A 72089-nucleotide genomic window follows, 5' to 3' on the forward strand; every position below is an offset into this window, starting at 1 on the left:
ATCTTACAGTGAGGGACATCGTTCTTCATTTTAAAATTTCAGTGAAGTTTCTGGGTCTCACTTTCGTTGAGCGCCTGAAGGCTATTGAGGCCCAAGGTTTAAAGGCACCGAATATTTTAAAATGCCTCAGCCACAGGTCAAGCGGAGCAGACCAAACATGTCTGCTTACAAGACGTTTGTGCTATCCCGCCTTGACTACAGTTGCCCAGTTTATGGGTCAGCACGACCATGGCACCTTTAGGTAACAGATGCTGTTCATGGTGAGGGGATTCTGGTGGAGAAGGGAGTCCTATTCCTAGCCTCTGTGTTGAGGCTGGCAACCACCACTTGTTATCCGGCAGTGGGTCCTCATGATGGATCATGAGTGCAACCTATTCTCCATGCGCCCGCATCTCGTGGTCGTGCGGTAGGGTTCTCGCTTCCCACGCCCGGGTTCCCGGGTTCGATTCCCGGCGGGGTCAGGGATTTTCTCTGCCTCGTGATGGCTGGGTGTTGTGTGCTGTCCTTAGGTTAGTTAGATTTAAGTAGTTCTAAGTTCTAGGGGACTGATGACCATAGATGTTAAGTCCCATAGTGCTCAGAGCCATTTGAACCATTTTTATTCTCCATGCCACAGTCTCCGTCATTCCATTCTGTTACTCGCCTCCACTGGAGCTACTATTTAGAAATAGGCCACGAACAGCGAAGCTATCGGGGATTCGCGACCGGCGGTGCATACTGAATCTTGGTTCAGCCGATCTTTCTGTGCTTTATCGCGGCTGGAGTAGTTCGCCTCTCTGATTAATACGGATACCCAATATTGTTTTAGATTAATTAGGGTGGAAGAGGCTTTTTACTCCGGCCTCTGTTTTTAAATTGATGTTATACAGAATTTTAGCGAGTACTGTGACCCTGTGGTCGTCCTCATTGATGGGTCTAAACGTGATAATTCCATCGGCTTTGATGTGTTACTTCCAGACTGTGTCATCAAGATTCGCCTACGAGGTACATTTACAGTGTAGACGCTTAATTATATATGATATTGAAAGCACTGGAAATGATGCATTGTCTTCTTGATACCAAACTACTGATCTACACCGACACCCTAATATGGCTTTCAGGCTATCGATCACATGAATCCAGGTGAAAAGTATCTTCAGATGATTCATTACATTCTTTTCCACTTACAGAGGCAGGGAAGGGATGTATAATTCTGTTGGCTACCAGGGCATGTGGGCATTCAGGGTAATGAAGCAGCTTATGGAACATATAGTGATATGTATTTGGAAGTTACAATTTTTGAATGTGCTGCCACTGTCCATGCAGTTACCTCGCTATTGAGACACATCATCTTGCGTCTGTGGCTGAAGGAGTGGTTATGGTTGGAGAAGAACAAGCTGAGGCCCGTGAAACCAACGACACGATCGTGGCGTTCTTCCGTCTGAACACTGCGGCGGGAGCAATACTTTTAACGTGCCTCCAGACAGGACACTGTCCTCTGACGCATGGATTCATTCTTCTGGAGGAAGACCCACCGGTAAGCAGTGGTTGTGGTGTACTGGTTTTTGTTCGCCACATTTTAATACGTTTTATGAGGGTTGCAGCCCACTTATCAGTTGACCGACCCTCTATTTTAGGAGAAGATGAAATCTGATCTGGTTCATGTCTGAAGATTCTGTGTGATGTCTGGTCTTTTCCACAGTATCCTTGGTCGAGGGTTTTAATGTGTTTCTGTGGCGGTTGCTTTACTTTTTATTTTCCAATTGGTCGTGTAGGCCCATTTCCTTGCTCCACTATTTTAGATGTTGTGTGGTTACAGTTTATGTATTTTACTTGAGATATACGTCTGTTACTGTTTTGTGTGTCAATGTGAGTGAGAGAGTCCCAGAATGGCTGCGGATTACATTTCGTAATTTACATTTTGTTGGATGCTTTTATCAACTCGTAACCACGCTTGTATTATCTTATTTGAGTACAGGCGCTGATGACGTCACTGCAGAGCTCCCTATACATACCACCACCACCACCACCACCACCATCACCATCACAACCACCACCACCACTGCTGCACGGAGCGCAGTCAGCTCCCTGGTATGACTTCTAAGAAATCATCAATTCGACGCGGCATAAGTTTTGCCCATGCAGTCTCCGCCAAGACCGACAAGAACCAGTACTGCTCGTGTGTTTGAGCGCACCAGATAGCATCAAACGAAGACATTAAAGCAATTCAGAGGTGGGCTGCTAGATTTGTTACCAGTAGGTTCGAACAGCAGGTAAGTGTTATAGAGGTCCTTCGTCATCCCAGCAGCCAGGAAACGTGTCCAGGCGCTAACGTACGGGACGTCCACAGCGTACAGAACCACAAGAACACCGATATCTCACCATCAGTGCCCACTGATGGCCACGGAATACTGCAGGTAGCCTTGCTCTGGACCTTACCGCAGCGACTGGAACGGTTGCCTCCAGACAAACACTCTGCAGACGACTGAACAGACATAGTTTATTCGCCCGGAGACCTGAAAGGTGAATTCCACTGGCCTCTGGTCACAGGAGAGCCCGTAAATCCTGGTATCAAGAAAACAGTATATGGTCATCGAAACTGTGGTCCCAGGTTTTGTTCACGGACGAGTCCAGGTATAGTCTGAACAGTGATTCTCGCCGGGTTTTCATCTGGCGTGAACCAGGAAGCAGATGCCAACCGCTTAATGTCCTTGAAAGGGACCTGCATGGAGGTCGTGGTTTGATGGTGTGGGGTGGGATTATGATTAGTGCACGTACGCCCGTGCATGTCTTTAAAAGAGTAACTGTAACAGGTGAGGTGTATCGGGACGTAATTTTGCAACAGTACGTCCGCCTTTTCAGGGGTGCAGTGGGTCCCACCTTCCTCCTGATGGATGATAACGCACGGCCCCACCGAGCTGCCACCGTGGAGGAGTACCATGAAACAGAAGTTATTAGGCGAATGGAGTGGCCTGCCTGTTCTCCAGACCTAAACCTCATCGAGCACGTCTGGGATGCTCTCGGTCGACGTATCGCTGCACGTCTTTAAACTCCTAGGACACTACAGGAGCTCCGACGGGCACTGGTGCAAGAATGGGAGGCTATACGCTAGCAGCTGCTTGACCACTTGATCAAGAGTATGCCAACCTGTTGTGCGACCTGTGTACGTCTGCATGTTGATCATATCCCATACTGATGTCGGGGTACATGCGCAGGAAGTAGTGGCGTTTTGTAGCACATCTGTTTCGTGACAGTTTTCTCAACTTATCACCAATTCCGTGGACTTAAAGATCTGTATAGTGTGTGTTCCCTACGTGCCTATGCTATTAACGCCAGTTTTGAGTAGTTCCACTTTGTATGACATCACATTCTGCAATTATCCTTCATTTATGAGCAAGAGTGTAGTATACTAAAATTCTCATCATTCGTTGTACATGTCTGCACGCTACGAATGTTGAAGCAGAAATGAGCGGCCTAAAGTTAAGACAAAGGAACAGACAAATGTGTTGACAATCTGACACAGCGTAGCACGAGAACTCTGCTTGTCGGCGTTTGCATCGCTAATGCCAATTCCGCCTAGCGTGCTCTCAAATTCTAGGATATTTCTCGCATTTTTACGACAGTTTCAACTCCTACATTAACAGACGCTGTATCACTTTAATTGTCTTCTCAAGAGCATTTATAAAGAGTATACGGTTGCATTTAAGGAAACGTACTTCCTCCAGTGTCTTTGTAAATGCAGCCCTAAAAACATTTACGAGACAAAAAATACTTGCCCCTCAACGCTCTAACATTTTAATTTCAAATTGCACTACAAATAAGGAAATCGCACTCGTATTTTTTTAATCATTAATAATTTCTTTATTAATAATTTCTATGTTAATAATTTCTATCTTAGAAGAAAGATTAATGAAAGGCAAACCTACGTTTCTAGCATTTGTAGACTTAGAGAAAGCTTTTGACAATGTTGACTGGAATTCTCTCTTTCAAATTCTTAAGAGGGCAAGGGTAAAATACAGGGATTGAAAGGCTATTTACAATTTGTACAGGAACTAGATGGCAGTTATAAGAGTCGAGGGGCATGAAAGGGAAGCAATGGTTGGGAAGGGAGTCAGACAGGGTTGTAGCCTCTCCCCGATGTTATTAAATCTGTGTATTGAGTAAGCAGTAAAGGAAACAAAAGAAAAATTCGGAGTAGGTATTAAAATTCATGGAGAAGAAATAAAAACTTTGAGGTTCGCCGATGATATTGTAATTCTGTCAGAGACAGCAAAGGACTTGGAGGAGCAGTTGAATGGAATGGACAGTGTCTTGAAACGAGGATATAAGATGAACATCAACAAAAGCAAAACGAGGATAATGGAATGTAGTCGAATTAAATCGGGTGATGCTGCGGGAATAGTATTAGGAAATGAGATGCTTAAAGTAGTAAATGAGTCCAGCTATTTGGGGAGCAAAATAACTGATGATGGTCTAAGTAGAGAGGATATAAAATGTAGACTAGCAAAGGAAGGCGTTTCTGAAGCAGAGAAATTTGTTAACATCGAGTATAGATTTAAATGTCAGGAAGTCGTTTCTGAAAGTATTTGCATGGAGTGTAGCCATGTATGGAATAGAAACGTGGACGATAAATAGTCTGGGCAAGAAGAGAATATGAGCTTTCGAAATGTGGTGCTACAGAAGAGTGCTGAAGACTAGACGGGTAAATCACATGACTAATGAGGAGGTATTGAATAGGATTGGGGAGAAGGGGAGTTTGTGGCACAACTTGACAAGAAGAAGGGACCGGTTGATAGGACATGTTCTGAGGCATCAAGGGATCACAAATTTAGCATTGTAGGGCAGCGTGGAGGGTAAAAATCGTAGAGGGAGACCACGAGATGAATACACTAAGCAGATTCAGAAGGATGTAGGTTGCAGTAGGTACTGAGAGGTGAAGAAGCTTGCACAGGATAGAGTAGCATGGAGAGCTGCATCAAACCATTCTCGGGACTGAAGACCACAAAACAACAACAATAATTTCCACATGTATCAATTACACTGAGAGAAAACAACTTTCACAAATTTATCACTTACATTTATACGTGTTTTTCGAGTTAAATTCGGTAGAGTTTGCGTATTTGTAGAACGAGCCAATTTGTTAGCCGTGAAGCCCAAGAACCTTATATTGCATTTTAGTGAACTACGATTCATTTTGAAGGTGACTGTCTGTTGTTGATGGACGTATATAACATTAACACAACTATAATTGAAGTGCTATTAAAAATCTTTATTTCATGTACTACACATAAACAGAATTTTCATAAAGATTGAACGCACATAGGCTTCAGCTTTCTTTTATTGGGCATTAATTTCATTTTCGTTTTATCGAGCCCTTTTTTCTGAAACATGGAAAAAATAATTAAATAATTAATAGTTAGCTCCCGCAATACTTAAGTTTTGATGGGCTGCCGTGTGCCTCGCAATATGAGGTCTCGCATTGTAATACGGAACAGCGCAGACAGTTGGTTTTGCCGCAATTCCTGTGTACTTTTTATTTTTTCTACAGCTCTCTATTGAAGATACCATAAAATGTTCACTACTACTTTTTAAAATAAAATGCTGTGCAATATGGGTTAGTTCTTATTCCTTTTAAAATTGTTTATCGGAAAAGAAGTTAAACATGAAGAAAACTACGTTAAAGTTAAGTTCTAAAAATACCACATAAACGCTACCACAAACTGTGGAATTTCACCTTTAGTTTGAATTTTATTTCAGAATTCTGAATAATTCCTGAGGTACGAGTTCAGTATCGCTTGATTTTATTAAATAAATGTGACTTTCTTTAGAAACCCGGAAGCACTCGTCCATCGCGCTACGCTTTTTGAAAAGACATTATATTAACGTTTACTTTAGATGACATCAAACCGAACGTCAAGAAAAAATGCGAGGCTTCCTGCGACCCAAAATGAAATGGAACAGCCCTAATACGACCAGTCTCGTTCTTTGTTTCGTTGCCATACGAATTCCACGTTCTTCTCATTGTTATCATCCCGAGTTGCCTGTTGCACTTCGTCTACAGCGGTGTAGGTTCTCCACTTAGCTAAGGCGGACGATTTACAGCAGAAATCGTCATGGTTGTTTACTAGTACGTTACTCGGGTTCGACTGCTACAAATTTATTGACCTTTCCTTCCTCGTGAACGACAGACGTTATACTGACTCGTGTGCGTATTGAGTACCTTTCTACCACTGTACGTTAGCCCTTGATGAACAGTTATGAAAGCCAAATGCGAACTACGGTCTGTGTAGCGTCCGACTTTGCTTCTAGTTCTCGGCAAACAACGGACCACTGGTTGTTGACATTCCCAGCTCGTAGCCGCTACCCTTGCGTTGCTGTACTGTGCTAACAGTAACTGTTAACTGAACTACACAAATGGCAGTTTCATTTACGAGTCCGTCGTATTGTTCCTCTCATACTAACTGAAATACCGCTGAATCGTACATGGATACTGATCGTAATTACTGTTGTAAAACATTACAGACTTTGACACCAAGTGCCTCTTCTCTGAAAATGATTTTCCAACTTTCTGATGTCTAACTAGCCACTAGTGCCTTCACCACATACCCACGTCTACTGAAAGGAAAGAAGCCGTAGTATAGTTTTGCGTACGTAAATAATAGACGCACGATATAACTGTAACGCTGAACGAATAATAGAAACACAAATTAAAAAAAGAAAGCCGGAATCAATAGGGGTACCTCCCATGGTCATCACATACCGCTCGAAATTCACATTCATTCAGTTTTTGCACTGCAGTTGTGTTAATTCTTCATGACTCAATTTCGTAAAACTACCTTTCTTTACTTTCAACTGCTGATACCCCGTGAAACTCAGGTACACTCCCACGTACAAAATTGCTACTACATCTTACTGTTAAGAAAATCATCGAAAATGGTTGCGTTTCTTCAAGATGGATTATGGTGTAACTAACAACAAATGATCTGAAGATAGGCGACAGTGCCTGAACCCAGTATTCAGGTGTAACGAAACATTGACAGGCAAACGGAAAGCAAGCGTATTTTCTAGACACCTGAGTTTTCTGGGACATCTGAAATACTTACAATAGGTTATTTGTGACATTGCCACAGAGATGCATCCCAGAATAACATCCTCCGAAAACAACGTTGTATTTATTACAACAATGATTATCAAACAGTCATTGGACACATTAAGCAACAATGGACTGAACAGACATGGGAGCAGCATAGCATCCTGTTAAATAGAATGGTAGATATATTCAATCACTAAGGTACTAGAAATACTAATACGAGTTCACAACAAAGAGAAGTGTAAAAGGAAGATACAGGAAAATTACAGACCAGTATACATAACATCGGTTTTTCAGAATTCCTGAGCATATCCGAAGTTCGAGCACAACAATTTTCCTTGAGACAGAGAAGCATCTGTCAAAAAAGCAGTACTAATTTAGAAAGCACTGCTCGTGCCAAACTCAGCTGGCCCTTATCTCGGGTGATATCCTGTGAACCATGGATCAAGGTAACTGGCAGATTCCATATTCCTAGGTTTCTGGAAAGTATTTGACACAGTGCCTCAGTTCAGACTGTTAAGTAAGGTCCTAGTATATGGAATAGATTCTCAGATATGTTAGATTTCGTACGCTGTCCTCGAAGGACATCGTTGGAAAGTCACAGGGATGTGTGACAGGATCGCTCCACTTCTCAGCATGTAGGGTGGCGCGCAGTCAACTGACACAGTTCCACTTTGGGCATTGCGCATGTACAGTAGTTTGTAGTGGATGTGAGAGTGGCGAATGGGAAAGGAGAGAATGCCCCGTCATATGTCAGTAGCAATGGAGCGTTGGAAAGTACAATGTAGGGTTACCTCAGTTCGTTGTTCTTAAGAAGCTATACTGATATTACAAAAGTCATGAGTTACCTCCTAATATCGTGGCGGATCTCGTTTTTCCCGGCGTAGTGCAACATGAAGTACATGAATGGCTACAGATAGTGTCCAGGTAGCCCAACATAACCATTTCCAGTCAATGAGCGGTTAACGTGGATAGAGGACCCAATCCATTCCGTGTATACACAGTCCACACCATTAGGGAACCTCCACCAGCATGGAGAGCGCTTTGGTGACAACTTGCGTCCAAGGCATCGTGGAGCCTGCTTCACACTCGAAACCAACAATCATCTCTTACCAAATGAAAGCGGGACCCATATCACCGGGCCATTGTTTTCCAGTCGTCTATGGTTCAACCGATTTGGTCACGATTCCAGAAGAGGTGCTTCAGGAGGTATCATGCTGTTAACAAAGTAAATTGCGTCGGTCGTCTCCTGCCATAGCCCATTAACGCCAAATTTCGCTCGCTGTCCTAACGAATACGTTCCCCGAACGTCCAACATTGACTTCAGCGCTTGTGTCGCGCAATGTTGATTGTCTGTTAGCACTGACAACTCTATGCAGACGCTGCTGCTCTCGGTCGTTAAGTGACGGCCGTCGGCCACTGTATTGTCCGTGCCAGAAATTTGGTATTCTCGGCATACTCTTGACTGTGGATCTCAGATTATAGAACTCCCTGGCGATTTCCGAAATGGAATGTTCCATCCGTTCAGATCTAACTACCATTCCGCTTAGAAAGTCCGTTAATTCCCATCCTGCGGCTATAATCACAATGGAAACCTTTTCACATGAATCACCCGACTACAAGCGACGGCTCCGTCAACGCACCGACTTTTTTTACCTTGTGCAAGTGATCCTATCGCCATCTCAATACGTGAATGTCAATATCCCATGGCTTTCGTCATCTAAATGTATGTCTCAGACTGAAATGCACCTTTTTTCCGACAGTTTAATGTTGGGCGTCATAGCCAGGTACAGTCTCGATATAGTGCACCGACGAGAAGAAGTTTCGAGGCAGTAGCAGTGTGTTCGCTGTAAAGTATGGAATTCCGAGAGCAGTGCGCGCAGACCCGAAAACTTGAAGAAAGTGGGGGGAGCTTTTGAACGGATTCCTCGACACTCGGCGAGCCAGCAGTCTCGCAGTTTAGGGGTGAGTAGCAGAAGTTTATGTCGAATGCTTGAGGAGATTAAATTTCACTCTTACAAACTTCAAATTGCTCAGAAAATGAATCCTAGATACAAGGAAGTGTGAGTTACTTTCTGCTGTGCTGTGATCAATTTACAAAGCGAAAACCCTGATTTGTCGAATAATTAGTCCATGTCTGTCGAAGCCGATATCCATGTTTAGGGCTTCGTCAACAAACACAACACGTGGTACTAATCCACAGTGAACCCTAAAGAGCTGCATGGAAAGACGTTACACTATCCCGAAGCGACAGTTCGTTGTGATTCTGCGTTTTTGGAATTGCAGACCAACATTTTTTTGAGAATGGAGATGGTGAAACAGTGATTGTTAATTGAAAACGTTATGCTATTGCGTTGGATAACTTTCTTCACTCTTGCTTTTGACGTATTGGCAATGATTACATGGTATTACACAGAGGAATTGTACAACAGCCGACAGCACTCGAAACACTATGACGGTTGTTCGTTGCATGTTGGGAAGTGTTATCTCTCGTTTTAGAGACATCGCTTGCCTCCTCCGTCACCAGACCTTACTGTCCAAAATTTTTGGTATGGGTATTCATGAAAGAACGTGTGTTCCAATGATCTGTAACGAACGTAAAGGAATTCAAACAAGACATTACTGATGAAGTCGTGATTATTGACGGAGACCTACGGAGTAAGTTGTACAGCAACTTCGGGAAGCGCTCAAACAAATGTACTGATTTACGAGTTAATAGAGACCATCTTTCTGACACAGTTTTGAAGAAATAATCTCGTAAATTTTTGGTAATAAATTGCATATTTCAGGGTGACGAATTCTTCTCGGGTTATCAGCCGAATGGTGGCGTCGTCTTGTCGCAACGTTTCAATGAGTTTCGTACCCATCATCTTCTGGTGAAGTCTTTTTACCTTGTGCACGTGACCCTATCGCCATCTGTATACGTGAATGTCACTATCTCACGGCTTTCGTTATCTTAATGTACGTCTCTGACGGAAATGCAACATTTTTTTGCTGACGGTTTAATGTTGGGTGACATAGCTAGGTAGTCTTCGCCAGAAGGTGGTGGGTACTAAACTCATTGAAACGTTACAAGACGACGCCACCACTCGGCCGATAATCCGAGAAGAATTCATCAGTGGAATACGCCGAGAAAGACTGAAATCGCATATATTTCAGGGTATTTATTGACTATTTTTCATTATCTCTCCTGCTACCATTTCATAATCTATGAGCATATGAAATGTGTCAGGTGACATAAACGATCCCACGCATAGGGTGAGAACAGTCTGAAGCTGTTTACTGATGATGTTGTTGTGTGCAGGAAAATGTCATCTTTGAGTGACTGTAGGAGGGTACAAGATGACAGATAAAATTTCTATCTGGTATGATTAGTGGCAGTTAGCTGCAAATGGAGACAACTGTAAGTTAATACAGACGATTAGGAAAAAGAACCTCGTAATGTTCGAATACAATACTGGTTGTGTGCTCACTGACTGAGTCACGTCGAATAAATACATAGGCGTACCGCTGCAAAGCAATAAGAAATGGGACGAGCACGTAAGGTGGCAGAGTGATATGAAATGGAACGAACGCGTAACGCCGATAGTAGGGAAGAGGAAAAGTGAATGGTAGACCTCGGTTTATTGGGAGAATAGTAGGAAAGTGTAGCTCATCTACAAAGCAAAGGGCGCACAGAGACCATTTCCTGAATATTGCTCGAGTGTTTCGGATACCAGTTCAGGTTAAAGGAAGACATGGAAGCAGTTCAGAGGAGTGCTGATAGATTTGTTACAGGTAGGTTCGATCTACTCGCGACTGTTACGGAAACTTACCGTAAACTCAGATGGGAATTCCTGGAAGTGAGTCGCCCTTTTGATGAATGCTATTGAGAAAGATTCGATAACCGGCATTTGAAGCTGAGTGCAGACCTATTCTTCTGCCGTCAAAGTAAGTTTCTTGTGAGGACCATGAAGAAAAGATAAGAGAAATTAGAGCTTGTACGAAGAAGTATAGATAAGTTGTTTTTCGCTTCAGATACCATATCCATATAAGTATACAGTTCTGGCGAAACGGACCATGACCTTCTTCTTCTGTGCGGATGCACACATATTCCCTGAACTCTTACGGGACTTGGTAAGAATGCCATCCACGGGTAATGAGTGTGTTGGGGTGGGACACTACGAATTTAGTGTGTGGTGAGAATGTGGGTCTCGCGGGAGGCGTTCTCGAGATAGCCCCTATAGCCGCACTGTCCTCGGTGGCTCAAATGGATAGCCGGCACGGTAGCTCAGCGTGTTCGGTCAGAGGGTTATGTACCCTCTGTAATAAAAAAACTGAGTTACTCGATCATCAACGAACTAAATCGGATTACGACGTCCGCCACGAGCAGATACAACGAACAAAAGCGAACAAAATTATTAAGAAAAAAAAAAGAAAAATGGATAGAGCGTCTGCCATGTAAGCAGGAGATCCCGGGTTCAAGTCCCAGTCGGGGCACAGATTTTCACCTGTCTTCGTTGATATATGTCAACGCCCGTCAGCAGCTGAAGGTATTAATATAATTCTATTTTCGTTCCAGATTAACTGTCCAAGGCTCATTTCCTGTCTGTCGAAACCGCCTGTGCCTGTGGGGACCATAGTACAAATTGTAATTCTGCAAGCTTCTGTTTTATAAACTGGCTCATCAATAGGCACTATTTACCCGAATACTCTATATTCGTTTCGTTGCTTCGTTAATTATTATGATTTTCGTGCTTAAAGGACTTGTGATAACTTGCCACTTCAACATGTAATAGCTGCATTACGTCATATATGCAACAGATTTTATTCAATTAATTAATCACAATTCACATTTAGACAAACTCCCGTCCTCAGTGACAGGCCGCCCATGTCCTCGACACATGTTGGGTACCAGCGAGCCTCCCCTTGCTGTTGTAATGTTATGGATAACAAAGCTAGTGTCGGCCTCAAACTTTCGGTTACCCAGCACATCTTGTTCCTCTGTGAAAGTCTCCTAATGAGTTCTCCCCCTCGACAGAATGAAATCTCCAACGCCCTGATTGAATATTATATTACTATGGTATTTCGTGATACACAGATTCGGTTAAGACGTGGACAGTGAAGTAAATTGGCCGACCCCTTTTCAAACGTACCAGCCCGCCATTCGGCTTAAGAGATTTATATAAATCGCAGAAAATCTAGAAGTAGATGCTAGGACCGGAATTTGAAAAGCCATCCTTCTGAATTCAAGTCCATCGTTTTACCATAACGACATCGTGCCCTGTCCCATGCCAGGAGGAGTTGTCACCTCTGTCAGGACAATTTAGGCTACCACACGCTAAGAGTTAGGCATCTGTAATACGGTCGCTCACGACAGTGCACCGTCGGAACAGATTAGTGGTCGAAATTGAAATCTCGATATAAAATCGCTGTTCCAGGCACAATCGGTTTTATAGCTTACATAGCCTCCTGTATCTTTCAAAACACTCTTTTCAAAGAGATGGGGGACTGATGAGCTGAGATGTTAAGTCCCATAGTGCTCAGAGCCATTCAAAGAGATGAAATAGTTGAGACCGATGTCTACACATGTTTTCATACAGTCCCATAGAAGAGGAACAACCTCACCATGGTCATTGTGGAACATGATGAGAACTGGTATGTGGCGGTACGGTGGCACTCCACCACCGGTGTTAAGTCATGGCAGTGATTGTGTGTGTGTCAGTGTGTGTGTGCCACTTCATTGTTTGGAATGACAGTAATAAGGAGAGTCGACAGGGAGACGTGATAGAGCGCCAGAAATGAGCTGTGTCTCCTCGACGTCCCCTTAACCACCCCGTGAGTAAAGTTACTCGATTTATCGGTGTTCATCAACGCAGGCTGTCCAACGTGTTTACGAGGTACAGCGTACCATTCGTAGCCATGCAACGCAAGGTAAGAACAGCGGTCGTAAAAAGATCCTAGCATTGAAGAACCGGAGGCGAGAAAGTTAATTTCATACCCGATAGGAATTGCTGCTAGCTGTGCAATCGGGCCCATTTCAATCAGTTTCCGAGCGAACTTCACGCAGTGGCGATGCGACACAATAACGATATCTCAGGTATTAGCAAAAGTAATTTTACAATTTTCTTAGCACTTTATAGCTGGAAGTTTCTACGAGAAAACGGAACACATATTCATCAACAACGACAGTTTTCATCACACAGACGAAAAAAATTCACACCTCTTACAGTATTTTATTTTTTCGTCTGAGATTACTTTTATGTTTTCACGATAAAGTATGCACCCCGTCCATCTATAAACTTTGAGATTGTCAATAGTTTTTTTCGATACTGCTTCTGTATTTTTACAAAGATCGAAGTAAAAAAAATCCTAAAAAATTTCTTGTAACGTTAGCTCTTATCGTATTCCGTAACGACTGGCGAGAATTTTCTTTCAGAAACTGTTGTCTCATATCTTGTACTAAAAATAGAGATGTTTAACATTTTTTCGGAATTTTTACTATCGTTTGAAGTTATCGCTAACTGTTAATGCTGCAAGAAGATACGACTCTGACCTGCCTAGTTTCGTGACGATGACTATACGGGTTGTAAATGATAACTGTTTACAACGTACCACAGCGGTGTAGGGGAAGTCGAGACGAACAAATTGACACAGGACAATTGCGTTCTATCAAGTTAGGTCTTAGCACTTTCAATACGACAAACTGGCGTTAGAGTACAATTTACCTGAAAATATTATGAATTTTAGCAGCACAAAATTAAAAATAATGTCGTTGTGCTGGTCTGGCCTCCTTAATACGAAACGACTGAACTCGTAAGAATTAAGTTAGTTAGAAAGTTAGTTAGTTAAATTTTCCTTAGGTCATGTGAATGAGCGTTTTTACTGAAACGATGTGGAACGAATAAGTGTGTAGGATATGTGCACATTATTAGCGTTACCATTCGTCAACACATTATTATTTTTATTCCTACTCATGCAAGCGCCCTGAACTTTTTTATGACTGGGTACCAGTTTTAAAATAGAATTTCGTCAATGGAATAGAAGGAGTTGTCCAGCAGTAGTGACTTTAAATTAGGTTTAAACATTGATTCCCTATGAGTTAGACATTTTATGTTACTGAGAAAATGATCAGAACTTTTTATTACTGCTTATTGCACTTCTTTCTGAGTCACTGACAGCTTCAATAATGGGTAGTAAAGATAATATTTCCCTCTAGTGTTATAGGTACGGACACCGCTGTTCTTCTAAAACTATGATGGATTACTTATGGCCAATTTCATTAGCGAATACATATATAATGACGGCGCAGTTAAAAGGCCTAGCTCCTAGAAGGTATACTTACATGACAATCATGGGTAAATATCAGATATTATTGTTACTGTCCGCTTTTGTGCAATCAGTACTTTCTTTCTATGTCTTGCGTTACCACCAGAAAATTATTCCGTCAGGAATTACTGAGTGGAAATGCGTAAAACATATCAGGAGGTTGATTAGAAATTGTACGAAGAAAGAAGTAAGTACATTTAATTGTTTCAGAACTCAGTAATATTCTTCTTCACGGTCCCATGAAAATGCAACCCAAAAAATTTGGAGCATCGTACCTTACTTACTGACTCCCGGTCACGTGTTACAACAACTGTTGTTATGACTCTATTTGTTGTACATAATTGACCGTAGTGCATTCTTTTCAAAATTTAGGCAGAGTCCATTTTCAGAGAATCACTTAATAATTATTTGGAAAATATCGTTCACCAGCTCTTCTGTTACTTTCTCTCTATTGACGTTTGTTATAATCCTCGCATCGTCTTCAAAACGTATCATTCTTGCTTGCTGAGCAAGATGTATGAGACAGGCGAAATTCCTTCAGACTTCAAGAAGAATGTAATAATTCCAGTCCCAAAGAAAGCAGGTGTTGACAGATGTGAAAAATACCGAACTATCAGTTTAATTAATAAGTCACAGCTGCTAAATACTAACGCGAATTCTTTACAGATGAATGGAAAAACTGGTAGAAGGCGACCTCGGCGAAGATCAGTTTGGATTCCGTAGAAATGTTGGAACACGTGAGGCAATACTGACCCTACGACTTATCTTAGAAAATAGATTAAGGAAAGGCAAACCTACATTTCTAGCATTTGTGGACTTGGAGAAAGCTTTTGACAATGTGGACTGGAATACTCTCTTTCAAATTCTAAAGGTGGCAGGGGTAAAATACAGGGAGCGAAAGGCTATTTACAATTTTTACAGAAACCAGATGGCAGTTATAAGAGTCGAGGGGCATGAAAGGGAAGCAGTGGTTGGGAAGGGAGTGAGACAGGGTTGTTGCCTGTCCCCGATGTTATTCAATCTGTGTATTGAGCAAGCAGTAAAGGAAACAAAAGAAAAATTCGGAGTAGGTATTAAAGCCCATGGAGAAGAAATAAAAACGTTGAGGTTTGCCGATGACATTGTAATTCTGTCAGAGGCAGCAAAGGACTTGGAAGAGCAGTTGGACGGAATGGACAGTGTCTTGCAAGGAGGGTATAAGATGAATATCAACAAAAGCAAAACGAGGATAATGGAATGTAGTCGAATTAAGTCGAGTAATGCTGAGAGAATTAGATTAGGAAATGAGACACTTAAAGTAGTAAAGGAGTTTTGCTATCTGGGAAGCAAAATAACTGATGATGGTCGAAGTAGGGAGGGTATAAAATGTAGACTGGCAATGGCAAGGAAAGCGTTTCTGAAGAAGAGAAATTTGTTAACATTGAGTATTGATTTAAGTGTCAGGAAGTCGTTTCTGAAAGAATGTGTATGGAGTGTAGCCATGTATGGAAATGAAACATGGACGATAAATAGTTTAGACAGTAAGAGAATAGAAGCTTTCGAAATGTGGTGCTACAGAAGAATGCTGAAGATTAGATGGGTAGATCACATAACTAATGAGGAGGTATTGAATAGAATTGGGGAGAAGAGGAGTTTGTGGCACAACTTGACTAGAAGAAGGGATCGGTTGGTAGGACATGATCTGAGGCATCAAGGGATCACCAATGTAGTACTGGAGGGCAGCGTGGAGGGTAAAAATCGTAGAGGGAGACCAAGAGATGAATACACTAAGCAGATTCAGAAGGATGCAGGCTGCAGTAGGTACTGGGAGATGAAGAAGCTTGCACAGGATAGAGTAGCATGGAGAGCTGCAACAAACCAGCCTCAGGACTGAAGACCACAACAATAACGATGTTATTTGAGGAAGAAGAGTCGACCCAAACTTGAACCCTGTGGGGCTCCCTGTGTGACTTTTTTTTTCAGTCAAAAAATTTCTACGGTTCCAACATCGTCTGAATTATTCAGCACAGCCTTTTGCATTCTGTTTGTTAAGTACGATTCAAACCATCTATAAGCAAAGCAATCTCTCCCATTAAACTTTTTTTCTAAGAGAGTATTTGATCTATTGTATCAAACGCCTTGAGATGATCGCAAAAGCACCAACTGGCGATGTATTATTATTTAAGCCTTGTACTACTTGATGAATAGCATTCTGAGGCGAGCAACCTTTCTGGAATACAAACTGTGATATGATAAGTAAATTGTTTCCAATTAAGTGTGTGACTACTCTTGAGTATATTAATTTTTCGAGTATTTTGAAAAAAAAAGAAGAATGTAACTAGGGAAATTTGACGATGATTGCTTAAGTCTGTTCTTTTAACTTTCTCCTTAAGTGGGTTAACAGTTACATATTATATGCTGCCTGGAAAAATTCCATGCAGCCGTGATGCGTCATATATCACTAAGGGCATTACTTACCGTATTTTACAGACTTTTGTCTTCGAAAAATCGTCTTCAAAATTCAAGTGTGTCGTATACTCGAAATTAATGTAAAAATGGCCAGTGTTTGATAAAATTCCCGCCAGCCCTAAAAGTGGACATACCGGTGTATTCGATGCTGCTGGAAATCTGTCTCCATCTAGCAACATTGGATTTAACTCGTAGTAGCAGTGCACCAATGAGACGAACAAGAATTGCTAGGATTCACAAGCTTGCTGACACAGTTTTCCTCCCATCCCGCCATCACAATTCTTGAACACTATTTATGGTGGCACTGAACTTTAATTGAAAGTGATTTCTGTTATCGGTAGCAGTATAATATTTTGTTAGCAGCTAGTTTCGTAATGGAAAACAATAAACGGTGTTTGTATGATGCGGGATGTAAATTGAAAGTAAAGGCATATGCAGAAGGAAAAGGAAACATAGCAGGTGAACGACATTTCGTTCCTCCACGAACCAAGAAAAACCATTCGCAATTGGCGGGCTAGTGTGGAAGAACCGAAAAAATGGGGAAGACTAAATGTGAAAGTAGAGGACTGACTGCATAATGGCCGAAAATAGAAGATGACATATTGAAATTGATTCAAGGACATCGTCAAAATGGCATTAGAATTACTACGCGAGTGATTCAAATACACGCTCGTAAGCTAGTGCTACAGTGGAACTAAAAAAAAATTAGGGGTGGAGTTTGTTGGTGTAACATGTTCACCACGCGTCATGGACTTAAAATGCGAACCAAAAACCATATATCTCAGAAAATGCCACATGATTATGAAGAGAAAATATTATCTTTTCATCGCTTTATTATTCAATATCAAAAGAAAACCAGTGTGGAACTATGCCAAATAACGAATATGGACGAAACTCCTCTGACATTTGATGTGTCGTGTAACGGAACTGTTGCCTTGAAAGTTGCTAAAACTCTCAAAACAAGTGGATATGAAAAATGCACTACAATGTTGTCCCTTCATGTTGTGTTGACGGTACAAAACTTTATCCAGTGATCAGTTTCAAGCACAAAACAATGTCAAAACCTTCTGAAGTAATGGCAGGTGTCGTTGTTCACGTGCATGACAAGGGCTGGATGGAAGAGGCTTGTATTAAATTATAGAATAAAAGAGTTTGGAGGAGAAGGAAAGGTGCTTTACTGAAGAAGAGTTCTCTTCTTGTGCCAGATCACTTTAGGAGGCATTTCAAAAATTCCATGAAAGAGAAATGGAGACAGGGAAATAGAGAGATCGCAGCTAATCCGGGAGGACTTACATCGTAAGCGCAACCTCCTGTTGTCTCGATAAATAAACCATTCAGTGTCTATGAGAGAGGAGCGGAACAAATGGATGATGGATGAAACCAAACATGAATTCGCGCCGAATAGAGAGCTTCAAAACGACCTGCAATTAAACAAGTGTGTTAGTGGGTAAAACAGTCATGACCTAGAGTGAGAGAAGACACTATTGTTAAATTTTTCAAGCAGTGCGGCATAAATAGCGCTCTCCATGGCAGTGAAGACCATCTTATATATGAAGAAAACGAAAACAACGACGACGACTAAGAGGAAGAAGAAGAAGAAGAAGAAGAAGAAGAAGCAGAAGAAAAAGAAAGTTCAGACGACGATATTCAGGCATTTTAAAGGTGTATTCTGTTATATGAACTAAGAATTCTTTTTAGTTTGGCTTTACAATCTAATAATAAGAGTGATAAAAAGTTAAAAAAAATGGTTAAAAATTAGGGTCCATCTTACAATCCGTTGCGTCTTATACTCCGTAAAATATGATATTAAGTTGCAGCAATTTTTCAGAGTCCTGTTTGGAATTTCATCAACCCCACAAGAGATATGCATCAGAATGTATAAAACTATATTAATTTCAGTGAATGACGCTGGTGCTACCTCTTGCTACTTAAAGTTCTGCGGAATGACATTTTTAATATATTCTCTTGCTTCAAGTAAACCATTTACCTCTATATTTGATGATACTATTAGAAAGTGATTGTTAAAAGTACTTGCGACTTGTGAATTTTCAGTTGCAAATTTGTCATTTAGTTTAATAACATTTACTGAATATTCCGTCGGTGTTTGTCAGCACACAATAATAATATTAAAGAGGAAAACACTTCCTAATGTTCTGCTTGTATTTATTTCTCACGAACCGGCTTTCGGCTTCTCAAACCATCTTCAGGTGACAACTGAATGTCGCAAACACAGATAAACATGATGGGCGACTTACGCAGATGTTATTTGTTCATAAAATACAAAGCTGACAAACTGTTTACGTGAGATCCAAAAGAAAAATATTACAATAATTACATTAACTGAAACAGAGAGGGTAAACAATGAAAGTTTTTATGTGGAGATGCATATAACAAACAATGAGAAATAAAAGGAATTTTCAGTTTGAATCTAGTATTTGGAGCGAAAACTTAATATAACAAGGGAGAAAATGGATAATGAGTCTTTTTGTTTAGTACTTGGCTGGTATTCTGTGTCATATGTTTGTTGATTTCCATTATTTTCAATAGGGTCATCTGTCTACTTTTTTTTGACAGAATGTAAAAGTTCACGTTCTACATCATATGGATGGTTCTCTGTTAAAAGATGGTCGGCAAAGGTTGAATCTTCCTTCTTCAATCGCCATCTTCTCTCGTCTTCTAGTTGCCTAATTTTCACAGTTCTGCCCGACTGACCAATATACACCTCTTTAAAATGCTTGCAAGTGATTTTCATATACATAGCTCTGTGACAAAGGTTGCATTTTGCCTTTACTATTGAATAAAAATTTTGATATGTTATTGGTGTTATAAAATTTAGGTCTATAGTTGTCAGACTTTAACTTTTTTGTAAGAATGTCAGAAATGTTGCCAAGATATGTAATTTTGCAGCAGGTTTTGAAACTAACGAGTGATTGTTAATGGCCAGCGTATATAAGCGGTAGTAATTTCATTCATTTCCTTTTTTCGTACAATCACAAGTGTACTACGTCAGTTGCTATGAAAGCTGTAAAGATCGGAGGGAAAACGTAGATAAGAGAAGAAATGCGAAACTGTGCGCGATTCTTGATAACATAAGTCAACATTTAAAAGTCTGTCACATGCTTATTACGATCGTCACACATTCGTGTGGTACGAAAGTTTTGTTCGCGAAGTCGGTGAAGACGTAAATGCAATCGTTCACGAAATGTACTTACGCGAAAAAGAAAATCTCGGACAACACCCGTTCACAAGAAACATCTTCCTGATCGAATAATAAATTTATCAGATGTAACAGTTACTGTGGATGAGCTCAAAGTGTTAAATAAAAATACTGAATATGCACAATTTCTCGAAAACAGCTATATATGCTAAAAGTAGATCTAGACCTCACGTTAGGTGATGAAGTTTCTACGAAACATTTGGTAGCTCACAATCTGAAAACTACTGTTGCTATTGGAGACGAACCCTTACGCAACGAAATCAGTACGTTAAGCAAGTTTAAGAAGAGAATAATCTTCAACAGTGTCGTCGCCACCAAAACTGATAAATCAAAGGGTTTAGTTTTTTTGAACAAAACTGATTACTTTACAATAGTGAACCAGTTCCTTCATAGTTCCGACTTGCAACATTTACAAAAGGATCCAACTCCAGCCCTAAATGAACAAATGAAAGCCACCGTCAAATTATGTAAAAGTATTACATATGAAACCAACAGCCATATGCTAATTCATATGAATCCCATGGCTCCTAGATTATATAGCATAGGCAAATTACATAAAGATAGTGTTCCGATACGCCCAGTAGCGTCATCCATTTCCACTCCATGTTACCTACTAAGGAAAGAGCTTAATTATATCATATAATAAAACCCGAAATCAGGTTATTGAACTAGAGGAACCGACTTGGAGTACTGTGCTAGGGAGGAGATGGTACAGGAGAAACCAGAGTAATAATAAAACCATAATGGGTACAAAAAGAGACGAAGAAATGCAAACAGCAGAAACAACAGCGTGGCTATACATCGGTAACTTAAAGAGAATCATCACAACTGCTACAGTAGTGAAATACTTTAACAAGAATGGAATATTGGGACAACTAGAATGTGAAGAACTGCGCACACTGGGCGACAAAAAAGCTTTCAAAGTAGGCATTCCGTTTGAAAAGCTACAAATCACACAAGAACCAGAATTCTGACCAGAAAACATCAAAGTACGTCGATTTCGTTTCCCAACACGATCAATGGAAGAGGGAGCAGAGCTCAACTAAACTAAGAAGAAAACCATTAGAGCAAGAAATAAAAGCAGTCTTGTGGAATACAGAGGGAGTAAAAAGTGCTATTAACCTAACACCAACAGACATTCTGCAAAACTCGGATCTTGAAATTCTAACAGAAACCTTCCTGATAGACAACTGGTAACATAAAGATTTATATAATTATCACCTAACGGCAAAGAAGGGAGAAAAAATGGTTCAAATGGTCTGAGCACTATGGGACTCAACTGCTGTGGTCATTAGTCCCCTAGAACTTAGAACTACTTAAACCTAACTAAACTAAGGACATCACACACATCCATGCCCGAGGCAGGATTCGAACCTGCGACCGTAGCAGTCGCACGGTTCCTGACTGCGCGCCTAGAACCGCGAGACCACCGCGGCCGGCGAAGGGAGAAAGAGGACGACCCATGGGAGGAATATCTATCCTATTGAAACCCTGGATGACGCCCACCAAAAAAATCATAAAACAAGAAAATAGTATGCTAGTAGAAGCAGCAAACATAAATATAATTGCAGCCTATTTTAAACCGCACACAAATGCTGTAGAGATAATTGACGAAATAGTCACACACATCAAACAATGCGACACCAAACCCACCATTATTGCAGGCGATCTCAACTGCTGAATATACACAGAAAACTATAAAACAAAACTAGTCGTTGAAACCCTAGAAGAAGATGGTTTCACCCTACTTAACGATAGACAGATACCTACATTCATATGCCACGATGGGAAAAGCACCATTGATATCGCATTAATAAGAGGAGAAATAGAAGGAAGTATTCAACCAATATGGCATGACTCCATTACTCCTATACGAAAGCACATTCCAATGAAGATAAAAATGAATATCGTCACATCACCGCCAGGAAGAAAGACCCACCAAATCACACAAAGAAAAATTGATATAGAAAACTTAACAAACCAGCAAGAACAATTAACACAAATAGAAACTTTCATAGAGGAAGGAGACCTTGAAAAAGCAACAGACCAAATAGAAGACCTCCTAAAAAATTCAGTGATACAAACAATCCCCAAAACAAGGACGGCAAAAAGATGGTTCGATGCTGAATGATACATTAAAAGGAACACTGTTCTAAGAACGCTCCACAGACTAAGAAACCATCATGATGCGGAAACATACAAACTGTATGCAGAAGAGAGGAGAATCAACAAAAAACTAATATAAGAGAAGAAAAAGGAATACATAGAAAGAGAGGCAAAAAGAGAAGCGGATGAAGCTGAGAAAGATCCATACATAGCAGTAAGACCAAGAAAAATGGCTCATACACCAAACATAGACCTGAAGGAATGGGAAGACCACTTCAGTAAGATACTGAATAAACGAGGAATCAAAACACCCCCAAAGAAAGAGAAACAACATCAAACTATGGAAAAAGACAATATATGGGAACATCTAAATGAAGAAGACGTGAAAGAAGTAATAAAAGCACTGAAGAACAAGAAAGCAGCAGGACCCGATAATATATATAATGAACATATAAAATACGAAAAAGAGGCCCTCCAATACATATGGACCAAACTATTTAACAAATGCCTGGAACTTGGAAGAATTCCGACACAATGGAGACACTCGACAATAAAAGTTCTCTGCAAAGGTAGAGGAGACCGAATGGACCCAAACAAGTACAGAGGCATAGCCCTGGAAAATACTCAATTCAAGATGTTTTCAAAGATAATAACACAAAAAATCCAAGCCTCTGTGGACAGTCATCTCCCAGAACGACAAATGGGTTTCAGATCTGGAAGATCTACACTTACGGCAGTCAGACTTCTTCTAAAGATCATCGACGAAGCGCTACAAAAGAAACAAATGTTCTACACAGTGTTCATAGACTTTACCAAAGCCTTTGACCTATTGGAAAGAGATCTCATGGTCCGAAAACTGGAAAACACAATGGGAGAAGATAGCGTATGGGCAAGAATAATCAAGTCAATCCTCGAATACAATTTAATCACGATATCAGACAACCTCTCTTTCTCGAACCCCTTTCTGCAATCGAACGGAGTCTTTAAAGGGTGACCCAATGAGCCCTTTGCTGTACGTTCTTGCCATGAAGAAGTACTCCGAATTGGAGAAAATGAAGATGATATGTATGTATATGCATACGCTGAAGACATAGCCGTAGGTTCAACAGACATACAGAAGCTGCAGAGAATCATTGAGAAAATAGACAGATGGTGCAGTGAACACGAAGTACACATAAACATAACAAAGACAGAAATGGCAATTTTCAGAAAAGGAGGCAAAACACCCAAGAAATCGGAAATCAGCATCAGAGGACAAAAAATAAAAATCTCATCAGACTTTAAATACCTAGGAGTGACATTGCAACCAACAGCCAAATGCTTCACAAAACATACAACAGAACGTGCAGCCCAAGCAATAATAGCAATACAGGACATCAAAAACATCCCCCTACTCAGTCTAGAAACAGCGATGAAATTATTCAACACAAAAATCTTGCCAATCCTGGCGTATGGGTTGGAGGTTATATGGGACCACCTGACAGAAAAAAATCTAGAAACACTAGAAAAGGTAAAATCGACCTATCTAAAAAGAGCACCAGATCTCTCAAAGACAATAAGATCTAGACTAGTGTACCTGCTAGCGAGAGAGACATTCCTAATTGAAGACATCAGACTTCGATATATGATGCCACACACCAGGGTTTCCACAAAGCAACTGAAGATCATGGAGGACAAACGAGAAAAAATATGGTCCGAGTTCTATGGCACCGAAGCAGTGACGAACCGCTCATCGACAGCACCAAACTTCTAACAGCGACATGTCGTAACTAGACTTTCTATTCACGGCTTTCATCATCTAATCTGCAAAAACAAAACTTATCACGACCCAACCACAACATGTGTATGTGAACTGTGTAGCGAAGCCTGTGAACGATATCACATAGAACTGTGCAGTAAAAGAGTGAAATCGATAAATGAATATGCAAAAATATAAAATGTAAATGTAAAATGTTAAGCAAAGTAATGGCTTTTTTGCCGGTAATTTTATTAAATAAAAAAAGAAAACCAGTTTTAAACCTAAGTTTGGTACCGAAAATTCGATTGCTCCTATTGACAAAATTAAAGACATGCAAATCCCATACAGTTCTAAATTAGTATCTTTTGATATCGCGAGCTTATTTACATATGTTCCTGCTGAAGAATCGATTAAGATATCAAAAGATCTTTTGCATAGATCCAAAGTAAATCCTGTTGAATTACATGACGTAATTGATGCCACTCAGATGTGTGCAAAACAGAATTACATCCAGTTTCAAAACAACTTTGGCAGTCAGTCTGATGGCCTAGCTATGGGTTCACCTCTCAGTACTATACTATTCGAAATTTTCATCGACAATTTCGAACAAAACCACTGAACTGCAAAAGTAAATACTGGTTCAAATATAACCGGTACTACTAGACAGTGAGAAACATTACTACAGCATTTAAACTCACAACATAAGAAAGTTCAGTTTACAATGGAGCTAGAAGGCTCTTTTATAAATTTCTTGGACCTTAATATCGATATTAGCACAAGAAAAGACGTATTTAGGATTTACAGGAAAAACGTAGCTACTGATACAGTAATCTGTGCAAACTCCCAGCTTCCACATAGCCACAAACAAGCATCTTTCCATTCAGTTCTACATAGCCTCATATCTGTTTCATTATCCAAATAAGCCTTTCAAACAGAACAACAAATTATCAAACAAACCGTTTCCAGCAATGGCTATAGCTCTGCCCCGATTGATACTATTCTACAAAAAAAGGAAATGAATAAAATTACACCACTCCCGTGCGCTGGTCAACTACAGTCCCTCGTTTACTTCAAAGTTTGTTGCACAATTCCATATATTGGCAACATTCCAGACAATCTTGCAAAACATTTAAAGTCTGCAACTAAAGACCTGCATTTTATTACAGCAATAACATATCAAAAGTTTTATTCAGTAGTAAAGACAAAATTCAACCCCTGCCACGGAGTGGTGTATATTAAAATCACTTTCAAACATTGTAAAAAACTGTATTGGTAAGTCAGGCAGAGATGTAGAAATTAGGCTATCTGTATACGACAGAAGCTGTCAATTAAAGAAGATAGATTCGATTTAGCTGATCATCTTTTAGCAAGAAACCATCCATCCGATATAGAATATGAACTTGTACATTTCGTAAAAAAAAGCAGAAAGATGACCCTACTGGAAATAATGGAAATCAGCAAAAACATGACACAGAATACAAACCAAGTACTAAACGATCAGAATCAGTTTCTATTATCTCCTTTGTTATATTACGTTTACCTTTCAAATAATAGACTCAAACTGTAAATTCGTTCTATTTCTCATTACTTGTTATATGTATCACCCCATAAAAACTTTCTTTGATTAGCCTCCTTTATAGTTAATGTAATTATTTAATATTTTCTTATGTATTCGATGTAGACATTCTGTCACTTTTGTATTTTCTGTACAAATAATATCTGCGTAAGTCGCTCATCATGTGTGCGACATTCATTTATCACATGAAGAAGGCCTGAGGAGCCGAAAGCCGGTTCGTGAGAAATTAAATACAACTTTGCAGAACATTAGAAACATCTTTAATGTTTAGTTTAATTGTTATGGAATCCTGTATAGTGATTGGCCGTCCTGTCCCTCGTTCGACTATGTCCCATACAGTTTTAATCTTATTATCTGTATTGTCTATTTTTGTTAGGACATGCACACTTCTGGACATTTTAATGACTTTCCTTAAAATATTACAGTATTTACTTTTTGGTATTCAGTTACACAAATTGCCCTCTTCCTTCTACAGGAGATTTTAATTTCCTTTGTTATTCACGACTTTCATTAATTTTTTTATATCTTCTGGATATTTTTTAGATGTAACTTCAAATTATTATCACGTATTTACTATGGAATGAACTGAATTTGACATGAAAATTTCTTTCTACGTGTGCCTCATACCATATCACCTCATTTAGCTTACTGTTAAAACATTGTGTATTGCTCTCATTATTAAGCCTCACTGCTTTGTATGAAACTGACTCGGTGTTGTAAGGTACTACGCTCTTTATCTCCATTAATTGTGTATCATGATCAGCTACTCCATTTGCAGTTATGTACACATTAATTGTTTCAGCCTCAGCGCTGTCTATAAAATATTATCAATCAGTGTTCTACTATCCTGCTGCATACGAGTTAGAAAACTCACTACTGAAATTAGATTGAAACAACCAAATAAGAATTTTAGTTTATTTTCCCTGTCCTTAACTTTTATGAAGCCTACGTTGAAATCTCCATAAACTATCAACTGTTTCTTCTTGTGTGACGGGTAGCTCAATAACGCATCTATATCCCTGATAAATACCTGAAAGTTTCCTAGAGGGGATCTTCATATCGTTACAGTTATCAGAGAAGTATTTTGCAGTAACAACTCACGTGAACGTGCTTTTAGGCTCAGATCCATATAAAAACAATTTATTTCTCTATTTTTGACTGGGTCCAATTTTTACATATGTTGCAACTCCTCCTTCTCTCATGTTAATTATACACGAAAATGAGAAAAGTTTACAGTCCTTGTGGTTACAAGTTGTTGACAGAGGCACATAACATCTTCAGAATTTTCCACATCTGCTAAGAATACGATAAACTTATCTATCTTGTTTTTCAACCATCTAATGTTGTGATAAAACAAATTAATTTTATTGTTCTGAAAAGTGTTACACGTGTCATAGTCTTGTACTGCTCTAATTTGTTTCAGTACTCTCTGTCTGTAACTTTAACCTAAAAAATGTACTCTTTTATTTCTGGCAATCACAGAGATATTGTGTCGTGTGGTTGTGGTTCCCATTATACTTTCTGCAAGGTGCTCAGCTAATCTTTCCTTCTCCTACTATTCAGGTGTAGGCCATGATTAACATGTCCCCATCTACCAATCGCAACAGGTACGACACAGAAATGAGACGTCGTTTCAGTCAAAAGCAATTCGCTGGTCATGTCGCTGCAAAACCTCGACAAATCGCATATAAGTGTGTGCTGTTGCTGCCCCTATTTCCTACGGGTCATCTGTAATACTATATTCTAAGTTGCTAACCAGGCTGTTTCCTGCTCCTCTTACTAAAACTACCTTATGCTTTCATCAGAATTTCTGTACAAGTTCTGTATTTTCTCTGTCACCTGGCTAAGCTTGGCACTAGGTCTCACGACGCTTGTGACACGAAAATCTATGCCTAGCTTTTCCTGTAGCAATTTGTCTACACCTTCCCTGTGACTGCTAACGACCGAGCCTGAAAGTTGTTTCTGCGATTCTTCTGCACCCTTCTAAGCTCAAAAACTGGTTGAGGCACTAGCCCTACTCCACGTAACAAGTCAAATTGATTCTTAACCGGAATCTGAAGTGTGATTTATGAGGTTTTCTCCTTTTTCCTTCTGCTTTTCTCCTCCTCCCAGCTCTCAATGTCTGTTTCCCCCTTCAACCAGTATAATTCAGAATACGTCACTTCTAACTCTGCCTGGAGGACGCAAATCTTCTCTGTTGAACGGCATTTATGTCTCAACTACACAACTGACAATTCGTTTGAAGAGCCTCGCCTGACATGTTTTTTACTCACCAATGCACAGTTCTGACACGTTTCTCTCATACCAATAAAACTACGCCAACATCCACATTTGTCACACACGACGCTACCATTATCGTAAATTAAAAATCACTACAACACACTTAAGCTGTAATAAAATAATAATCATTAAAAATGTTTCTTTCGAAGAGCTAACGTCCAGGCGCCAGGCAGATTACAATAATCCTATCCAAGTTCATTGAACGTAGGTAGTATAACACACGAAGTGAATGAAAACTGTAGGAGAATGGTATTTTCTAACAACGCTCTTAAACCGGCGCTGTCAGGAAATTATGTAAAGCTTTTTAATGGATCCAAAACGACGCTTAACGATGAAACGGAAAACAGAAGTTAACACTAGCTTGTAAACGCAAATGGATTGATTGATTGAATTTTAAGCTTAATTAGTTTTTGTATTACCTTTACGAAAGGCTTTTTATTCCATTACTCTCTCGAGAAAGTTTTAATTAACGACGTTAATGAAATAGCTGACTATGTTGGTGGTGTATGAGAGCGCAAGTATATTGAAGCGCTGTGGGGCGAGCATGCGCTGTAAGTTAGTTGGCTTTTGTAGACCCATTTGATGTTTCCCGGCTTGATGGATCTCAAGTGTCCCGCATAAGCTTTTAAGTCTCGGCGTCCCTTACACCACCGTGGGCCGCTGTAAACAGTTATGGTTCACACCCTGTGTACGGTATATTAAGGGGAGGTTTACTATCTTTGGCCCGAAAAGAGCATGTCTTTTGAGAATTTTTTTTCGGGATGTGTTATAGATATTAATGTCAAATTTGGTCATAATGTTTATTGGTTTTTCCTCTACAAACTGGATTTTTTTTGACCGGAAATGTCGAAGAGCCAAGACGGAAGTGCCGTTGGAACCAAACAAAATTTCGATGTAGACCTACACGCGCGGTATGTCACAGGTCATCCGGCTCTTCTGAAACCAAAATTGAGTTGATGTTAGCGAAGTATATAAAATTTTTTAGGAGTTGGACCTCACTAAAATTATTTGGATCATAGAAAACAAAATGGCGGCCATTTGAAAAAATTGGATTTTTGTCATCGATTTTTCGACTTCGTCGGTCAAGTAAAAATATTTATAGTTGATGGATCGGAATAAAGGTGGTACAGCTCCTAGACAATTTAGTTAGCTTCGTCGGAAACAAAGAACTATGCCAATCGGTTCAACAGATTTGAAGTTAGCACACCGCGCGGTAAAAAAAGATCATTTCGAGAAAGCGCGTTTGACGTTTTAACAACACATAAATGCAATATTATGCAACTTACGTTCAATCTGATATTCCGGGTCCATAAACTAGTCCTTCCTTTTCCTCATAGAGGGCGTTCTGCTCGATGTGGGCCATCCTGAGCTTCACCAGAGCCGCTCGTACGGCCGGTGACAAGCGGTTTTCGGCCGCTTGAATCAGCTGGTCGTCCGAATGCTTGGCGAACTGCGTCGAATAGTGTCCCAGGGTGACGTCCATCGTCATGTTCTTCAGAATTGCTGAATACCCTTCCTTGAAGCTGCTCACTGCCAGGAAAGTCGCACTCTCCACAGTCTTCGCACCAAAATGCAAATGCTTGGGGGCTAACTTCTAAACACACGCGTTCAACCTTTCATTTGAATTTTGTGTGTCTCCTCCTAAGCACCGGTACAATAACTCATTCTAAGAAAGGGTCTCGTAGATCGGGTAAATCACTTTTTGAACTTCTTTGGAGAGCGGCTGGTCGTGTTGATATTCGTCCAGATGTCCGGCAGCCGCTGGTCATCCGTCGGACACTTGTGGAAATACGTTGCCCAAATTGCCTTCTTCATCTGTTCCAACGAATTGGAATGCCGTGTGATTGCCGAGCCGTAGTACGTCGTAAGCTCCTTGATCACTTTATCAGTTTTAGTCATGGGCAAGCACATAGAATAATTTTTCGAGGCTACAAAGTCGAAATTCCCGAAAAAATCTGGTGCGTGAAAAAGGCCGATTACAGGCAGGTGCATTTTTTTGTTCAACCACGAATAACAAACATTTCCCTTCCGTATTCGGAAAAACCGTTTCAGGAGTGGATTCCAAACACTTTTATGGATTCAAAAATGCAATTTAAAAAAAATCGACTTTTCGAAGCAAAAGAGAGTAAACCTTCCCTTAGTGATAAACAGTGTGTGGTGGACAGAAACAACAGTGCTACTGATTTGACAACGTGAAGGGTGGTAAGCAGTGACGCACACGACTGACAGAAGCAGCTCACAGCCTCAGGATCTGAAGCAAAGTTCGCACCTGACTCCGTGTGAAGTGCGTAGTGGTGATTCGCTGGACAAGCTACAGTGGGCCGAAGTCGAAACTCTGCGATTTTCGTATAGAAGGACGTATAAGGTTCCATGTAACACGAATCTCTTCAGATCTTTGCATCGGGATGGGTGGCTTCTAGTGTGACAGGATTCTAAGGCATTGCATGCGGTCAGCACACCGCTCTCCCGACCTTATGTCAGTTTACGAGACCGGAGCCGCTACTTCTCAATCAAGTAGCTCCTCAGTTTGCATCACAAGGGCTGAGAGCACCCTGCTTGCCAACAGCGCTCGGCAGACCAGATGGTCACCCATCCAAGTGCTAGCCCAGCCCGACAGCGTTTAACTTCGGTGATCTCACGGGAACCGGTGTTACCACTTCGGCAAGGCCTTTGGCACAACAGATTGGATGCTACGGCAGAAACCTAGAAAGATACCGGTTTGCCTCTGAGTGTTGAATTTAATTTATCTTGAACTCTAGGGCTTAGTGAAACGTGCAGTTTGCTTATTCTAATTTAACTGATCATTATTTCTGATCTTTGTAACATATCCTTGACTATTCGGGGACACATTCACTATCTTTGACAATAAATAAAGTTTTGTCAATTCTGAAGTTCAATTAACGAAACGGAAATACAACATTTTCTGCTTAAGTTTTGGTCAAGTATTTCATACATTAATGGCGTCTGAATGGATCGGGATGAGTCGTAGCTTGTAAAGTAGAAGACGTATGTTTTTTTTTAAGCCTTGGCGAATCAAATTTATTTTCAGTGCCAACAGAAACGAAAGTTACAATTATTTACTCCAATATATCTCAAAAATAAGCTGGGATCATTGTGTCGTCACGTAAGAACAGGGAAGGAAATACGTGGAATCATAAGAGAAACAATTAAAGAGGAACTCAAACACTCCATCACTCTTTCAAAAATAGATTCAGCAAGAGAGAAGATACCACGCCGTCTTGAAATGAAATGGCTCTAAGCACTATGGGACTTAACTTCCGAGCTCATCAATCCCCTAGAACTTAGAACTACTTACACCTAACTAACCTAAGGACATCACACACATCCATGCCCGAGGCAGGATTCGAACCTGCGACCGTAGCGGTCGCACGGTTCCAGACTGTATTGCCTAGAACCACTCGGCCACTCCGACCGGCCACGTCGTCTTACCTACTGAAACTAATCGAGACTGGGCAAAGAAACAAGTCATCACAACGAGCAGGTACTAAAACCACGAAAAATTGTAAACTGATAAAAATAAAAATTAGTAAAATCCCACTACACGTATAGACACTCGTTCTTCATGCCAGTAAGAGGTCAATCGATTACAGAAAGTTATTGCATTACCACCATAGCCTGATGAGCTCGTGGGTGGACGGATACAACGACATAAGAAACTCACGGAAAGACATTAAATCTGAAATCAGAAAAAACGGACAACATTTAACTACACAAATATTTTTTCATTTTATGAAGAAAACTTAGTACAGTTGAATAGTGAATACGAATAGATACCTCAACATTATCTAATGAGCACTTTGTAGAACACTGATGAACACGCTAGGTACGAAAACCTACTACTTAGCCACAAAAACCATATCTCAATAAACGATCACCCACATTTTAAGCAAGCACTAACAGTATGAACGCTTATCAATGATTAAAAACGCAAAAAACATCGATCCCGTCATAGTATCACATGAAAAAATGTCTGAAATAAAGTCCGTTAAAAATCGGCAAATTTGGAATTGCAAACCACGTGAGGTGTAAGCAGACGTCTTCAATTTATCCGAAGCATCGAGGATGAAATATCTTAATAAAGTACCTAGATGAACGTGGTCCGTTTGTCTTACCAACCCATATGGTAACACAACGATCTATGCACAAAGTACTTCTCAGGCAAACGTCTGAATCATTGGCCGCATGACAAATTATAACTATAACGAATAATGTAAATCTTCTCCTCCTAGCACTGTAAGCCTGAAACCTCACTACAAAACAAAATTATAGTGTACGAATACCATTCCAACAACGATATCCACATCTCAGAGAGTCTACGCGAGACACAACCTCACTTCCCATGAGCTCAAACAAGAGTGTTCGCCGATTCGCTTGACCAGCACTCGGGGGCTTCTGAAGCCAGAGGAGAGTGCCAAGCCTAAGACCACCGGCACTCCATACCAATTCTTGCGTAAACTCTTACACAAAACGGGCACCTGTCTCTATCTGTTGGTAATCAACTCTCTTCCTTCGCCTAATTATCCTATGATGGGAAGAGTACCGCATCACCCTTCAAGTCTCACTTCAGCCACGAGAAAACACAGTCGCCTCAGACATTAAAACCAGACGTACAGAATCAAAACACAGATTTAGGACATGGAAAAGGCATTAAGGTAACAAAAAGAGCTAAGGTGGTTGAAAGAGAAAAAAATCACCGTTCTTTTTCTTCATTCGGGTTTGCTTCCGTCACATACTGGAAGTTAGAGGCATCGACAACCCTGAAGCAACACAACTACCTGACACAAACACACGATTCGGATCTGACGGATCCCTTTCAATCTCTTTTCAATTGTAATCTGTCTTCTAAGTGTTCTGCGTAGTCATATAGAAAAACAAAACGTAATGGGCTGCGACTACTCTTGCGGAGATCTTATGCCGAAAGCAAGGAAAGCAAAAAAATGGCTCTGAGCACTATGGGACTCAACATCTTAGGTCATAAGTCCCCTAGAACTTAGAACTACTTAAACCTAACTAACCTAAGGACATCACACACACCCATGCCCGAGGCAGGATTCGAACCTGCGACCGTAGCAGTCCCGCGGTTCCGGACTGCAGCGCCACAACCACTAGACCACCGCGGCCGGCTAGCAACGAAAGCCACGTAGTATTGGACGCACAAGCTTTCTCGAAATTGTAATTTTTTCTCTAGGCTGTACCGGAAGATTCATAACACAACACAACACTACGATGCGTTACTTAATAGAATTACAAAATCTTTTTGGTTTTTGGAGATTCTTTTGGACGTGAAATTATGAAGCAAGAAAGTCATTTTTGTTACAACAACGTTTCAACTGGACCTTCATTAGTTATAATCATTAAACCAAACTTAAATACAACTTATACGTCTTAGTACTTCCTTTCTACTTCAGGAGAAAATTTACTTCTATCAGTAAAAATTTCATCATAAAGTTATTAAGTTAAAATTTTGAACAGAATACGCCTAAATGAAAATATTAGTTCAACCTTTAGTGAAACATTTATCACAAGCATCGTAATGAGTGTTCAGCTCTATATGGGCACAGTTCCCATGGGCCCAACCCTCAAAACCGTGATACTGAAACCATTCCTCTGAGAAGATTTCATTGGCCGTACAATATTCGCTGTTCTTCACTGCGTATTATCGGAAGCTTTAAATCTGTAAAATGGAAGCTTTCACCACCGGAAATGTCACACTTATTAAAATATGCGGTGCTATTATGCCGTGGTCGTATGAATTTATCATTACCAGACGGGGTGGCCGAGCGGTTCTAGGCGCTTCAGTCTGGAACCGCGCTGCTGCTACGGTCGCATACCTCGGGCATGGATGTGTGTGATGTCCTTAGGTTAGTTAGGTTTATGTAGTTCTAAGTTCTAGGGGACTGATGACCTCAGATGATAAGTCCCATAGTGCTCAGAGCCATTTGAACCATTTGAATTTATTATCCAAATTCAACCTTTAGTCCGTCCCCTTCTTCGGAGGACATCTTCAAGGGGGTTGTAGGTGTTTCGGAGATCCGACGCACAGCGTATCATCTACCAAGGGCTAGATGCTAACTGAAGCGATATTCCGTTTCCGCGTGATAGCGCGCAGTGGCATGACAAAAAATGGCTCTGAGCACTATGGGACTTAACATCTGTGGTCATCAGTCCCCTAGAACTTAGAACTACTTAAACCTAACTAACCTAAGGACATCACACACATCCAGGCCCGAGGCAGGATTCGAAACTGTGACCGTAGTGGTCGCGCGGTTCCAGACTGAAGCGCCTAGAACTGCTCGGCCACAACGGCCGTCTGCTTTTGTTCTCTGTTGCTGTCGCCCCGTGGTGGATGACTGTTACACATCTTCATCAACAGAACTCAGGTATAATTCAGTTTTACACCCTCTTCCTTCCGATAAAGATTATTAGGGTTCGCATCGTTCGCCAACTGTTAAGTGTTCTTGTATTTTCCGGTCGGATTTGTACATTACGGTGATACCCCATTTTCTTAGGATCTTTCCTATGCAGTCAGTAGAGTCACTAATGAAGTGCAGCTAAATTTTCAATTTCGCAGGCGCCTGTACATCGCTATGGTCTTCCCGAGGTTTTCTTGACGTTCTTTTTTTCTCAGCAGACTAATATCCATTCTTGAGCAATGCATTCGTTCAAAATGTTCAAATATGTGTGAATTCCTAAGGGACCAAACTGCTGAGGTCATCGGTCGCTAGACTTACAAACTACTTTAACTTGCGCTAAGAACAACACACACACACACACCCACGCCCGACGGAGGACTCGAACTTCCGGTGGAAGGGGCAGCGCAATCCGTGATATGACGCATCAAACCACGCGGCCATTCATCGCGGTGTCCATTTGTAAAAATATCATGCTCTAGCCGCTAATATCTCTTCACCGCCTTGCTTTTGTCGTGGGTGCGGATTTCAGTCCTGGTGTAGATAAGAGTACGTAATAGTCCGTACGTGGTTTTTCAGTATACCTTGTGGTCCAGGCTATAATGTTATTTCTTAAAGACTAGCACATCAAGGAAATGTAATACGTCTGCCTCTCATTTCATCGTTAATATTATCTTCGGATTTATGTCATTGATATGTTCATGGTGACTATCTAATTCCCCTCTGCAGTGTCTCCACGAATGAAACGTGTCGTCCTCGTAACGGACCCGTATGTCCCATTTATTGCTGGCAGTTCCTAAAGCCTGTTCTTCCAATTTTTCCATAAGGACAATTGCTGTTGACGAGCTTACACGCCTTCCCCCATAGCCACGTCATTCGTCAGTTCCTGAAATGCAGCGTTAGATTTGAAGCGCGTGGTCGTGAGACAATAATTCAACAGTATCGGCAGGAAATACCAGATTCAGTTGTTCCAACACCTCACTGTGTGGAAACGCGATGGACAGAGGTACCACATTAAAACTGAGTAATATTTCCTCCAGCTGGACCACTGTAACATTTAATTTACTGATAAAATCTACGAAATTCTTGCTGTAAGGATCGGATTGGCCGACATTCGAACGTAATAATGTTGTCAAGAACTAGACAACAGAATAGGTGGGTGAGCCAATGGTACTTCCTATAGAATTCACCAATTAAAGACATAAACCCTGTTAATGAGTCCATGATCATGTTATGGCACTTACTTTATTTTTAAACGTCCGTCTTGATCACATGAATTCTGCAGTTCACAATTACCGGTTTTTGCCATTACCATCTTCAGATGCTTTACAAATAGTAACACAGTATTGTAAGCAACTAATTTCAATTAGCTAATACAGAATCTACAACAGGCCGAGTTAAATATAAGAAAAGCAAAAAATTATATGATTAACAACCAAGCATACCAGCCATACATATCACAAATATCTCAGTGGCGCTGCCTCACGGCTTTTATGTAAAAAGTTTTCGTTTTGCTTTGGCATAGCCTGCGGAAGAAGGCCCAGCGTCCTCGCCGCTGGTGGTCGGCGTACACGACCACACGCCAGGGTCGAGAGCCGCAGCAGCCTGGCGTGCGGTCGTGTGCGCCGACCACCAGCGGCGAGGACGCTGGGCCTTCTTCCGCAGGCTATGCCAAAGCAAAACGAAAACTTTTTACATAAAAGCCGTGAGGCAGCGCCACTGAGATTCCACGGGGAATTTGTGCCTTCGACTGTCGAGATTTTAATTTTTAATATTTTATTCATTATCTGACACTTACGGTTACGTTTAATTGTTGTGTCATGCTGAAAGGTGCCGATTTACAGATGCGGTGTTACCTTTAAACTTTTCAAACTGAATTTTATACATTACGTGTTATTTCTTCTGCCAAGCTAGTAGCTTCTATTATTTCTCTTTTCATTTTTTATGCTGATTTTAAATATGGATTTTACTTTCACATATTGTACACTCTTGCTCATAAATTAAGGATAATTGCAGAATGTGGTGCCACACAACGTGACACTACACAAAACTGGAGCTAATAGTATAGGCACATACGGAACACACACGACACAGATCTGTAAGTCCACGGTATTGGTGATAAGTTGAGAAAACCGTTCCGAAACAGCTGTGCTACAAAACGCCACTGTTTCCTGCGCATGTACCCCGATATCAATATGTGATATCATTACCATGCACACGTACACAGGCCACACAACGGGTTGGCATACTTTGGATCAGGTGGTCGAGCAGCTGCTCGGGTATAGCCTTCCATTCTTGCACCAGTACCTGTCGGAGCTCTTGAAGTGTCGTTGGGGTTTGAAGACGTGCAGCGGTACGTCGACCGAGAACATCCCAGACGTGCTCGATGGGGTTTAGGTCTGGAGGACAGGCAGGCCACTCCATTCGCCTGATATTTTCTGTTTCAAGGTACCCCTTCACGATGTCAGCTCCGTGGGGCCGTGCGTTATCGTCCATCAGGAGGAAGGAGGGACCCACTGAATCCCTGAAAAGGCGGACATACTGGTGCAAAATGACATCCCGATACACCTGAGCTGTTACAGTTCCCCTGTCAAAGACAGGCAGGGGTGTACGTGCACCAATTATATAATCCCACCCCACACCATCAAACCACGACCTCCATACAGGTTCCTTTAAAGGACATTAAGGAGTTGGTATCTCGTTCCTGGTTCGTGCCAGATGAAAACACGGCGAAAATCGCTGTTCATACTATACCTGGACTCGTCCGTGAGCATAACCTAGGACCACTGTTCCAAAGACCATGTAATGTGTTCTTGACACCAGGCTTTATGGGCTCTCCTGTGACCAGGGGTCAGTGGAATGTATCTTGCAGGTCTCCGGCCGAATAAACCGTGTCTGTTCAGTCGTCTGTAGACTGTGTGTCTGGAGACAACTGTTCCAGTAGCTGCGGTAAGGTCCCGAGCAAGGCTACCTGCAGTACTCCGTGACCGTCTACGGGCACTGATGGTGAGATATCGGTCTTCTTGTGATGTTGTACACTGTGGACGTCCCGTACTGTAGCTCCAGCACACGTTTCCTGCCTGCTGGAATCGTTGCCATAATCTTGAGATCGCACTTTGTGGCACACGGAGAGCCCGTGCTACGACCTGCTTTGTTTGACAGGCCCCTGTCGCCCTAGTAATCTACCCCTCATAACGTCATCAATATGTGTTCTTTGAACCATTTTCAACACACAGTCGCCATTAGCACGTCTGGAAATGTATGCACACTTACTCGCTGCACCGTGCTCTGGCATGCACCAACACACCTCTGCATATGTGGACTACTGCCAGCGTCACTGCGCGACGACCGCAGGTCAAATGCACCGCATGGTCATACCGCGAGGCGATTTAAACCCGAAAACCGCTCACCAGAGCGTTACTTCACCATGTATCAGCATAATGCTTAATTTATGAGCATGAGTGTAATTTATGACGCTCCTTCACAAATTAACTTACTATAGGTCTCATCGAAACGTACACTTTGAGGAAGTTTCGGCACCCATGAACTCTTGGTGGTAGAGCAGCAGAACGGAACAGATATTTGAGATCGCTCTGTTCGACAGATGACTTTTTTATTAACTGTGTAACAATTCTAAGAACTTTCTTAGCAGGGTCTCTATTTACCTTCCTACGTGCCTGCGGAAGTAGTCAGTCCGTAAACTTCCCGTGATACTGTGCCACTTTCATAAGTGGTGTTGCATCGCCCTCATCAGCGGGAAGAATGATAATATTGTCGACCTCATTCAGCACTTCTCGCGCGAGCTAATACTCTGATTGCTTCTGTACGGATTTATTCAGCTGTTATTGTGTCCACGCTAAGAATGCTTACTTCGATAGTTGTAATTTTCTGCCTGTGCACAAATCGCAAACTAACGGCAAAATTACCATCCTTGGCATTTTCAGATCTTTCAACGTCACATAATGAACTTTCTGATTACTTGACAACAGAGCGGGAAGCGTCTAAATAAGAGATCGTCTGGTTAGTTTGCTAACATCAAATTTCTTCTTCTGTCCACTAGACGGTGTCAACAAACGCTTCCGCACAGTATCAAGCAATACTGTTAATTTTACTCCAATTACTACATACAATTTATGGCTGATATGATATGGGGAGGTGTTTACCACTTATGCATGTCAGTTACTGGCGGATCGGTTGAATGCGCCTTGACCACGACATAACAGCCCATAACATTTTGATAAGTTTAAGCTTTATGTGCACCGGTCAATGTACTTACTGGAACCGAAGAATATTTCTCACTCCTTTTCCTGTCATTTTAAGAATTCTTACTTTCTCTATGGCATCCCTGAAATTACTTTTATCCGATTTACATCGTGACTTCTTCACTATCGCCTGTTAAAAAACAAAATAGTGAAAAATTAAGTTTTTATGGCATCTATTTTGTCCTGTACAACCCGAAATTGCTTTGCCCAATAACATCCGAACGTACCCTTCTGATAGTTTAAAATTTCCGGTGTTATTACTTGGGGTCGACATTGTCATACCCAATAATATAGAGGATGACATCAGCCGTATGTAAAAATACAATATTACCTACTTGCAGAAAAAACCAGCACTCCAAAGTTATGTTCATGCATTTAAAATCTCAGTGGAGACAGGTTTTCCCGAAACGCACTGCTCTCTTGATTCAAAATCGCATGAATTGTCGTGTTTCTCCATAGTTCGCACTGCAGTGGCCCGAAAGGCGCTGCCACTAGCACTAGAGTTTAGTTGTAATGCTCTCGAGCGAGCAGGCTGCTGTCCTATAGTATGCAGTCATCCCCTAGATAAAGTAATGGATATGCAGTTAGTCAGTCTGACACGCGGTGGGATTCTCACGGAGTACTTGGGGCTATTTTTACGGTTGCCGCCTAGCGCGGGTGGTTTACAAGCCGCAGCGCAGGAGCACATCAAACGCTCCGCGCGCCTTTGTGGCAGACCCGCCCGCCGACGGGGCACGCCAGGAGGGATGCCTACAATGTAGGCGCCAGCGCCCTCGCTGTCACACGCAGCTAATTATCACATCGCTCACACTCGTTGACGCCCACACTGGCGGATGGCGTTTCCTCCCCGTTCTGTATCGCCCTCTTCCTCCTTCGCTCTTCTCTACCTCGCGCCCCCTGTGTTCCTCTTCCGGTTTGATATCAATTTGTTTTTTCACCGGCAATTGTTTTCAGAGCGCGCTAGGGAGCTGCGTTGTATGGTTCGACGTTTCAAAAAAGGGACTCGTTCAGGCGATACACGCGTCGCTGCACGGCAGTGCCCAAGTGTGCTCTCAAAATTCCTGTACAGCTCAAACAAAATGTTGGAAATCGCAACAGTCGTCTGAAGGTGCCGGTTTTCCACGGACTACATGTTAGTGTTACAATAGCATAAGCTACACAACAGTCTATATATGTTCCAGTACCTCTACTGCACTGAGGCGGTTTATCCATACTGTACATGCAGCACACCCTACGGGCACCGCGCTGTTAGGGGGTCCTGGAGTCCAACTGTCTAATTTCAAAAATGGTTCAAATGGCTCTGAGCACTCTGGGACTTAACATCAGAGGTAATCAGTGTCCTAGAACATAGAACTACTTAAACCTAACTAACCTAAGGACATCACATACATCCATGCCCGAGGCAGGATTCGAACCTGCGACCGTGGCGGTCGCGCGGTTCCAGACTGAAGCGCCTAGAACCGCTCGGCGACACCGGGTGGCTGTCAAATTTTTTAAGAGAAAATTACCGTTAGCATTTCTGATTTCAAAATAATACTGTTCAGGAATATGTGGGAGTGACAGGCAGCATTTTTAAAGCAATAGAAATGATGGATTTTTGGCATCAAATTGTGTTTATTATGGAACGTTTCAAGAATACAATCGTCTTAATTCTACTTCATTAAGCCACATCCTGTGAATTACAAAAGGGATCAATGGTTTCCATATGCGCATCTGCTGGCTGCGCAAAATAAAATTATCCCGCAAAATATTTCATGAACATTATGACAGGCGCCCTAAGACCTGGCCCAATGATGTAAGCTGGGCTGCCTATCATAAAGAGCATGAAATATTGTACTGGGTAATTTTATATTGCCCACCTTGTAGACGACTACTCCGCAATTCTCACTTAAGTGCCAGGGAAAGAGATCATAGAACCACTTTCAAATTATTTCTCGACCATTCCACCCCTGAATAGTTATATGGAGGAAATGAACACCCCAAATCTTTCTGTGCAAGTTACGCATTCCCTTATTTTCTCACGATGGTCGTTTATGTCTATCAAGACAGCAGCCATTAACATATTTTCGCATTTGGAGGAGAAAGTTGATCATAGAAATTTCGCGAAAAGAGCTCGCCACATCATAAACGCCTTTGTATTAATGACTTCCGCCCCGTTCTTTACCTCTTCCGATATCCTCCGTAAATCTTATCTGTCAAGGACCCCGTATCGCACAGCAGTACTCTAGAAGAGGACGGACAAGCTTCGTTAGGCAGCGTGTTTATCAGATTTGTTGCAACTTATAAGTCTTCTGTCAATAAAACGCAATGTTTCGTTCACCCTCATGACAGTAGTTGCTATGTGATGGTACCAATTTAATTCTTTCGCACTTTGTAATCGCTTGACAAATTTAGTTGAATTGACAACTTTTAAATTTGTCTGATTTACTGTATACCAGAAATTTAACGAATAGTTTTAACTATCCATGTGGAGGACCGCACACCTGCCACCCTGCCACTTTTCGCACTATACAGATATTTCGTTTAAATCATTTGCAATGCGTTCTGATCTTCTAATGACTTTAGTAGACGGTAAATGACATCTTCATCTGCAGACAGTCTAAGAGGGCTGCTGAGATTGTCTACTAAATTGTCTGTCTAGATCAGGAACAGCAGAGGATAACACTTCCTTCCAGAGTCCCGGATGTCACTATTGTTTCTATCGATGACTTTCCGTCAGTTACTTCGAACTGTGACGTTTCTCATAGCTAATTCTGAATTCATTCTCACAATTCTGACGATAATTCATTGACACGTAATGTGGTCAGAAGCAGCTTGTGAGCAAAGGTGTCAAAAGCTTTGCGGAAATCTGCAAGCACAGAATCAACTTCAGATCCCATGTCGATAGCACTGACTCCTTCGTGGGAATGAAAAAAATAATTGTGTTTCCAAGAACGATATTTTCTGAATCCGTGCTGATTATGTGCAAATAGATCGTTCTTCTCAACTTGTTTCGTAGCGTTATTAACATGGTGTATTTTCCGCTCATCTACTGTGCGTTGATGCGGACTTGGGATAGAATAACACCGACAAAGATAATTTACACAGCATTGTTAACACCTAAAAATCGTTTGTATATATACTCTCGCACCGAGGAACGTAGAAGTGTAACAGCTGGACAATAAGAATGTGCAGAAATTCTGGCAGCTGCTGCCCTAGCCACACGGCATTTCCATTTCCACCATCTCACTGTTAGGCTAAGGTCAGATGTAACTCGCGTTGATGCACGATAATGCATGATCGAATGTCAAAGAATTTCATATGACGAGCGGTGTAGCACGTTAGACGCTGCAGCTATCGTTCCCGCAGTTTGTTCCGGGTTCAGATATCTAGCAATCGTTTGTGTAACACCCCAAGAAACCCGAAAACCGAAATAAGGATGTCATGATAATTTAAAGTAGGGAGCAGGTACGACAAGTTTGACAATAATATAACACCTTAAAGTTTTGATGAGCACCAATTTCAATAATTACTGAGTATATCATGACATAAAGGTAGAAAGAAAGAAAGGTTATTTATAATTAGTTATCAAACATCTCAGTAATAACTGCAAATCAGTACGACGAAAGTTAAGTCCAAAGTAATATGTCGGTCAGAGATAACATTTATTGTGAAAGAGTTGTAAACGCGGCGAAAAGGAAATTCAATGCGTCTACAGTGCTCGATCATGGAAATGTTAGTCGCTTGGTAGCTTGCTTGCTATCGACAAGTCGAGAGAGAGCACCGTTCGTTATAGTACCACAAACGGAACGCTACGAGATTGTTTCGTTAAAAATAAAAAGGAATATTGTGTGATAGAGATGCACGGCCTTAGTTCTCAGTTATTTTGACTTGAGAACTTGAACTGAAGTGATATTCTGATAGTGTAGGACGCGTTAATGAACTTTAATGATTGGAGATATAGTTGTTGGACTCAACCCTCATCAAAGTGAACAGCTACAATGAAGAATGGACATAGTATCGAAGACTGCAATACCTGATTAGCCTGGAGTAGGAAACATTAATACGAACACACGAAGATAATAGAAATACGCCGACTGTAAAAGTTGTCATAATTGTCACGATCACCGAATTGAAAAGAATCGTAATTGATCTGATCCATAGGTGTGTGTGTGGTGTGATTATTATAAACTAATTGCTAAGAAGGAACAATAAAATTGTTCGTCAGTAATAGAAATTTCACGTGTTGGCTCCACCACTAATTGAACTGTATGATAGTTGATAACCAAAGTTAATTAACTGTGAACATATTAATTGAAAGAGTGATTTGATGAACATTGAGCATTGAAAGGGGTGTTTTGCCGAAATAATATCACGACGCACGAAAGCAAGATAGCATTACAGATTATCTCTGGATTTGCGTCGTATCGTGGTGAACAATTCTGCCTAGCAACGTAACAACTACTGATACTGAATCGCAAATGAATTTTTCCTCGCTTCAGTGGTGTGAATCGACGCCGGTGATGAATGATTCACTCAGTACTGCAATAAATAACTAACCGGGCGTAACAAATCATCATAAAACCATAACAGACAATTAAAATCAGCAGTTCGCATCGCTGAGAAGACTGGACTTTCACACATTAGGCGAGGAACAATTTTCTTTCGAGATTTTCAGGTGCTGTTCCACGTTATCCGACGGGGACAATCATCACTGCGCGTCGCGTCTCCATTCCACCGACCAAGCTGTAGCAGTAGCGGCTCAACAGCGACAGCAAAAAGGGGAGAGGGGACGTCATAGTTGTTAATGACGGAGCTATACTATTCGTACGAGGTTGGAAAAGCGACTGTTTGGGATAATTCGTCAAGTGGATGAAATTAAAAGTTATTATGATATTAACATTACATGAAGAAGAATAGATCAAATACCTTGAAGGTTTGAACAGTGCGCAATGTTTTCTCACCGCATCGGAGCCTTCGGTGGTAAACATAAGAGAATACAAAAACCAGAAAATTCAAGTCCTTATATACTGCTTCACTACTGCGAAGGGATAGAGACATTGTTCGACAGGAATAATCACCGGCAATGGTGGACGACATGAAACACAGTACATACGTAATGGAGTGGAGTGATATATTTATAACAAAAATGCTACTTACAGGGTGTTTCAAAAATGACCGGTATATTTGAAACGGCAATAAAAACTAAACGAGCAGCGATAGAAATACACCGTTTGTTGCAATATGCTTGGGACAACAGTACATTTTCAGGCAGACAAACTTTCGAAATTACAGTAGTTACAATTTTCAACAACAGATGGCGCTGCGGTCTGGGAAACTCTATAGTACGATATTTTCCACATATCCACCATGCGTAGCAATAATATGGCGTAGTCTCTGAATGAAATTACCCGAAACCTTTGACAACGTGTCTGGCGGAATGGCTTCACATGCAGATGAGATGTACTGCTTCAGCTGTTCAATTGTTTCTGGATTCTGGCGGTACACCTGGCCTTTCAAGTGTCCCCACAGAAAGACGTCACAGGGGTTCATGTCTGGCGAATAGGGAGGCCAATCCACGCCGCCTCCTGTATGTTTCGGATAGCCCAAAGCAATCACACGATCATCGAAATATTCATTCAGGAAATTAAAGACGTCGGCCGTGCGATGTGGCCGGGCACCATCTTGCATAAACCACGAGGTGTTCGCGGTGTCGTCTAAGGCAGTTTGTACCACCACAAATTCACGAAGAATGTCCAGATAGCGTGATGCAGTAATCGTTTCGGATCTGAAAAATGGGCCAATGATTCCTTTTGAAGAAATGGCGGCCCAGACCAGTACTTTTTGAGGATGCAGGGACGATGGGACTGCAACATGGGGCTTTTCGGTTCCCCATATGCGCCAGTTCTGTTTATTGACGAAGCCGTCCAGGTAAAAATAAGCTTCGTCAGTAAACCAAATGCTGCCCACATGCATATCGCCGTCATCAATCATGTGCACTATATCGTTAGCGAATGTCTCGCGTGCAGCAATGGTAGCGGCGCTGAGGGGTTGCCGCGTTTGAATTTTGTATGGATAGAGGTGTAAACTCTGGCGCATGAGACGATACGTGGACGTTGGCGTCATTTGGACCGCAGCTGCAACACGGCGAACGGAAACCGGAGACCGCTGTTGGATCACATGCTGCACTAGCTGCGTGTTGCCCTCTGTGGTTGCCTTACGCGGTCGCCCTACCTTTCCAGCACGTTCATCCGTCACGTTCCCAGTCCGTTGAAATTTTTCAAACAGATCCTTTATTGTATCGCTTTTCGGTCCTTTGGTTACATTAAACCTCCGCTGAAAACTTCGTCTTGTTGCAACAACGCTGTGTTCTAGGCGGTGGAATTCCAACACCAGAAAAATCCTCTGTTCTAAGGAATAAACCATGTTGTCTACAGCACACTTGCACGTTGTGAACAGCACACGCTTACAGCAGAAAGACGACGTACAGAATGGCGCACCCACAGACTGCGTTGTCTTCTATATCTTTCACATCACTTGCAGCGCCATCTGTTGTTGAAAATTGTAACTACTGTAATTTCGAAAGTTCGACCGCCTGAAAATGTACTGTTGTCCCAAGCATATTGCAACAAACGGTGTATTTCTACCGCTGCTCGTTCAGTTTTTATTGCCGTTTCAAATATACCGGTCATTTTTGAAACACCCTGTATTTCACTATGAAGAGAAGCAGATAAAAGACATAAATAACGTTAATGTTCGACACAGGTCAGACATGGAACATGAAGGCCGATATCGGACTCTCAGTAAGGAACGCGCCATCCTCGGGCACTAAAGCACATTTTACAACTGTTATTCATGCTGACTGCCAAGCTGTGGAGGAGACCTTGGGGTACCTTTCCCACTCCACTCTCAAAGCGGTTTTCTGTTCTTGCATTGTTGAGGGAGAGGATGTTCGCTGAGAAACACGTCTGCCAAGAGCATCCCAGGCATGTGCTATAACGTTTAAGTCAGGAGAGTGCGCACGTTTAAATTAAGAGAGTACGTTGGCCATTCCATATACTAAGTTTCTTCACATTCCAGTGTGTCCGAAACCTCAGCGGTCCTGTATGGGCGGGCATTGTCATCCATAAACATCAAGTCAGGACCTACCACATCTCTAAACTGAAGAACATGATCTAGAATAACTCCTCTACAGTACCGCCGTGCTATAACGGCACGTCGCGCAAAGTTATGCAGCTGTGTTCGGCCACTGTGCATAATGCCTGCCCACATCAAATATCTAGGCCATACCAGTGATGTTCGTGAACATTTCTGCAGTGTAACTTGTTTCTATCTCTCTCCACACTAACTAGTGGCCAGAATCACTTGCCACTGTGAAGCAGCATTCGTCGGAGAACATCACTCTTTACCGTTCTTTGTGACCTCAATCGACATGCTCCCTACACCAACGAACTCTTTATCAACGATGCTGTTGTTGAAGTGGGACGCATTTAATAGCAGAGAATACAAACCAGCCTGATTTAATCGCCGCGGAAAGATCCTTGCAGAGACACGTGTACCGGTAGAGGTTGCAATGTCTGCAGTGATCTGCCTAGGAGTGAGATTTTTATTCGTTTTCGCCACTAGGGCTATGTATCGACGTTCTTGCGGTGTGGTGGGCCGGTTACGACTGCCGGAATTCTTTCGCAAATTTCCACCTTCAGTGGACTTTTTTAATCGCAACATGACACTTCTGTATACACCCATTACTGTGGCCTCAGTAGCGAATCTTTGACCGGCTTCGAGCGGTCCAACTGCTCGTCGACGATCGTAAGCACTCAAATGATCTCTTTCAAACAAGTTCCCCTACAACATGAAATGTCGCACTAACTGGTTCCACAACAACCTTCGTCGAACACCGTAACGCGTGAACTGTTGAATGCATAAAGAGCGTACGTGCGTAGGCTTCGCTGCACTTAACACGTCCCACCCTCTACATTTTCTTTTGCTGTCATTGGTCGGGCGCTCTGCAGCGCTTGTCAATCGTTCCGTGGGAACTATCATTTCTTCCTTAGTATGTGGCTGTTGTCCCTTAGCAACTGTCAGGCAGTGTACTTCACTTGGATTTTTTTTTCTCTAATGTTATGGGCGGTCTGAGACTTTGACTATCGCTGTATCAGGGCAAACATTCACACTTATCAAAAAGGCAGTGACTCAGAGATTCTGTTCTTACGAAATACTCAGTGGAGAGTCTTTGGATGTACCGAAACGAAGGCCTTTAACATAAAACAACTTTATTACTTGAATGTAGGTGATAAAGCCTTTGGGTTGATGCAACATTTAAAGAGACCCTACGGCGTAAAGCAGTTGACTTATGAAAAGGGATGCTTTACTATCGGCTGACTGTAGCATGTAGTTTATGCTGAGAGTACTTTTGGTACAACACATAATACACTACTGGCCATTAAAACTGCTACACCACGAAGATGACTTGCCACAGACGCGAAATTTAACCGACAGGAAGAAGATGATGCGATATGCAGATGGTTAGCTTTCCAGAGCATTCACACAAGGTTGGCGCCGGTGGCGACACCTACAACGTGCTGACATGAGGAAAGTTTAAAAACCGATTTCTCATACACAAACAGCAGTTGACCGGCGTTGCCTGGTGAAACGTTCTTGTGATGCCTCGTGCAAGGAGGAGAAATACGTACTATCACGTTTCCGACTTTGATAAAGGTCGGATTGTAGCCTATCGCGATTGGGGTTTATCGTATCGCGACATTGCTGCTCGCGTTGGTCGAGATCCAATGATTGTTAGCAGAATATGGAATCAGTGGGTTCAGGAGGGTAATACGGAACGCCGTGCTGGGTCCCAACGGCCTTGTATCACTAGCAGTCGAGATGACAGGCGTCTTATCCGCATGCCTGTAACGGATTATGCAGCCACGTCTCGATCCCTGGGTAAAAAGATGGGGACGTTTTCAAGACAACAACCATCTGCACGAACAGTTCGACGGCGTTTGGAGCAGCATGGAATATCAGCTCGGAGACCATGGCTGCGGTTACCCTTGACGCTGCATCACAGACAGGAGCGCTTGCGATGGTGTACTCAACGACGAAACCTGGGTGCACGAATGGCAAAACGTCATTTTTTCGGATGAATCCAGGTTCTGTTAGCAGCATCATGATTGTCGCATCCGTGCTTGGCGACATCGCGGTGAACGCACATTGGAAGCGTGTATTCGTCATCGCCATACTGGCGTATCACCCGGCGTGATGGTATGGGGTGCCATTGGTTACACGTTCCCATTGACGGCACTTTGAACAGTGGACGTTATATTTCAGATGTGTTACCACCCGTGGCTCTACCCTTCATTCGATCCCTGCGAAACCCTATATTTGATACATTTCAGCAGGATAATGCACGACCGCATGTTGCAGGTCCTGTACCGGTCTTTCTGGATACAGAAAATGTTCGACTGCTGCCCTGGCCAGCACATTCTCCAGCTCTGTCACCAACTGAAAACGTCTGGTCAATGGTGGCCGAGCAACTGGCTCGTCACAATACGCCAGTCACTACTCTTGATGAACTGGTATCGTGTTGAAGCTGCGTGGGCAGCTGTACCTGTGCACGCCAGTCAAGCTCTGTTTGACTCAATGCCCAGGTGTATCAAGGCCGTTATTACGGCCAGAGGTGGTTGTTCTGGGTACTGATTTCTAAGGATCTATCCACCCAAATTGCGTGAGAATGTAATCACATGTCAGTTCTAGTATAATATATTTGTCCAATGAATACCCGTTTATCATCTGCATTTCTTCTTGGTGTAGCAATTTTAATGGCCAGTAGTGTAAGTGGAGAATACTACATCGCCATTATATGGTAGTGTGAATTGTGCCGAACATGTTATCAGAGCGATTATAGTGCCTGAGAAAAATGGTTCAAATGGCTCTGAGCACTATGGGACTTAACATCTTAGGTCATCAGTCCCCTAGAACTTAGAACTACTTAAACCTAACTAACCTAAGGACATTACACACATCCATGCCCGAGGCAGGATTCGAACCTGCGACCGTAGCAGTCGCGCGGTTCCGGACTGAGCGCCTGAACCGCGAGACCACCGCGGCCGGCATAGTGCCTGAGAACTATATTGCAAAGAGAGTAGGATTTTTAAGAAGAAGACCTCTTAGAAGGAAAACTTGCAACTATGAATGTTGCCTACGATATACGACCCACTTCATCAGTGGATAACGTTCAGGCTAAATTTACCAATAACTTTGTTCATGTAGTTTGACTTGAACATGTAGACTGTACTGTAAGAACGAAAGTGTAATTGTTATCGATAAAGTTCTTCTCACCTGTATTTTTCATGAGTCATTTCCCTCAGAGAAGATCAAAGGCAAAATGAATTCTTCCTAACCTCACTGTTTCAAAATTTTATTTATATGCAATTTCTGCGCTATATTTAAAAATGCTGAGATTTTTCTGCTAAGTCAATTAGGAGGTCGCCTTCAATACTCAAGCCATCGGTTTCACTCATTTCTTCCAACGACGAACAAAGAAAAATAACGTAAGCACACAGAAATTTCGTCGGGCACGACGGATACACGCGATCAGCTGAACAGCATATGGTTATCCTCTACCTTTCAAACGGTGCGTCAACACCCCTAGACGCTTAACCGTGATCGTTGCGTTAGCCTTCACTCGTATGAACGGTTTTGATGTTTGATGTACACTGCTGGCCACCGTAAATGCAACACCAACAAAGACAAGAGGTAGCACAACAAAATTTATTTTGTAGATAACATGTTGACCAAGTATCAAATGATTACGTTTACAGACGTCTGTGACATGTGGTTCCTGCCAGAATCAGTAGCCAGAGTAGTCGCAATTGTTGGAGATCACCGCTGCCACACGTCTCGGCATTGAGTCAAAGAGACGTTGGATGTGTTCCTGGGGTACAGCAGCCCAAGCAGCTTCCACTCGTTGCCAAAGATCATCTGGTGTGGCAGCTGGGGATGTAATCTGGGTCACTCGTTGAGCAACCATGGACCACATGTTTTCTATCGGCGAAAGATCCGGAGAGCGAGCCGGCCAGGGAAGCAATTCAATCTGGTTACTGACGAAGAAACTTTGGACAATGCGTGCCACGTGTGGTCGCGCATTATCCTGTTGAAATATGGCTGTGGCCGAGCCCTGAAGGTAAGGAAGGACAACTGGCTCCAGCACCTCGGATATGTAGCGCCGGCTGTTTAAAGTACCGGCAATGCGTACTAGAGGCGTGCGAGAGTAATATCCAATACTGCCCCATACCATAATACCCGGTGCAAGACCAGTGTGGCGGTGCATAATGCAGCTGTCCAGCATCCTCTCTCCACGGTGTCTCCACACTCGCATCCGACCATCGTGGTGCTGCAGACAGAAGCGTGCCTTGTCAGTAAAGACAACGTCATTCCATTCTGCCGTCCACAACCGTCTGTCATCACACCATTGGCGACGGAGACGTCTGTGGTTCTGCGTCAATGGTAGACGAAGCAATGGACGTCTTGCGGACAGACCACTCTGCTGTAAACGGTGTCGAATGGTACGCGCAGACACTGGATGATGCGTTACAGACGCAATGTGCTGTGCTATGGTTCGGGATGTCACTGAGCGATCCGTCACTGCCATGCGCACAATTTGCCTATCAGCACGTGCAGTGGTGCACCGAGGTGAATGCGATCGACCACGTCGGTCCGTCGTACCCTCCTGCATCCAACGGTCACATATCCGCATTACAGTTGTTTGGTTTCGTCCAACACGACTAGCGATTTATCTGTATGATAATCCACAATCTCGGTAAGCCACTATCCTTCCTCTGTCGAACTCGGATACTTGATCAAACGATGTTCGCTGTTGTCTACGAGGCATAACTGATCGTCTTGTGAAACAACCACAAGGTAAACACGTGCCGAGCGTACACTCGTCGAAATCGCCAAGCGTTAAATGGCGCTATGAGGTGGCGCCACAGGCGCGCGTGATGTGCGTCTGCGCTGAAATTCTAATCAGTTGCATATCTCATCGCTGCATACCCATGGTGTAAATTTCACTTGATTCGGATGCTTCCTTCAGGGTGTTGCATTTACGGTGGCCAGCAGTGTATAAACGCGCGTAAAAATCCGCCATGTGGGCTTAGCCTTATGCCATCCTCACGAGGGAGAGCGCCGTTGGCACACGGTTAACGTGTTTTGCCCTCTCAGCGTTCTCCAGTAGCCTTGTCAGCTTTATTTGGCTCCCAAACCACACAGCTTCCTTGAGAAAACGGATGCACGTAAAACAGTTGCGTTAACTCTGTTATTGACTGCCGATGAAGAGCGGAGAAAATCGCGAAGAAGATTCTGAACTCGTGGATGGCTTCAAGAGCGACTTGCTGGTTGAGGTCCATTACATAATGGTGTACAACGATCCGAAATACACACTAGTAGAAACTGTTCATAAACTCAACTGCATTTTCGTCCCATTTTCGATTTTAAATTCAATAGAGTTAATGTATAGTGTCAAATGTTAATCTGCACATGGATAATATCCATATTCTCGATGTTTGCTTTACTACGAACACTCTGAAATAATGCACTTCATCACGTAGATTTCAAGATCGAGATTCGTTTTGTAACTTCATTCGAATGAGCGGGAAGGTTTTTCCGTAGCTGCTCACAATCATTGAAAAAGATATTTACTGGTATGATACAAACATAAACCAGTCCGTAAACAGACACACACACACACACACACACACACACACACACACACACACACACACACACACACAATTTACTGAAAGTATCATAAAAGCGAACACTTCTAGTGTGTAACTTGGGCTTCTGACCGCTGGGAAAGCATTCCAGTCGTTGGTCTTTGCAAAGCGAATTGAAGCAAATACGTTATTTATAATAAATAACATCCAAATTTGGGAGAATACTTCCATTAAATGAGTAAGAAAGACACAGAATCTTTTAAAAAACAAAAGGTAAAATAAGAGATTTCGTAGGAGACAGAGGTGAATCTTCACCCTTTCTGGTGTCAGACTACAGCTCACAACGTTATCAGCTGCACTACAATTTCGACATATATGCGAGTCCTCCCCATATGCTATTTAAAGACTGAATCAAGAAATGTCGTTATTTGATATTTAATATGGAAATTGTACGAAAAAGACGCGCATTTGGTAGATCACTATTATGCCATAGCATTGATAAAGCAGCACTCCGTCTTCAGGCCACAAGTGGCCCATCGGGACCATCCGACCGCTGTGTCATCCTCAGATGAGGATGCAGATAGGAGGGGCGTGGGGTCAGCACACCGCTCTCCCGGTCGTTATGACGGTTTCATTTGACCGGCCCCGCTACTATTTGGTCGAGTAGCTCCTCAATTGGCATCACGAGGCTGAGTGCACCCCGAAAAAAGACATCACCGCATGGCGGCCCGGTTGGGTCACCCACCCAAGTGTCGACCACGCCCGACAGTGCTTAGCTTCAGTGATCTGACGGGCACCGGTGTATCTTTTTTTTTTTTTTTTTTTTTTTTTTAGATGGATTAGCAGTCCTACGCCTTAACCACTTTTTTTTTTCCACTTTTTTTTTTCCTTTTTTTTTATTTTTGCCTTATCCATTTTTTTTTTAAATTTTTTTTCTACCCCCTTTTTTAATAAAATGGAACTAAAAAAAACAAGTGCCACCGCCACTTTTCATCCTACAACAAAAAAAAAAAAAAAAAAAAAAAAAAAATCTGGTCCACTCCAGGCGTTGGCTCCTGACTAAACCTACCCCAGAGAGCTGCCTATATACCAGGGGAAATATGGGAAATCAAGGTTAGGGCTATCCTTACAAACAAAACAAAATCTACCTTTTTCTGAAGTTTATTTTAATATTTTTTTGTTTTATATTGATTTATTTATTTTATTTTTTTATTTTTTTTAATTTTTTTTTTTTTTTTTTTTTTTTTTTTTTTGTGTAATTGATCAGAGGCCTTCTGCGCCCCGCTGGTAATATGTTGAGTCACGTCTTCTCGAAATTGATGTGTTCCGTTCAATTGTTCAGAAATGTTCATTGGTTCAAACAGGAAACCTTCTCCTCTCTTGGCTTAACACATTCCAGCTGCAAGGCGGCTCGTGGAAAGCACTCCCAAGGAAGTTCGAGAAAAATTGTCTGTATTTTGGGTGACGGACAACGACATAATGACGGTCATTGAGGTATGTCCAAAAATCGAGTACAGAGTCTACAGTTTGTCCAAATAAGTAGTGAATGGCATGTCCGCGAATCCAATTCACAGCATTGGTCTTTGTCCGAGGAAAATAGTCACGTTCCGGAAATAATAATGAAAGGGGAGTAATCCGATCCGGAATGTCCCGCGTTAGAAAAGCCACAATACGTCGAACCAAGTGTCAAACCTCCGCCGCCGGTCCGCAAACAAACTGATGTTCATCATTGTCTGGCACTCCACACGTGGAGCATAGAGGTGATTGGGCGAGGTGGATACGATGAAGGCGAAATTGGTTGATTTGCTTACCATTGACAGTTATGTACCAGACAGATTGAACATTCGTGTCAAGGTAACAGGCGAACACCGCGCGCCATACATGACGCCAGTCAACCTGTGGGAACTTTAGTTCAATCGGGTTGGGTGGACGACCTAATTGGAGGACATTGTATACTGCCTTTGTCTTGAGTAAAAGCTGTCTTGGTAAGGTGAGGCGTAGATAACTGAGTTCCAGAAAGAAGTACCGTATATAATGGAACTGGGCCGGAACATCCGAGATCATCACTGGGGCTGACAGTGAGACCGGCGAGTATGCCGACAGGAGGAGACCAGTGAGGCTCGTTGGGCAACGTGTCCATACCGTCATCTGGGAGCTGACAAATAGGGCGCGAGCTCTATCTGGCACGTGAAACAGACCTATCCCACCTCGTTCACGGGGAAGAGTAAGGGTCGCATAGTTAACTTTGAACAACATCCCAGAGCTGACAAAAGATGCCATCGCTGCCAACATGCGACGTGCCACAGTAAGCGGGAAAGGTAGAACTTGCGCTACATGGGGAACTCGGGATGCGATATATGTATTGACATATCGAGCTCGTTGGAGAATATCTAGGGATCGAAGGCGATGGTCCATAAGACCTGCTCTGATCATTAAAAGGAGGCGTCGGCAGTTGATGGTGGCTGAACGCCGGAGATCAGATGAAAAATCTATTCCCAAACAACGAATGGTATCAACGGTGGTGAGAGGTGTAACGCACTCCACGGGAAGTCCCGTGCCAATGAACATAACTTGTGACTTACGTACGTTTAAAGAGCTACCCGACGCCTCACCATAAGTCGCTACCCACGTCAAAACAGCTCGAACTTCGTCGGCATTACGTAAACAGATGACGACATCGTCAGCATAGGCCGTGCAACAGAATCGGTAGCGATCTATGGACAACCCTACCAAACGTTGTCTTAGTCCACATAGCAAGGATTCCAAGGAAAAGGCGTACAAGATTGCTGATAGAGGGCAACCTTGACGTACGGATCGACCTATTATTATCGGTGGAATGAGTCTGCCATTGTACATAATCCTGGATGAGGCACCCCGCAGAAGGCGCGTCACTACCGTGATAACGGCGACCGGGAAACCCATATGGTGGAGAACGGCCGTAAGGAACGAATGGTCAACCCTATCGAAAGCTTGACTGAAGTACAAAGACGCAAGTGCCCCAGAGAGGCGTTGTGCCTGGGTAACGGCGATCATATCCCTGTAGCGGCATAAAGCCGTGCGAATATTGTTGTCGCCTCCCAAAGATGCTTGGTCTGGCGACACAACATATCGGGCAACGTTTTTAAGTCGTGCTGCCAAAAGGCGAGTGAAGATTTTCATATCACTGTTAAGGAGGGTGAGGGGCCGATAATCACTGATATTGTTGCCACCGTGCGGATTATGTACAGGAATAATAATTCCTTCCATGAAAGCGTCCGGCACAGGTACTTCCGGAGACATCAGTTCCCGACAGATGGAGGTGAAGGTGGACTCTAACAAATCACGGAAGGTGCGATAAAATTCGAGGGGAAGACCGTCGGGGCCCGGGGAGCGATTGATGGTTCCTGCCCGGATCGCATCGCGGACTTCCTCATCAGTCACCTCCGACATTAATTCAATCGCCGCATCTCCTGGGATACCACCGAAGTTGAGCTGTGAGACTTCCTCGATCAACTCTGGGGAATGTGGAACCGCGGCGTAGAGCTGCCGGTAGTGGGCGTGAAGCACATTCCCTATGGCAGATTGGTTACGTAGCGACGCCCGTCTTGATCCGTTAGGACGTGAATCAATTTTCGGCGTCGATTTTGTCGTTCTTGGACGATATGGTACATCGACGGATGTTCATGAGGCATGCGATCAGCAGTACGAGATCGTACTATCGCCCCTTCCAAATGCCGTCGCATGAGATTGGAGATTTGGGCCTTAGCTTGGTTCATCCTTGTATGGCGCTCAGGGGAGGCTGGCATCGTGGAGCATTCTCGTAGGATCCTGTAGTAAAAGTCCATAGTGCTCTTCCTCCAGGCGACAACATCTTTGCCATACCGGATTAAAGTTTTTCGAAGAGCAGGTTTTGCACACTGGATCCACCAGGATATGGTAGACGGATACGTGGGTCGGCGTCTATTACATGTGATCCAAGTGTCTTCTATTAGAAGTCGACAGTCAGGTGAATTAAGAAGTGCCGTGTTCAGTTTCCATAAACCACGTCCGTGCCATACTGCCTGTCTTGTGAGAACAACATCACAGAAGTAAGCCTCATGGTCTGAGAAAGCAACAGGCCAGATTTCAGCCTGTCGAGTGTGTTGAATTAGGGATCGCGAGATGTAGATGCGATCCAGTCGGCTAGAGGAGTGCGCAGTGTGGTACGTAAAACCCAAAAGATCACCGTGAACATGTCTCCACGTGTCGACAAATTGTAGCCGCGTGACGACTGTTTCCAGAGCGGCGCATGGTGAGTGACGCGGCAATTGATCCTGAGGTCGCTGGGTGCAGTTGAAGTCTCCACCCATGATCCAGTCATCGTGTGGTCCCATAAAAAGGGGTGTGACTTCATTCGCGAAGAAGGCATTACGTTCACGACGGTAGCTGGAGCCCGACGGCGCATAAATATTGATGATGCGTACACCAAAGAGAGTAAGGGCCATACCTCTGCCGCTGGGGAGGTATAGGACATCTTCGGCAGAAAGACCTTCGCGTAAGATGATGGCAACACCACTACCGGTGTCCGAAGCGGGAGAAAGATGCACCGTGAAGCCATGTGGTGGTGAAAAATCGGCGACATGCACTTCCTGAAAAAGCGCAATATCTATGTCCGCATCATAAACCATATCGCGGAGCAGCGCTAGTTTGTGGGGCGCACGAATGGTCGCGAGGTTAATCGTTGCGACACGATAATGCTGGTGTTGGAGTCCCACAGGCACAGGCGGGGCTTCTTCTTCAGGAGCGAGAGGTCGTCGATCTAGCCGGTCCGCTGAAGAGGCTGCTATTGTGGAGAGTTTGCGGGCGCGGGCGCAACCGATGGAGGTGCCCCATCATCAGCAGCGTCCACCCCAGTCCCTTCGATCTCCACGTCGTCTGCCCAGGAGACTGATGCTGCGGTAGGGCATCGGCTGTGCACGTCATCTACGTGGAGAGGAGACGTAGTTTTCGTCTCATCGGATAGGCTCTCTTCAACGTCGACCTGTGGGGGCGACGGCGTCAGTAATGAGGGGTGTTCGTTGCCAGTGGTCGCCTGTGGCGGGTCTGTCGCATCAGCCTTTCGGTCATCAAAGATCGGTTTGTCGTCCATCTTCGGGTCTGCATCCCCGGTATCCATCCGTAGAATGGATTCATCAGGGGGTGTACGGCTACGTTTCTTTCTCTTTCGTGTCGACCCTTGTTTTCGAACAAGTCGTTCAGAGTCCGATGGCGGGTGGCTTTCGTCTGACTCCGGACCAGTCTGAAGGAAAGCAGAAGTAGATACCACACCCGGATCAACGTCCATCTCAGTAGCATTTTCAGTCACAGTGCTGCGATGATTCGGCAGGTTAGGATCTGGCGTCTGGGGCACCTCAGAAGGAATCTCAGGAGCGGGTGTATCTACCTGATCAGACGACGTCAACGGAGCAGGAAGACTCTGTGTAGACGTGCTACCTTCCTGGGCAACCTTGGCGTATGTGACAGGGATCTGAGTCATCACCGCTGGGGACGCTTCCTCGCCGACCGGCGTCTGGATCAGGCGGCGTCGCATGCAGGCGGATCTGATGTGGCCTTCTTGTCCACAACCCGCACATGTTCGGGGTTGGCCGTCGTACATGACAATGGCTCGCACCCCGCCAATGGTCAGGTATGATGGAATATGTTTTTTCAGTTCAATTTTGACCTGACGCACACCATTAAGGACATGGTAGGTCGTGAAGGTTTGCCATTTTTCCTCTACGTAACCGATGACGTTACCGTATGGTTGTAACGCAGAGACAACTTCGTCCTTCGGCACTTCAAAAGGTAGTTCAAACACCCTAATCGTGCGTTGACCGTACTCTGCGAGTTCAAGTGTTACAGCTCCGACGTGACCATCAGAGTATTTGAACTTAAGTCCATTGGCATGGCGGCGAATAACATCTTCACACACCTCGGTGTTTGTCATTTTAATATGAACGACACTACTCGTGATCGAAAAATGGATTCCGATAACGTGGTTAGGATCTAAACGAACTTCTTCACGTATGAACGTTTCAACTTCATGTGCACGAGGTCGCGCATGTTCAGCTGGGAAGGAAACTTTAAGGGTCGCACGGCGGTAAGCGCTCGACATGTTGTTCACAGTGGACGGACGCAAGCCTGAAAGCTACGACGCGGAAGTAAACAACGCCTGCAGCGGAGCACTGGCCGGCGCGCGGGGCCGTCCGCACGCTGCCACGGTTGAGAGCCGACTGAGTGTATCCACTGCGCCAAGGCCGTCGCCGTAGTGCTGATACGGTATCCTTTTATAGATGGAACTTATAACACTAAATACATTAACCACAGGAATCCGTTACCTACCGATTAGTAGTTTACTGTCTTTTAGTACAACAAATCGTAGCTAAAACGGCGCGTTTTCGAGAGATCCTCAATTTGCTGATGCTTATATTCGTACCACGTACTCTGCGAGAAAAAAAAAACACCAAATATGATGTTTAACGCCAATGGTATGCTTGTGAAATAAAACGATGTAGCATTTAATTGGCCCCGTTCCTCTCCACGAGGCAAAATCCTGACATGCCAGATTCTTTATTTCACGCTCCGCAGTGTAGTGGGACGTGGAATTTCACGCTGTGATGTCACCAGCTCCTGATCCACGTGCGTTTTCGCATCACATGAGAGGACTGCTGTAGTGTGATAAGTCAGCCAAAGATTCAGCCAGTAGCTTTGGCACCAGCTTACGTCCCCGCGAGGACTGTACATTTATAAAACGAATTCGATCATAAAGGGAATGGTGAAGGACGTGCACGCAGACTGCTAGTTGCGTATGCAAAATCAATCGACGAATAAATAATGGTGACAGAAATCGAAAAATTGTGTACAGTTTTCACACAAACCAGTATTTACGGCGCGATCGCTGTCTTTCTGTAGCCTGCAAATGGCAAACCAGAAAAACATAACACAGAAATCGTCCGTCCCTTTCCGTGTCCGGGCACGAAATCGAAATTCTCTTCTCTCCAAAACTCTGCAGCCTTAATGATCTTGTCATTGAAAAAAAGTAGATGTTCCGCTGCCTTTCTGTCCAAATTTCTAGTTGCTCCCCATTTTTGTCAGTTGAGTTACATCTCCAGTTGACATTTTGACAATTAAAATCTCCCAATACAATCTTGATGTTTTGGTTAGGGAAGTTATTTGGCTTATGGTAGATAAAATCAATATCAGATGGCTTGCACAGTAACGTAATAGTGTTCGATTGTAGTCAATTGTTAAAATTTCAGTGTTGTTTGTGTCCATGATACTTGTTGACTTAATCTGGACATGTGGTGTCACAACGACAGCACTATCATACTATTCATGAGGGGATTATAATATTATCTTCATCCCTTCCATTTTTAATCTTTGATCGTCTACACCTCCGTGTGTTTCTTGCAATGATAAAGTGTCCCATGAATATTCTTTGCACTTGTCTCATAGTAAAAGTTCTTTCTCCCTTGACAACCCTTCAATATTTAATGAAATCGTCAAAATTTTTGGCGTTCAAAAAGTCCAGTTTTGTATGTTTGCTACTCTTCTCCGGTGTTTTCCTGTGGTAGAAGGATTGGCCGTTGCCACTAGCTCACCTTTTCCAGGATGTGGGCGACTGTGTTCTTTCTACACCAGTCATTAGTGGATGCTCCTTTTTTATACCCTCAAAAAAGTAATGATCGCAGTATAAGGATCCTATGTACCTACTACGTCGAAACGAAGCATGTTGGTACCAGATCTGCTGAAAGTTTCATTAGTAGAGAGGGTCGTAGCTGTGAAAACACCGGAGGCATACTCATTCTGGTCTTGGCCAGGGATGCTGTTTGGCGTGTGTCATCGAGAGAATTATGATCACCAAAAAGGAAGTATTCCTCACACCTGTTTCACGTCTGCGCACGTTCTGATCACAGGTGGTGTCCAAAGTTCGTTCCCATATACAGAATATTTGATCATAATTATTAACTAAGCTACTGTAATCAGCCATTCTGCGAGAAAGAGATCGTGCGAGCAGACGTTGCCTAGCGGTTTACCACAATGTGTCGGTCCTATTCATTTCCACTGAGGTTAGCGTGTGTGTGTTCATTACATTGTTATTTCCTTTCTTCTCGTATGCTGACGAATACATCTGGTGCGCAACGCATCAGTATCCTTTTTGTATTACGCAACACTGTATTTAAAGTAATAAGACGATACTAATACTTATTTCATTCCCTTTTCAGTACGAAGTATTGCGAAAGTAAATGAGTTGCCCTGAGCGACAGCAAACAGGGTAGTATTTGTAGCATTTACACCGCCGGATGGAGTTGCTACACAGCAAGGGTCTTACATGATCTTGCCGAAAATAATGTCTGTAACCAGAAAATTATAAAACTTCTCTATCCGTTAACTTTTGCCTTACAAGTATCAGACTCCACTGCGTGCACGAATGCTGAGAGGATCGTATTACCTTGTGATTCTTTATCTTGTCTTGTACACGACCAAACAAGGTCATGTTTATCTCATAAAATGTGGTGAATTATTCATAACGGACCTAAAAGTCTTTATTTTCTTTGTCTTCTACAGAATATTACTCACATTTCATTTTATTTATATTAATTCTCAGGGGAATAATTACACTGATTAGCGTTCGGTATCCGTCACATAAACGTGAGTATATTGTTTCCTGTTTGTCGGTTGGAAAATAAAACGTTACTTCAAATGGTTCAAATGGCTCTGAGCACTATGGGACTTAACATCTGAGGTCATCAGTCCCCTAGAACTTAGAACTACTTAAACCTAACTAACCTAAGGACATCACACACATCCATGCCCTAGGCAGGATTGGAATCAGCGACCGTAGTAGTCGCGCGGTTCCAGACTAGAGAGCCTAGAACCGTTCTGTCACAGAGGCCGGCTAAAATGTTACTAAAGTCAGTCAAATGATTTGAGCCCATAGTGCCATTTAAACATTACAACAATTAATCTCCTATTTTTTCAGTTTGCATTAAATTAGCAAAAACTTTTTTGTGAAATAATTAACATAGCAATCAGCTACCATTAACGCAAATTTCTATACTGCGTTAGGTAATAATATACAAACTGCTCTTCTTCATACAAGATCCACGTGATAAAATAAACACATCGAATTTACAAAGCAATAATTCTGCAGAGAAAAGTGAGAGTGTATAGTTTTCTTTCCTTTAACTAACCTGCTAACCTTAATTAACTGAAAGTGTTTACCCTTTCCTATTTATTTCATGAAGATTACATCGAGCCTGCATAAAAATTCGATTTACTTTTCTCACAATTATTTCGGCGACGAACAGAGGCCGGCCGCGGTGGTCTCGCGGTTCTAGGCGCGCAGTCCGGAACCGCGCGACTGCTACGGTCGCAGGTTCGAATCCTGCCTCGGGCATGGATGTGTGTGATGTCCTTAGGTTAGTTAGGTTTAAGTAGTTCTAAGTTCTAGGGGGCTGATGACCACAGCTGTTAAGTCCCATAGTGCTCAGAGCCATTTGAACCATTTTTTGACGAACAGAGTGTTACAGTACCGTATTCATATTATGAGAAACAATTTCTTCAATTGCCATTGAACTTCGAATTTTTCAGAAACTTCAAGCACTACTTTCATAAGTCAGCTGGTGCTACGTCGGATGGTGACTTTTCAAATGAAAAAATAAAATAAAATAAAATAAAACTAAAGTAGTGAGCCCATATCCTCAAGTGACGCTCACCTGAAATAATAGTGCGGGGATTCACACTTGGAAAATTTTATGTTGTGTGCAGTGCCTGTAAGTTGCGCAAGGTTAGCAAATAAAGTCCTGGTTTTATGCAATTCTATTGCCTCACCTGAAAATACCTCACTTTATCCTAAAGTAACGTCCACAGTGAAGTAGGAATAGCTCTGCGCTGTGAATAAGAAACAATATTTTTAAAAATATAAGTAAAAATAAAAAAAAAAGAATTGCGGCTCGTTCTGAAGAATTTATTACTACCGGCTGGAAGTCGAGAGCTTGGATCGTGTCACTGGTACTCAAACAAGAAAATGGAAAACGAACTTTCGTCTGAAAAGCATCTGTACTTTCTGCAGACGACATTTCCGCAGACATCAAACTCCACTCTGTACACTGCATACAGTACAACCAACATCTTTGCACTCCTCTCACGTCCTGATGCCATTCCTGCTACATACGCAGACTAGAAAGGCAGTATTGATTGCTGAGACAGCGACATTCGGTAAATTATGCTGGCCATGATGAGGATGACAAATGGCGACCACGTCAAAGCACTTCATCCACACCCGTACTCATCAGGTCACGTTACGGTGAGTAGTGGAAGGTACTTAATGTACCTGAGTTACTACCCCCTTTTCCTGTTCCAGTCGCGTCTGGTTCGCGGGAAGAACGACTGCCAGTAAGCCTCCCAGGGACTCGAATCTCTCTCATGTTACCTTCATGGTCTTTTCACAAGATATACGTAAGAGGAAGAAATGTATTGGTTGAATCTTTTAGGAACGTACCGTCTCCAAATTTTAGTAGTATACCATACTGTGATGCAGAACGCCTCTCTTGAAGCGTCTGCCACTGGACTTGACTGCGCATGTCAGTGACGCTTTCGCATTTTCTAAATGAACCTGTCAAGAAACGTACAGCTCTTCTTTGGATCTTCTCTGTTTCCTCCATTAATCCTATCTGGTACGGATCCATCACTGACGAGCAGTGTCCAAGTACTGATCGAACGCGTGTTCTGTAACGTATTTCCTTTGTTGATGTGCAACATTTCGTGAGAATTCTTTCAATGAATCTCAACTGCCTTACCTGCGATTAATTTTATGTGGTCCTTCCACTTCAAATCGCTCAGTTCGCATACTCCTAGATATTTCATGGAAGGAACTGCTTACACTGGTCGTTCGGCAATTGCTTAGTCATATAATAAAGGTTTTCTTGTCTGTGTATTCACAATGCATTACAGCTATTTATAATGTGGCCTAATTACCACTCCCTGCAACAAGCATCGATCCGCTGCGAGTCTTCCTGTATTTCGCTACAGTTTCCTACAGTTACGACTTCTATGTGTACAACAGCATCATCCGCGAAAAGCAGAATGGAGCTTCCGACTTTACCTAAACGTTGATTTATATACACTCCTGGAAATTGAAATAAGAACACCGTGAATTCATTGTCCCAGGAAGGGGAAACTTTATTGACACATTCCTGGGGTCAGATACATCACATGATCACACTGACAGAACCACAGGCACATAGACACAGGCAACAGAGCATGCACAATGTCGGCACTAGTACAGTGTATATCCACCTTTCGCAGCAATGCAGGCTGCTATTCTCCCATGGAGACGATCGTAGAGATGCTGGATGTAGTCCTGTGGAACTGCTTGCCATGCCATTTCCACCTGGCGCCTCAGCTGGACCAGCGTTCGTGCTGGACGTGCAGACAGCGTGAGACGACGCTTCATCCAGTCCCAAACATGCTCAATGGGGGACAGATCCGGAGATCCTGCTGGCCAGGATAGTTGACTTACACCTTCTAGAGCACGTTGGGTGGCACGGGATACATGCGGACGTGCATTGTCCTGTTGGAACAGCAAGTTCCCTTGCCGGTCTAGGAATGGTAGAACGATGGGTTCGATGACGGTTTGGATGTACCGTGCACTATTCAGTGTCCCCTCGACGATCACCAGTGGTGTACGGCCAGTGTAGGAGATCGCTCCCCACACCATGATGCCGGGTGTTGGCCCTGTGTGCCTCGGTCGTATGCAGTCCTGATTGTGGCGCTCACCTGCACGGCGCCAAACACGCATACGACCATCATTGGCACCAAGGCAGAAGCGACTCTCATCGCTGAAGGCGACACGTCTCCATTCGTCCCTCCATTCACGCCTGTCGCGACACCACTGGAGGCGGGCTGCACGATGTTGGGGCGTGAGCGGAAGACGGCCTAACGGTGTGCGGGACCGTAGCCCAGCTTCATGGAGACGGTTGCGAATGGTCCTCGCCGATACCCCAGGAGCAACAGTGTCCCTAATTTGCTGGGAAGTGGCGGTGCGGTCCCCTACAGCACTGCGTAGGATCCTACGGTCTTGGGGGGCATCCGTGCGTCGCTGCGGTCCGGTCCCAGGTCGACGGGCACGTGCACCTTCCGCCGACCACTGGCGACAACATCGATGTACTGTGGAGACCTCACGCCCCACGTGTTGAGCAATTCGGCGGTACGTCCACCCGGCCTCCCGCATGCCCACTATACGCCCTCGCTCAAAGTCCGTCAACTGCACATACGGTTCACGTCCACGCTGTCGCGGCATGCTACCAGTGTTAAAGACTGCGATGGAGCTCCGTATGCCACGGCAAACTGGCTGACACTGACGGCGGCGGTGCACAAATGCTGCGCAGCTAGCGCCATTCGACGGCCAACACCGCGGTTCCTGGTGTGTCCGCTGTGCCGTGCGTGTGATCATTGCTTGTACAGCCCTCTCGCAGTGTCCAGAGCAAGTATGGTGGGTCTGACACACCGGTGTTAATGTGTTCTTTTTTCCATTTCCAGGAGTGTATATTGTGGAAGTCCCTTGGGGCACGTATAAGGTGCTTTTACGTCTGAATTATTCTCTGCGTTCGGAATGACAGTCTGCGCTATATCACTTTGAAATTCTTCAAGCCAGTGACACAGTTGGCTTCAGATTCCATACGTTCGTATTTTATTCAGTAGGAGGTAGTGCAGAACTATATCGAATACCTTACGGAAGTCAAGGAAAGTGGGATCTAACTGGCTGCCGGCATCTACCGCCTTCTAGGTCTCGTGCACGAACAGAACGAGCTGTGCTTTACACGATTTTTTCCGGAATCTATGTTGGTTCCTACACAGGAAATATTTTGTCTCTAGATATGATACGATACGCGAGCATAAAGCGTGTTCCAAAATTCCATAACAGGTCGATGTCAGAGATATAGACCTACAGTTATATGCGTCTGTTCAACGATATTTCCTGCAAATTGGAACGACCTGTGCTTTTTTCCAATCATTAGGAAGACTTCCCTCCTGGAAGAGGGGCAAGTTGAAAGAGGAGCTAGTTCTTCCGCATACTCTGTACAGAATCGAATTGGTATCCTGTCAGGTCCAGAGGCATGTGATTTAACGTTTTGTTTTGACTGTGCGCTCTAAGGCCGCTGTTCAGTGGTATGGAGTCGTCGACCTCCCTCGTTTGGACTGTCGGTCGCGCGTGTGCAATGGCCACCGACACAACAATGGGCTTTGAAACGTATAACACCAAAGGGACAAGGATTTGCAACTTCAAAAGGAAAGCTGTCAGAAAACTGATGGGGTCGGAGAGATAAAGTCATAAGCCACATAGAACTAGTTTTGAGATACAGCGAGTTTAAAGTTCCACGGAGGTCTGAAAATATTTAATACAAAATATAAACCTTATTTCTATTGCAAACACTTGCTTAATACTTGCGAAGCATGTTGTTAAATAATCAACTCTCTGCATGCTATAAAATATTAATTTTAGAATGATTCTAATTAAGATGTAGTAAATTGTGGCTTATGACTACATCTCCCAAAAAATGGTTTAAAATATAAAGTATGAATTTGTAAGGATTTATTTTAACTACTCTTACACAGCAAGCAGAATATATAATTTTTACACATTAATGTATACGTTTCAGGTATCCGAGATGTATAAATTACTTTTTCATTGATACAGTTACATCAAGGAAGTTCCTCTACCTCATCATCGTACACGTCATTTCCAGTACAAGACTGATAGAAATCTTGATTTGCTGCAGGTATGTATGGCATAAGAGACAGTACATCATCAATTTTTGTCTGGTTAATTGGTAGTGGCTTTCTGTACTTTATTGGCAGCTGATATGGATTTGGTTCAACTAGCCTTCCTTTCTTTTTCACACAAATATCCACTGACATGAAAGCTCCTACGTCTGAATAAGAATGCTTTACACTTAACTTGAAGGGATCTTCAGACTCAAACTTAAATTGAGTAGCTTCACTGAAATGGTGGGAATCTCCAGACGTGGATTCTGTACGTTCTGAGATCAATGTCTTCAGGCATTCCAAACTTCTGAAGTCTTCTCTTTCCATTTTAGTTACAATGAAATGTTTTGGACTCGCAGATTTTATTACTTCTGCCCGTTCATCGGGAGTGTACACTATTGGACGTCTGCTTCTTGCATACCGTTCAATCCGACCAAAATCACGATCGCAAGGTAGCATGGTGTGACCTACCACAGGGAAGTATTTCTGGACAGAATCAAATCTTTTGGTAGCAACATGGAACCTTTCCAAAGCGATAATAGTCCAATTCTTTGCCTGCCCCTTGCAGTTCTCTGTGATTATGTGGAGACGTTTGGTCTGAGGATTAGTTATCTCCAAGTACTTCAATAAGCAGCTCCCAACCTCATCTGAACCCCGGCGTCCATCTTTCTCGCTCCACAGAAACATATAACCCTTATTTGATCCACAGTCATGGATACCATAGTTGTATGTATATATTTTCCTCTTGTAAAATGCTGGACCAACTGTTAGTTTAGGTGTGGGGAACGTTTGCTGCAAGTCCATTGCTATCACATGATGATCTTTCGAATTTTCTTTAGCCAGAGCAGTTAAAGACACAATCATATTTTGTCCTCTGTCGGCCTTTTTGAGATGCAGTTCATATTGTTGTTTCATTTCTGTGACTTCTGCACACAATTCTGGGTTATTTATTGCAATTACAAATCCAGCACATTTTGAACAGGTGTCAAGTTTTGGTAGTTTGAAGCCTACGTTAAATTCAGATACGAAAATTTCTTTGAATTTACTTTCAGATACTGCAGGAACCTGCTTTTCCTTGCAGTATTCTGAGTATTTATCTCGAAATAAGGAAGCAATTGTGAGATCACAATCCAAATACACTTTATTGGGGCTCTGTTGCCTACTGTAATTACTGTTATATTTCGGTATGGCGTTGAGAAATTCTCTAACACTCTGTACACCTTCGTCTTGAAATTTATGTGTGTAGTTTCCATGTTTTCCTGAAAGAAAAAAAAGATGAGCTTATATCCTCTTCCTAATAGAAATATTTGTATAGTACTCAGTTTGAGTACATCCCTAACTTATAGCACAGAGTAACATACAAACCTCTTCCATCTTCTTTTGGCACTGCAAATCTCTGCTTCATTTGATGTTGTAAATTCCTCATTCTTCGTGCATGTATCTGTAAGCCATAAACCCTTAGGAAAGCCTCCTTGCAGATCATGACTTCTATTCCGCATACCCTCACGTTATAAGAAAATGTAACATCCCTGGATGATATTTTCTTGGAAGTCTTTTTTGGATAGCTTTGAAAGAAATTATGACGAATATAACAATATGAAATAAATATAAAAAATGTTAAACCATTTTTATTTAAATAGTGAACAAACCTCCGCTTTTTCGGTTCCATTTTCATACAGCTCATCAGGTAAGTGTTCTGAGCATTAAAGTTTCCTATGTCCCAAAATGAATGAAACATGTTTTCTTTCTCTCCAAGAAGTTTTGTGAAGCATTTATTTAAACAAGTACAGGGACTTCCTATAGTAGCAGTCTGAACAGTCTTGTGGGTTTTTCAAGACTTATACTGCTAACCAGAAATTCGTCGACGTTTTGCTTTATTTTTCTTCCATTGATCAATATTTCGCTTTCTTTTCCGTGAAGGCTTTGGTTTTGCGGGTGATTCTTCATTTATTCTACTTATAGTATGAAGAGCAAAATAGTCTAAGAATTTGCGTGAGATATAGTCATAAGCCACACAAAACATTAAATTTCGCTAAAATCATATGAATGAGAAAATATTTTTAACACATCGTTTACCTTTCAAACTACATTATTGCACCATTTAGCAGTAATATAAATGTGACCATCAAGTTTCATCATTAACACACAGGATGGCTATCAAATGCGTTGGCAATGTTGCGAAAAACAAAGTCACAAGCCACAGGAAATTAATCACTTTTTTTTTCTTTATTGTTATTTTAAACCTGTACAACAGGCAGGCTGTCAGCAGCATTCTACGCCGCTCTTCAGCCAGGATACACAAAGAGAAGAAACAATGAGAAGACACATAAGTTACAGAACGGTGGGCAATAATACAGTAGACACATAAAGACAAACACAGAGGCGTTCATACTCGACGATAATCCACACTGCAAACTGTTGATACGACGCACAAACACTGAAGAAGACGATGGCACTGGTGAACGATGGAGTGTGACGGTGAACACTGAACACTAAACATGACGGCACACACGAAACACTGATGGCGGTGATCTCCGGCGCGCGAATGTCCACTTAGCGTGTGCGAGTCCGGGGACCTGCCAAGAGGCGAACAGGGGTGAGGTGGGGGAGAGGGGAGAAAAAGGATGCCAATGGCTGAGGAGACGCGGGCAGGAGGAGGGGGACAGGGGAGGGGAAGCCCGGGGGAGGAGGGGGGAGAAATGGAGGAGGGATGGAAAAGGGAGAGAAGGGAGAGGGTGCCCAGAGGAGCAAGCACAGGAGGAGGGCGGGAGGATCAAAGTTGGTAGGAGGGGTAGATGGAGGGGAGGAGGGCAACATCAGGGAGGGGGAGCTGGCGGTAGCCACCTTGGGAGAGGGTAAGGAGGGTGGAGAGATGGAGACCGGGTGGGACGTGCAAATACAGGCGCGGCAACGGACGAGGGTGGGAGAGGATCGGTGAGATGAGCAGGTGAGGAGGAGCGAGTTTGCAGGAGGTGTACAGGATCCATATCCTTTCAAGGAAAAGGAGGAGGTGGGGGAAGGGCATGAGACCATACAGGATCCGCGTGGGGGAGGGGAGACGGATGTGATATGCGAGGCGGAGAGCATGACGTTCAAGGATTTGGAGGGATTTATAAAAGGTAGGGGGGGCGGAGATCCAAGCCGGATGTGCATAACCAAGGATAGGGCGGATGAGGGATTTATAGGTGTGGAGGATGGTGGAGGGGTCCAGACCCCACGTACGGCCGGAGAGGAGCTTGAGGAGACTGAGTCGGGAGCGTGCCTTGGCTTGGATTGTCTGGAGGTGGGGAGTCCAGGAGAGGTGACGGTCGAGGGTGACGCCAAGGTACTTAAGGGTGGGAGTGAGGGCGATAGGACGGCCATAGATGGTGATGTAGAAATCAAGGAGGCGGAAGGAAGGGGTGGTTTTGCCTACAATGATTGCCTGGGTTTTGGAGGGATTGACCTTGAGCAACCACTGGTTGCACCAATCGGTGAACCGGTCAAGATGGGATTGGAGAAGGTGTTGGGAGCGCTGTAGGGTGGGGGCAAGGGCAAGGAAGGCGGTGTCATCGGCAAACTGGAGAAGGTGGACGGGGGCTGACGGCGACGGCATGTCCGCCGTGTACAAAAGGTACAGAAGGGGGGAGAGGACGGAGCCTTGGGGCACACTGGCAGAGGGGAAAAAGGTGTAGGAATCTGTGTTATGGATGGTGATATAGGAAGGACGGCGGGAGAGAAAGGAGCCGATCAGACGGACGTAGTTAATGGGAAGGGCGAAGGTTTGGAGCTTGAAGAGGAGACCGGAATGCCATACGCGGTTCGAGGTCCAGGGAGAGGAAGATTGCGGAGCGATGGGAATTAAGCTGTTCGGAAAGGAGATGAGTGAGGTGAACGAGAAGGTCGTCGGAAGAGAAGGACGGCCGAAAGCCACACTGGGTAACGGGAAGGAGGCGGTGCTGGTGGATGCGTTGGGTGAGGATAGATTCCAGGGCCTTGCTGAAGACCGAGGTAAGGCTGATGGGACGGTAGGAGGAGACGGCGGATGGCGGTTTGCCAGGTTTAAGGAACATGAGGATACGGGAGGTTTCCCACAGGTCGGGGTAGTAACCGGTGGACAGGACCACATTGTAGAGCCTGGCCAGGATGGAGAGGAAAGAGACAGGAGCTTCACGAAGGTGACGGTAGGTGACACGATCGTGACCAGGAGCGGTGTTGCGTTTTGTGCGAAGTGTATCAATGAGATCCTGTGTAGTGAAAGGGCATTGAGTTCCGTGTGTGCAATGTTGTCCAAGTACTGGAAACCAGGAGCGAGGGGAGGGACAGAGGTGTCAGTTCGATCGCGGATATCCGGGAAGAGGGAGTAATCGAACTGGGGATCATCGGGGATGGAAAATACATCGGAGAGGTAGGAGGCAAAGTGATTGGCCTTACTAAGGGTGTTAGGGAAAGGGTGATCATCATGGAGAAGAGTATAATAGGGGGAGGGTTTAGTTCCGGTAAGGCGACGGAAGGCCGACCAGAACTTGGACGAGTTGATTGGTAGGGTAGCATTTAAATGGGTGCACGTCTGTCGCCAGTCCCGGCGTTTCTTAGCCGCGAGCAAATTACGAATGTGTCGCTGGAGTTGCCGGTGGCGCCGTAGTGTGTCCGTGTCACGCGTGCGGAGGAAGGCACGGTAGAGACGACGGGATTCACGGAGGAGGAGGACGGCCTGTGGGGGTAAGGTAGGACGGTGGGGGTGGACGGCGACAGTAGGGACGTGGGCCTCCGCGGCCTCAGACTAGGTCTGCTGGAGAAAGGAGGCGGCATGGGTGGCATCGTCAGGGTGGTGGTAGATGAAGGGGTGGCTATCAACCTGGGTGGAAAGGGTATCCCGGTAGGCATTCCAGTTGGCACGGGAATAGTCATGGAGAAATTAATCACCAGAAATAAACCGTTTTATATACTTACCGAAACATCATCTGAGCTGGAACTGCTGGTCTATGGATGCCAAGATTCATCACTGTCAGGATCCAAAGGGTAAAGCTCTTCACTTCCACTACTATCTGTAGCAAATATGCGTTGAAGACCCGAAGACGCTTCAGATGTTCCTGACCCACTTGCCATTTTGCCGTGCCTTGTGACTATGTATCTTCTGAAACTACCTCCTTATGGCACAGCATAGAACTGCACTCCGTCATAGCCTGACATCTGTTGCAGTAACACGGAACTTTTTCAACACATTGTGAAGAAGACATTGTTAAGAATGCCGCAACATGAAAAACTCAATTTCGTGATAGTTGTGGTTTATGACTATCTCTCCGAGCCCTTCAATTTTTGCGGTAGTAGGTACACACATGTGGAATTTTAATCTTTAAGTAATTTATTAGAATTGTACCAGATTGAAGGTTACAGATCTCGACATCAAACTTCCTCAGACCTATCGTCCTCAAGTAAAGCTACCCCATTCTCGTTAATGTAAACAGGCACAATGACTTGATTCAGAAATGAAGGGCCAGTGGAGCTCCCAAAGACTACACAGTAAATATCATCAAACACTCCACTTATTACTTGTCTGCGACTAACAGTCTTCCCACAAACACATGACATAATTTAATATGTGATGTTCTCTGGATGGTCGTAACTGCAGTGCGAAGTCAAATACGCCTGTCACTTTAGACTGTACGGTTTGGTTCCACGTGTCCACACTTCATAGCTGACCTGCTGTACACACAGTCTCGGCCATTAGTCATGCAGAAAGCATTCGAACTCAGTCGCGTTATAATGGATGCATTCTCCTCTGCAAATATACCGATATTCACCTACACTATGTGATAAAAACTATCCGAACATCTGGCTGAAACTGACGTACAAGTTCGTGGCGCCCTCCATCGGTAATGCTGGAATGCAGTGTAGCGTTGGCCCAATGTTAGCCTTAATGTGAGCTTCCACTCTAGCAGACATACGTTCAATCAGGTGCTGGCAGGTTTCTTGGCCCATCCTTCAGGGAGTACTGCAGTGAGGAGATCTACCGATGTCGTTCGGTGAGGTCTGGCACACATCCCAAATGTGTTCCATACGATTCAAGTCAGGACTCTGTCCAGGCCAGCCCATTACACGGATGTTATTGTCCTGTAACCACTCCGCCACAGGTCGTGCATTATGAACAGGTGGTCGATCGTGTTGAAAGATGAAATCGCCATCCCCGAATTGCTCTTCGACAGTGGGAAGTAAGAAGGTACTTAAAACATCAATGTAGGCCTCTGGTGTAATAGTACAATGCAAAACAACAAGGGGTGGAAACTCCATTCACGCAAAACACGACCATACCATATCACCATCGCCTCGGAATTTTACTGTTGGCACTACACACGCTGGCAGATGACGTACACCGGGCATTCGCCATCCCACGCCCTACCACCTGATCGCCAAATAGTGTACCGTGATTCGTCACACAACGTTTTTCCACTGTTCAGTCGTCCAATGTTTACGTTCCTTACACCAAGAGAGGCGTCGTTTGGTATTTATCGGCGTCATGTGTGGCTAATGAGCAGCCGCTCGACCTCGAAATCCAAGTTTTCCTACCTCCCTCCTAACTGTCACAGTACTTGCAGTGGATCCTGATGCAGTTTGGAATTCCTGTATGATGGTCTGGATAGACGTCTGCCTATTACACATTAGGAGCCTTTTCAACTGTCGGCGGTCTCTGTCAGTCAACAGACGAGGTCCGCCTGTACGCTTTTGTGCTGTCCGTGTCCCTTCACGTTCCCACTTCACTGTCATATCGGAAACAGTGGACCTAGAGATGTTTAGGTGTGTGAAAATCTCGCGTACAGACGTATGACACAAGTGACACCCAATCACCTGACCACGTTCCAAGTCCGTGAGTTCCGCGGAGCGGTCCATTCGGCTCTCTCACGATGTCTAATGACTACTGAGATGGCTGATATGGAGTACCTGGCAGTAGGTGGCAGCATAATACACATAATATGAAAAACATATGTTTTTGGGGATGCCCGAATACTTTTGATTTCATAGTGTAATTCAGGGAGAAGCAAGGGAATCTGCGGTAATGGCAAGGTAGGTCTATCGTCATTTATTTCTAAATCGTTGCACTCCAAATGTAAGACCCTTCGTTACTTGCACCAACGACAACGAGACAGAGGATCTCTTCGCCCTCAAGGGAGGATCATGGACCACAACGTGATGGTGCAGAATTAAGACGTGAGGAGAA

General features: G+C 43.3%; 1 pseudogene; it reads right to left on the reverse strand.

The window, feature by feature from the left end:
- Window positions 1-30299: 30299 nt before the first annotated feature.
- Window positions 30300-30417, reverse strand: LOC124607757 (annotated as a pseudogene).
- Between the last annotated feature and the right edge of the window lie 41672 nt (window positions 30418-72089).

Source organism: Schistocerca americana, chromosome 3 (genome assembly GCF_021461395.2).
Source record: "Schistocerca americana isolate TAMUIC-IGC-003095 chromosome 3, iqSchAmer2.1, whole genome shotgun sequence".
NCBI classification, from domain to species: domain Eukaryota; kingdom Metazoa; phylum Arthropoda; class Insecta; order Orthoptera; family Acrididae; genus Schistocerca; species Schistocerca americana.